This window comes from Bos taurus, chromosome 14, assembly GCF_002263795.3.
Source record: "Bos taurus isolate L1 Dominette 01449 registration number 42190680 breed Hereford chromosome 14, ARS-UCD2.0, whole genome shotgun sequence".
NCBI classification, from domain to species: Eukaryota; Metazoa; Chordata; class Mammalia; order Artiodactyla; family Bovidae; genus Bos; species Bos taurus.
In genome coordinates this window covers 24,563,740-24,624,687 of record NC_037341.1, presented here as the reverse complement: position 1 = coordinate 24,624,687, position 60,948 = coordinate 24,563,740, and the positions used below count along the sequence as shown (strand labels likewise).

Here is a 60,948-nt window from a genome sequence, read left to right as displayed (position 1 = left end):
ATCAACAACACATATCATGACAAGGTTTTCAGAGGTCCACTGTGGCGAAAGTGGAGAAAAATCTGCAGTTTCTTTTGGTGGAATGAAAACTGAATCAGTGATGGGACACAGAGATAACACTGCTACAACTCAGATCCTCCTGCGCATCAAAAAGATGCACGTGGGAAACGTTACTGACATTTAAAATACTCCATTAAGTCACCTGAATAAAACTGTACATCAAGGAAATTATGAAAAGGCTTCTCAATGACTTCCAGTGAAAACATTCTTTATTGGTAAGCACACACTTAAAACTTTCTTGATTACACACATCATGCAAAACTGATGTCACACATGGTTGTTTATTGTAACAATCTCTTCTAATGGAATTATAAATTTTAAAAAGTTACAGTGACTGCAATAGTAAAAAGAATTCAGAACTCTGAAGGAAGCAAACACTTTGTAGAACACTTGTAAAAGTAATGTTCATCCCTCTGGCTGTTTAATTCTCCCTCCCAACAAGAATCTATTTTGGAAAACTATTATATACAAGAACGGCAGTCATTCATGTATGTGCATCCTCAGGCACTCCACCTGACTAAAAAGAAACTACAAGAATAAAACTTCAAATAATTTTACAGGTTCTCTCCATTTTGTTAATCTAAAACAGGGCAATGCCCTTATTTAAAATGTTCACCTGTTGCAGGAGATTATTTCCATACAGATATGACTCTGCTCCTTGGAAGCGTAGCTTACAACTGGTAACCCTTCTGTGCGGAGACTGACGGACTGAACTGTCACGTCTGCATTCTCCAGGTTGTTTCCAACCAGTGGGAAGGAACAGAGCTTCCCATTCTGAGAAGTCTTAGGAATACGCTGCTTCTGACACCGAGCACGAGTTTTCTCTGCGGTGGTGAGGCCAACACTGGCAGGTGAGTGGGTCTGGGAGCCCTCCCACTGTCCGCCTCACATAGGCAAATTCAGCTCCTTGAAGTGAAGCCCCCAGTGAAACGTGACACCCAAAGCTCCTACTGGCACATTCAGGTCAACTGGCAGAGTGGAGTTTTCCAGAGACCAAGAAGTGGGTGCTGCTGTTAACAAAGACACAGAAATGCAGGAGTAGCCTTGGAACTGGGCAGTGGAAGAGGGTGGAAATATTCAAAGGAGTGTGGCAGAGAGCCAAAGGAGCAGGGCCATGGCTGGGAAAGGCAGCGAGGGCTCCAAGGAGGTAAGGGGTGTGTCAGAGAACAGCTATGTGGCTGTGAGGACAGGGTTACTGGAAAAAAGGACCTTTTAAAAAGTTCAGGAGGAAATGAGGCCTGTGCTGCGGGAAAAGTGAAGGAAGAGAGATTCCAGTGAATCAGTGGCAGGAAGCTTAGCATTGTGACTGCAGCTGTGTGGAAAGAAAGAAGCATGAGAGAAACTCAAGACTCTCAGCTGAAGAGATTTCGAAGTTGTGTGGCAGGGGCAGCCTGCTTTCTTCTTACTGATTATAGTCTAATGTGAGAAAAAATAGATAAGTTGAGGGAAGGACTGTTAAAAAAAAAAAAAGGAAACAGGACTTGATGACCTGGAAATCCTTAGCGAATAGCAAAGACATTAAAATTTAAAGATTTACTTTTAGGCAGCTGAAGCTGAACCTCCAGTACTTTGGCCACCTCATGCGAAGAGTTGACTCACCGGAAAAGACCCTAATGCTGGGACGCATTGGGGATGGGAGGAGAAGAGAACGACAGAGGATGAGATGGCTGGATGGCATCACTGACTCGATGGACATGAGTCTGAGTGAACTCTGGGAGTTGGTGATGGACAGGGAGACCTGGCGTGCTGCGATTCATGGGGTCGCAAAGAGTCAGACACGACTGAGCGACTGAACTGAACTGAGGCCTGCTCCAGGGGAAGAGATGAGACTGTGGCCTACGACCTGCTGCTTATACCTGAGAAAGACAGAGAAGGTCACAGACAGCCGGAAACAGCTGGGTTACCTAGGAAAGCTCTGGAAGGAGCCTGTGGTTTAATGGAGTGAATCTCTGTAACATACACAGAAGATCCACACATGTCTCGAGAATGTTACATTAGCAGATATTGCTTTCTTAAAGGGGACAGAGACATGAAATGAAAAAAGATGGCTCAGCCTCCTACAATTACAGACATTACAAGCTGATAGAACTACTTGGCTGCAAATACCTGCTACCTTTCATGAAAAAGGGAAAAAAAAAAAAAAGAGGTCTCTGAGAGAAAGTCACACACCTACAAAGACTGCTGAGTCACAGAAGGCTGTTTCCAGGCCTTCAAGCCGAGTGTGTCTGGCTGAACTTACAAAGTGCTTGGCACTGGCAGCTCCCGTTTCCACCCCATTTTCTTTTTAAAACAGGAATGTCTAGAACGGTTATTTTATGCCTGTTGCCATTATATAACTGGTTTCTCTAGGTTCACAGATGGAGAGAAATTGTGTCCCAGGAACCACTCATACCAGATGTTCACTCATACTTGGTTTACATGATTTAAATGAGATTCAGGACATCTGAGTTCATGAGATCCAGGTAAAACTTTGCACTTTTAAGCTGGTGCTGCAGTGGGTTGAAGCTCTTGAGCACCTTTCAGGGTGGAATGTGGATCTTCCGGACAGGAGTGGACTGCAGTAGACAGAAAGGCCTCCCAAAAGGCTCATGTTCTAATCCCCAAGCCAATGAATTTGTCAGTCTATGTGGTAGAAGAGATTCTGCAGATGGGGTTAAGTCACACATCTGAGGCGAGGAGATTATCCTAGAGTATCCAAGTGAAGCAAATGTAATTGCCAGGGCCCTTAGAAGAAAGGAGAATCAAAGGTGGAGGCAAAGGCCGTAAGGATAGAAGCCAAGATGAGGGGCTTGGCCATAGTGAAGGGATGGATGCCAGCTGAAGAGGCAAGAGATGAGCCCTGGTGCACTGGAAGGAACCTGTGATCCATCACCTTTCACAATCAAAGGGACCTCAAGGATCCAGTTACTATGGACCTTATGTGGGGAGAGCATCCAGGATCACCTGGTAGACCCAATAAACAGAGAATCTTTCCCGGCTGTTTTCCAAGAGATGTGATGACAGAGGAGTCAGAGGGATACAGCGTTGCTAGTTTTGGAGACGAAGAGAGGGGGCCACAGGCCCAGGCATGCAGGTGGCCGCTTGAAGCTGGTAAGGCAAGGACACACATCTCCCCGAGACCTCCCAAGAGAACGGTGCCCTGCTGACACCTGACTGTAGCCCAGTGAGGCCCACGTGAGACCCAGAGAAGTACAAGAAACCTAGGCTATTGTAAGCCACCATGTCTGTAGTGATTTGTTACAGCAGCAATAAAAGACAAGCCAGGAGAGGTGACCAGAGATGAAATGGTGTTGGGAAGAAGAATACGCTGTTCTCTCACTCCTGCTGCACCTTCCCTCACTCAGCGAACATCTGGCTCCAGCAGAAATGCAGACATTTACGCTGGTGACTCTTCAGGTTCTGTCTCTTTGATGGAATTCATTCTTTCGTTTCTGCCCTCATTTGGTTTTGCAGTACAATACACTCTGGGTTTAACACTTACAACAGTGTTTAGTATACATGGTGGGTCCCCCAGAAACACTTGCTGAATGAATAAATGGGGGTGATCAAGACGGGCGCAGCCAGGGATTGTAGTTACTCTCCTTTAAAGTGCAGTTGAACACACTCCTCCTCAAGAACTGCTGACCTTTATGTCTTTGTTTCTGGTTTATGAAGGTCATAAAACACAAGGCGAAACTGTATTTTCTGACATGAGTAAAACAGCTAAATCAGCAAGTAGAAAGGAATTATTTATCTTAATAGGAGAAATAACTATCATACAATCCAAGTATTTAAATATCAGAATACATACATAGTTCCCAGTATACATTACAGAAAAAATTTCAAGGTGTTTGATCAGAAGATTTCTTAATGGCTGCTGATCAATGCAGCATCAAGAAACTTTAGTGCAAATTTTACCAAATGCATTTGTCAAAAATGGCATTTTGTTCATTTTCTCTGCAAACAAGTGCTGTTACATTAACTCTGAGCATGTATCAAATTGGTTTGCCTGAATATTTAAAAGCTATCAATGGAAGCCAGCCCTTTTGGCTAAAACTTCGAACATATGTTACCTTAAGATCTACTCCTAGTCCAAATTTATCTATCCTAAAGCTGGAAGATTGAAGAATTAAACCAAAATTTATCTGTATAAATAATAAAAATAATTTTTTACGCTCTTAAGTATTTTCCTCACTAGTATGGCACATTACCATTCCTACATGCTACTGCATAGGTAGGACAGTATCATTTTAGCTGCTGCAGTATCACAGTGTTAAGAATATCTGCTTCTTGTAGTGTCAGGCTTTCATCTGTTAGCACTTTGTTTGGAAACGAAGTCACGAGAATAAAGTCAAGAGTTGCAAATTCAGGACGAGACTGAACGATAAAGTCCCGGACATCCAGGATCCTGAAGAAGTAAGATGAAAATAATTTGTGAAATGAAAGTTTTATTGTCATTTAGGTTTTTTAGCTAAAATTACATAATAATTAAAATAAATCACACAGTTCTAATCCTTTAAATGTGTTATAACCTTCTTTAATTTCAATGGATGGATTTATCTTGGCTTTCAGGTAAAACATGAGGATTAACTCTGGAGCGTACCTAACAGTTACTTTCACTGTAAACAGACACAATCTCCAGGTGAGTTGTTCCATCAAAGAAACATCAGCAATGCTACTACACTGAACTACAAGGGCTGACTTTTTCATAGTATAAAACATCTTAGTAGCACATGATCCAGAAAAAGGTACCTCAGATGAGCCTATGTCAATGTGAGTCTGTACCTACGAAAAGTGTTTAAAAAAAATTACTTTCATATAGACACAGTAACTCAACTAAGATCATAAATGTTATCTCTTAGTGGGACACAGTGAACAATAAAAACAATATCTTATTAGCATAACAAATGAATGCTAAAATGACATTTAAAACTGTTAATTTGAAATACTTGATAACAGCACAATTAAACTTTATTTACACTACAAATCTCTATGTAGATTATTAATCCTACAGGGTTAGGGCTTCCCTGATAGCTCAGTTGGTAAAGAATCCGCCTGCAATACAGGAGACCTGGATTAAACACCTGGGTTGGCAAGATCCCCTGGAGAAGGGAAAGGCTATCCACTCCAGCATTCTGGCCTGGAGAAGTCCATGGACTTCTGTATGGTCAATGGGTTGCAAAGAATAGGACACAACTGTGACTTTCACTTTCAATCAGGGTTATCATAAATTTTTAAAGGAGTAAAGTTCAAATAAGGTTTTACTAAAGTAAATCAAATCTGATTCAACTTTTCCTGGTTTTAGCATCAGCGCAAAATGATAGCTTTTAACAATTTTCTTTATTTCTAAGTGGTATCTGCATTTGCATTAGTATTTGGACAGTTTACAGAGGATGTTTAAGTACTAAGTATTTGACTTATTTCAAGTTTTTCTGTCGAAAACTTACTTCAAAAGTAAACCTAAGCAATTTCATATTTTTCCTGACTCAAGATGCACCCAGATTTACAAAGATAAGTCACCCTGAGCTTACCTGTGAGTACTGTTGAATCTCTGTATCAAACGGCTCCCGTCTGCTAATCTGATCTGGATTTTGGTGGTTGGCATGGAATCATCAATAAGAACCACTGCATTGAACAGTGACTTCTCCTCCTCTTCTGGGGAGGAAGGTGTACTGACTATTTCAGGTGTGAGGCTAAGAAAGAAGAATTAAAGAATCAGAACGTAAATATAAACACATAAGACGCATGACACACTGCAGACAGTAGAAGCACCACTCGGACCTACAGCTGACTCTCCACTCGTCCTGCCATCACGTCTGCACCAGCGAGAACACAGCTTCCTTTGGGATAGCCTATTTTTCTTGAAAACTCTTTTATTAAAATTATTATGGGTCCTACAATTCTGATTTAGTTTATCCAACTTTCTTCCTCCTTCATCCCTTCGAAATTTCATGAGACTGTTGGGCACAATGGTCTTCAGTCAGAAACCCGAGCAACTTGGAGTTTATGTCCAAGACTGACCATGAGCACAGACAGATTTCAGATCCCAGCTTTGTCAATTTGTGTGAACTCAAGTATGTAAATTAATCTCTTTGAATCCCAGTTCTATCATTTATAAAATGGAAATAATAATGTTATGAAAGTCTGTTATAGTAATATAGTGCTTGAAACAGTGTTTCAAGAGCTATCAGTTATATTTGTACATATCATCAATACTAAGCTTAAACTTAGTTGATACCACTTTAAAAATCTGATTCAAGTAGTTACTGTTTTACAGAAAAGAAGTAATGAGAAATTTAATATATGGTAATGACAGTGATAAATAAACAGACTCTGTATGACTTCAATACCTTTAGACTATAAAATTTTTGCATCTTGTTTTATACCCCTGGATATGTTCCAGTGTCTCCTAGTTTACAGTCTATGGGGAACCTGAATAAAATTTGTATCCTACTGTTACATGAAAACTGTATAAATCTTAATTACTTTGAGTTGGTTCATAGTGCTTTGCAGGTCTACTATATAATTCTCCTTCTCTGTATAGTCTATTAATTTTTGAGAGTTAGTATCAAAACTCTTAACTAAAGATCTTACTTTATCGACTTAATATACGGTGATGAGTGGGTAATGAACCTTGTGTGACATGATCTCTTTCCAGTGGACTGTGGTTACTAGTGACCATAGTGCCTTCTAATGCTAGCAGGATGACCCGTAACCGTAAGCTGCGAGTGAACGTCAAAAACAGAGTGCTCTTTTGGTTAAGCAATTAAAACAAATACAGCCAAGTTCTTTAAAGACATCACATCTTTGTTTTATCTCAGTTATCTTTTAAGGGATCTTTTGACAATCTTGATGTTTATTCTTTCAAATATTGAGACTTAGATGGGTCCCTATCTTACTTTTGAAAAAAAAAAAAAAAATCTGTTAGGATAGAGGCCCCATGAGCATTTGTGCTTTATTCTAGTACAAACTGAGCTCATTATGGCTCTTATTCCCACCCAAAAGCTTTCTCAACCTATACAGCCAAGTGGGAAAAGTAATTGGCACTTCTTGCTATGCTTTGCCTTTCCTTAGCTACCTCCTGACACATATTACAGAACCAATTTCAGAATGTATATGAAAAAGACATAGAAAAGGAGAACATGATGATCTGCAGTCACTGCTCAGGTAGTATTAAGGAATTTCCTGTCAAGTTTGTAATTCAGGGTTGAAAGAGCTGTACCACCAAGGTGGGTCACTGTGCCGACAGGAGGATGGGAGGCAATGAACCAAAGGGCCTCTTCCCTCTCCCTCCGTGTCCCTATTCCCAGGTCTCCACGCTGTCATCACCACCAGCAGCACATTCAAGTTCTGGAGTGCGGGAGGCACCATGGCTAACAGCATGGATCCAGGAGCCTGACTCCAGGGCTGATTTTGCCACTTGTCAGACATGTGACTGGCGGCAAGTCCTTTCACCTCTCTGTGCCCAAGTTCCCTCAGTTGTAAAACAGAGACAACAGCTGCACTATTGCAAAGATTAAATTAATTAGATCTGTAAGCACGTCAGTGCTTCTATATAGTTGGCTATTAATGTTTTAACTACTGTCCTAACAACCACCAGGGGAGGAAAAGTTACCCACTGGCACATGGGATTCTGGGGTCCTCTCCATGACGTCAAGTTGCCTCACACTGCTCTTTCTGTGCTTTAATGCTTTCTGTTTTAAAAAAAATTGGGGCCAGCTAAGCTACTTCTCAAAACACGAAAATCAAGTGCAGGGTGGGAACTCTAAGAAGAAAAGCTTTCATGCATTTCTTTGTATGATGTGTGTGTCTGTCAAGTGAAATTACATGGAATAACAATGAAAGACAGGTATAACGAACTGACACTGAATTCTTCCCTATGCTGAGAAACGAAAGGGGAAGACAGAACCACCGTGCACAAGGCAGCTGAGAAGAACTTGGAAAGGAAGGAGTCACATGAACAGGAATACAGGGCACCCAAGAGAGCATGGTGGCGACACAGCCAATTCAACGTACCACCTGCAGTGACGCGTGGAAAACGGAGGGTCACGTTTACCAGCACACATTATGTTTACGAAGAGTCCAGTCATGGCTACTATAAAGGAGTCCATCATATATCATGCCACACTCACTGGTTTCTAAATTGTGCTCAGAGAAGTCCTGGGTTTCACTGTCTGGAGATATCTAAGACAATCCCCTCTTTCTGCAATGAGAATTCTATATGTGTTTCCATAACCTGAAGAAAGAGTTTGGCTGCTTAAAATATATTGAAAATAACCAACTTAAGGACATTGCTTTGGCTGTAAGAGCTTAGCAATTACTTACAGCAGAGAGATGCTTACAGCTATGATCTAAGATATTTACTGTTTTATCTAATCAATAATTTCCCCCTCTGAACCCACATAATCATAATCAGAAATAGGCAGGATGGCAACTGGTAAAAAGCACGCACTCTGCAGGCAGAGTGCCTGGTTTGAACCTGACACTAACCACTTCCTAGCTTAACTACTCTGGAAGAACTACTGCACCTGCTAATGGAGTGGTGACAGGCGCTATGGCAAGAAGCTGCTGTGAAGATGAAGTGGGTTCATGTCTACAAAGGTACTGACAGAGTCAGGGATATGCAAATTAACTGCTGTCTAAGTAATGCTCAAAATTCTCCAAGCCAGGCTTCAGCAATACATGAACCGTGAACTTCCAGATGTTCAAGCTGGTTTTAGAAAAGGCAGAGGAACCAGAGATCAAATTGCCAACATCCACTGACTCATGGAAAAAGCAAGAGAGTTCCAGAAAAACATCTATTTCTGCTTTATTGACTATGCCAAAGCCTTTGACTGTGTGGATCACAATAAACTGTGGAAAATTCTTCAAGAGATGGGAATACCAAACCACCTGATTTGCCCCTTGTGAAATCTATATGCAGGTCAGGAAGCAACAGTTAGAAGTGGACATGGAACAACAGACTGGTTCCAAATAGGAAAAGGAGTACGTCAAGGCTGTATGTTGTCACCCTGCTTATTTAACTTATATGCAGAGTACATCATGAGAAACGCTGGACTGGAAGAAGCATAAGCTGGAATCAAGATTGCTGGGAGAAATATCAATAACATCAGATATGCAGACGACACCACCCTTATGGCAGAAAGTGAAGAGGAACTCAAAAGCCTCTTGATGAAAGTGAAAGTGGAGAGTGAAAAAGTTGGCTTAAAGCTCAACATTCAGAAAACGAAGATCATGGCATCTGGTCCCATCACTTCATGGGAAAAAGATGGGGGAACAGTGGAAACAGCGTCAGACTTTACATTTTGGGGCTCCAAAATCACTGCAGATAGTGATTGCAGCCATGAAATTAAAAGATGCTTACTCCTTGGAAGGAAAGTTATGACAAACCTAGACAGCTTATTAAAAAGCAGAGATATTACTTTCCCAACAAAAGTCTGTCTAGTCAAGGCTATGGTTTTTCCAGTGGTCATGTATGGATGTGAGAGTTGGACTGTGAAGAAGGCTGAGTGCCGAAGAACTGATGCTTTTGAACTGTGGTGTTGGAGAAGACTCTGGAGAGTCCCTTGGACTGCAAGGAGATCCAACCAGTCCATCCTAAAGGAGATCAGTCCTGGGTGTTCTTTGGAAGGACTGATGCTGAACCTGAAGCTCCAATACTTTGGCCACCTCATGCGACGAGTTAACTCATTGGAAAAGACCCTGATGCTGGGAGGGATCGGGGGCAGGAGGAGAAGGGGACGACAGAGGATGAGATGGCTGGATGGCATCACCGACTCGATGGACATGAGTTTGAGTGAACTCCGGGAGTTGGTGATGGACAGGGAGGCCTGGTGTGCTGTGATTCATGGGGTTGCAAAGAGTTAGACACGACTGAGCGACTGAACTGAACTGAAGTATAACATTATCTACTAACACTATCATCAAAATTGCACATCTGATTCCATCAGCGAGGTCTTCACAATTTGTATCTTAGTTTTTACTCTCTAGGTTATTTTGCTCTCATTCTCAAAGAAAATTCATGTTGAACAAAGACAAGTATTTTCTCATTTTAGGATTTTACCTTCCAAGTTTCTGTCCTTCTCCACTAAAAGCCTTGAACCTCAACCTAGGCTTTACATATTCTTGATCCTGATGGTCCTCCATGTCCAAATTCAAGTGTCCTCCATGAACCAGTCGCTGAAGCTCCAGGGGAATCTCTCTTAAAAAAAGAAAACCCACTATGAGATAAGACCGCACATCTGTCAGAATGGTGTTCATCAAATAGAGCACAAATAACAAATGTTGGCAAGGACGTAGAGAAAAGAGAACCTGTATCCTGTTGGTGGAGGTGCTTCTGACAGTTAGAGCGCTGAAATGTGGGATAGTATTTATAGCTCAGTCAGCATTAGAAAATCCCCCTGAGGACCTAACAGGTAGTGCGGTATTTTTTTCTGAACACCCTGGCGGAAGGCTGGAAGTTTGACGGGAGTGGTTTTGATTATCGTCTGATTCATGTATGCCACCCTCCTGCAGGCAACTGTTGTTTTTTTTTGTATCGTATTAATATGCTTTGAACTTTTCAGAAACTCACCTGCCACATAAACCAAAGATTGTACTTTGTTTTGTCTGGAACTTAATCAAGTCTCTGACTGCAATACCTCATATAGTAAGGAAGCTGCTAACTTCACACACCTCACTACCCCATTATTCTGATTTCTGTTTGTCATATCTACATGATAAGTGCTAGACTGCACACAGGTGTGCAGTCTGTGTGTATGTGTGCTCAGTTCCCCAGTTGTGTCCAACTCTTTGAAACCCCATAGACTGTAGCTCACCTGGCTCCTCTGTCCAAGGGATTTTGCAGGCAAGAATACTAGAGTTAGTTGCCATTTCCTCCTCCAGGGGATCTTCCCAACCCAGGGATCTAACCCGAGTCTCCTGCATTGGCAGGTGGATTCTTCACCACTGAGCTACCCAGGAACCAAGCTATCTACTTTGTTATATTTTGGTTATGTTATATATTGAAATATGTGTAATTGCATAATAAATTACCTTCCTTTACTTCTTCACCATATTTAAGATAAATGTTACATGAAACTTTTAGACATAATATGCATAGACTGATTATATTATCTGTAAACACTTCCTTGAGAATAGTAAAGATGGTGTTACAAAATATGTCATGAAGCAGGGGGCAATGATTATACAGCTGACAACCACTATCTGACCATCAATCATTTTTTTCAAGGTGCCATTTCTAAAATGGTTCTTGATCATAATTTGAACTTGAGGATACAGTGTGGCTCAAATGAAAACACTCCCTTGGTATTCCAAGACTGAACGTTAGCCTACAAAGTTCATGGAGTATTTTCATTTAGTAATAAATTAGTTTGGATCTTTACGGAGAGCACACTCATCATCAACATGGTCTTTCCTTCTCCCATCCTGAAGTAAATGTTATTTCAATCGTCCTGTTGATCTTCACCAGGCAGAAGCCCACTCCCCCTGGCCCCCGCAGCTCCCAGTCTGCTCAGTGACTCTGCAAGCTCCCAAGCCCAAGGCCCTGACCTCAGCTCTTGACCTTGCATTTACCACCAGCACACACTGCCTGCCGGGAAAGCCTCCCACCTTTCTCAATGACTTTCTTCCCAATTACAGCATGTCTTACGAAACCTTCTTCAGTATTCTGACATTATCTGGGGAATTCAACTTCAAAATCCAAGCAAATTAATGTCCTAAAATGCCTTTCCTTCAGAGTTCCACCTCCACTCCCCTCCTACCACTCTGCTAGGAAAAATTTCACTGCCTGGAAAAGCCCCACTTTCAACTCCTGGATGGAGAGTAGCCTCCTGTTCTGGGCCCTTCACTGCTACTCACATTTCCCAGCTCATAACCAGCCTGATGTCTTTCTTTCACTGTATTCCTACTTAGGGATGATCACTTATCAGCTAGTGAAAATAAATAGCTCTTGTAATTGTAGCAAAATCACTCAAGTCCTTGTCCTTCAGCCACAAGGGCTGGTGAGTTACAACGTTCTTTAGATGGGTCAGGGCACTGTAAATCTGGTTTCAAAAATTTTAACTTCGAACTAACCTTCTGAATTCTTCTGCCAGCAGTAATGCCATTTAAAAAGATTTCTAATATAAGCGGCTTTCAGGCATACATGCAGTGAGTCACCCTGTCAACAGTAAGCAGGACAGTGGCTTAGCAGATGGGCAGACACCTACTGATCAATTCACAAATTTATGACACTACGATGCTGCTTCTCAGAACTGGGACCATAGCTTCATGAGATTTTAAAAGAAACCAATATCTACTGCTCCCCCCACCAAGTTAAGAACCAGTGACTTATAGATAGCAATGTGTCCTTTATATACTTAAAATACCCTTCCCCCCAGAAGCTGTTTACAGAATATATTCCAGTATTTCACTCTTAAAAACCAGTGGAGCACTTCTGACTGGTGGTCTGTTTAGAAAAACAAACAAACAAAAAACCTCCACCCTCAGTAATAGACAAAATCTAAGTAACATATCTTACCCTCTCTTAACAGACTCCAGAAACTGGGCATTTGTTGGGTCACTGTAAGGTCTCAATTCTCCATCATCCAAGCTGAAACCGTTGCTCCACAGTTTAAGCAAAATTTGAACCTTTCGCGCATAGAAAAAAGAAATACAAGAATGCGTCTGCATTAAACAATTTTAATTTTCAAACACGTTATTTACCACTTACTTACAGTATGAAGTACACACTTCCCTGGTGGTCCAGGGGTTAAGAATCTGCCTGCCAATGCCAAGGAAATGGGTTTGATCCCTGGTTGGGGAGCTAAGATCCCATGTGCTGTGGGGCAATTAAGTCCATGTGCCACAACTACCGAGTCCAAGCTCTAAAGCCCGTACTCCACAACAAGAGAACCCACCACAAGGAGAAGCCTGCACACCGCAACTAGAGAGTAGCCCCCACTCGCTTCAACTATAGAAAGGCCGTGCAGCAATGAAGACCCAGTGCAGCCAAAAATAAATTAAAAAGAAAAAAAAAAAACCCAACAAAAATTTAAAAAAATATACAAAGCTTTTTGTACCATCCTTTACTTTATTCAGGTCAAATAAGGACATAAATGGAACCATGTGTGCTTCCTTAGATTTGTATTTGGCTTAACAAACTGACAATGGCTAAAATATCAAAGGTGCCACTGTGGGAGCCTGGCCTTGAAGTACAATTATTTCTAGTTCACTGAGAAGATCCAAGTCATGAGAGAAGCCACTGCCACCCCACAGCCACTCTTCCCCTTCATCTACACTCATATTCTTCTCTGCTTCATGCCAGAGAGCACGATGGAATCTTCAGCGACCCTCCAAAGTAAAACTATTCATCACATTGAAAACGAGACGGTTAACTTCAAAATTTCAAAAAGAAAAAACAAAGACTGACTTTAGGCATTTCTACGTTTGTGCGTACGTGTTGTGTCCAACTCTTTCTGACCATGTGGACTGTAGCCTGCCAGGTTCCCCTGTCCATGGGATTCTCCAGGCAACAACACTGGAGTGGACTGCCATTTCCTTCTCCAGGGGATCTTCCTAATCTAGGGATCGAACCCACATCTCTTGTGCCTCCTGTATTGGCAGGTGATTGTTTATGACTTGGGTCACCTGGGAAGCCCTATGTTTCCATGTATATAACTCAGCTAATTCTACACCATGATGGTATGCCATTTATAATAATTATTATAACATTTATGTAACTCATTTTGACAGTGAATGATACATTCTTTCACAAACGGTTATATATCTTTAAGTGCAAGGCACAGCTGAGATACAAAAAAGGCACAGCTGAGAAACACAACATTTGAATCTGAAAACTTACACATTAGTTTTTTTAATCAATACTTCAAAAAATAACAGAAGAGAATTTCAGTTTTTAATTTTATAAAAACCGTAGTAACTAGGGGCAAAAATCAACAATTTCTTTTTCATTACTGTACCTACATCTTGCAACTGATTTTCTCCATAGATGTATTCAGACTGCTTACAAAAGGAATTACCCAATCTGTATCCTCCACCTGTAAAAGACTAAAAAAAAAAACAGCAAGTGGGTTAAAAATTCAGTCTTATTAAAGCAAAATGTATGATAATGTATGATATATATTTTAAAACTAGATCAATTAGCCACACTGGTATATACTTTCCAGGAAATTTTTACATTAAAATAAAGGTCTTATGTTATAGAAATGTATACTCTAGTATATCATTTTCTTCCCATAAAAATATGAGTGACTCAGAAACTGAAATAACTTATGCCAATCTTAAATTATGAAATACATTCATACACTGAAATAATATTTTTAATTAGGAACAGACTTTTAAAACTCACCATTAATATTTTATAACAAGTCTTATAATAAAATTATAATTCTTGAATCATATTTGACAAAGCATTAAGAGCTTCATAGAGAAAGGAAGAATTTAATAAATTGAGTATAAATAACCCTGAAGAAAAGCTCCATACTTATTTTATAAGCAGCTTTGATTCAACTGTAATGAATCAACTGAACTGCACTTTTTATTTTGTTTCACTAATCACAAGCTCTTCTATTTTTCAGGTGAGGCAGCTTATGAAGTAAAAACACCATTCCTTTTAATTATTATTCATATCATATATGGGTTTTTAATCATCACACTCATAGAAATGTTAAGAAACTGCTTTAATTTTTGATTAATAGAAAGTTATAGACTTTGAAAAATAACGGAAATATCTGAAAAAGAAATACACAGAGAAATAGTGTTTGCAAATAATATAAAAATCTATAGCAGATCAAGTATACTGATAGCATATAAAACTTCAGCCCTTACCTTAGATTTGTCATCACCCGAGGCTCTTGTGGCTTCATTCAGAGGGACGGCTCCATGCTGTCTCGCCTCTCTGAAAAGTTCATTCACAATTTTCCCAGTTGAAGGTTGAACTATATGTAATCCACTGCATTCATGCTCACTTGAATAGAACCTTTAAACATTGTAAAGTTCATGAATAAAAACAGATTGTAAGCATAAACTACTTTAAAGCAAAAGACTACATAGTCTTAGGAAATGACTTTTATTTAAAAAGAGCCATTTCTATGGCTTTTGTGAAAGTACTTAATTTTAAAATCGGGATCAAGAAATTAAGAAGTAAAGAGTTCATTTATCTACTTTCTCATGGAGTCTGAGGAAACGCTGGTAGCAGGCTCAGCATGCCACCTGAGAACTAGCTTGCTTCTTCCTCCCTCCCGCTCTGTGACTGCTGATCTATCGGTGTGATCCTGGGAAAACACTGCTGACAGCCAGAAGCTAAGTCGCCTCCCCAGAGGAATCCACATTTCATAGGACTTGGTTAGTGAAAAGCCCTCCAGATTGAGACGATATGAACATCTAAATCCACAGGCCTACACATAGAGTTTATTCCTCAGAGAGCTCTGACTGAAAAATTAACCTCCCCCCATGTTAAAGGTTGTAATCTCCCTGTGTTAAAGGGCTTCCTTGGTGGCTCAGAAGATAAAGAATCTGCTTGCAATGCAGGAAGCCTGGGTTAAATCCCTGAAGAAGGGAATGGCAACCCACTCCAGTATTCTTGCCTGGAGAACCCCATGGACAGAAAAGCCTGGTGAGCTACAGTCCATGGGGTCACAAAGAGTCAGACATGACTGAATGACTAACACTTTCACACTTTTTCACTATGTTAAAGGTAAATAATTCAGACCACAATTTTCTCAATGTGTTAACTATGCATTGAATCATTTCTCCTCTCTTTTCTATTTCCTCATAAAAGCTTCCTTCACATAAATTAGTACACTATTTTATCTTTTAAGATTTTTTCCAGTCAAGAATGTCAGAAAATATAACCAATGAAATATAAACATGGAGACTTTCAGAATAAGACGAAAACCAAAGCTCATTTCCTGAACTACACATACCCTCCAGTCCAGTTTCCAATCTACAATGAACTGACTCAGAAAATGAAACAGACGGGGAAAATTCTATCAGCACTGAAGATCAGGGATAGAGTCACCTTCAAGGCTTTCTCCAAATGAGTACGTGGAGAACGAAACAGGAAAGGGAAGGGAAGCTCTGCTCTCAACTCACTGTCCATGGAGGTAAGATCCAAGAGGGGAACAGTGGACACCAGCAGAACCCCACTAACAAGGCTGGTTCACAGCTGGGGGCGGCTGGGTGGACTCCAAGCTCCTAGTGCCCTGGGGAGGCACCTGAGGTCCAAGTTTAGCCAGAAGAGGAGCCAACCGAAGCCCTCCTGCCAAGCTGATCCTCGGAGGGCCCCATGCAACAAACCAAGGCCAGGCACTGCCATGGCTGGGTTTGAGACTAGGGTCAGTGCAAGAAGCCAGTAGTCATGTAGGGATGTGAGAGCTGTAAAGAACGCTGAGTGCCAAAGAATTGATACTTTCAAACTATGGTGCTGGAGAAGACTCTTGAGAGTTCCCTGGACAGCATGGAAATCAAACCAGTCAACCCTAAAGGAAACCAACCCTGAATACTCATTGGAAAGACTGATGCTGAAGCTCAAATACTATGGCCACCTGATGTGAACAGCTGACACACTGGAAAATGCTGGGAAAGACTGAAGGCAGGAGAAGTGGGTGACAAAGGATGAGACGGTTGGATGGCATCACTGACTCAATGGACATGAGTTTGAACAATCTCCGGTAGATGGTGAAGGTCAGGGGGGCCTGGCGTGCTGCAGCTGATGGGGTTGCAAAGAGTTGGACACGGCAACTGAACAAAGGACAAGAAAGAGCCTGATAGCTGATGCCTTAAATGGCAGTATGAGAAAGGAAGGGGAAGGGAGGGAAGGGGAGGGAGTGGGGAGCTTCTGCTGCATGCTCTCCCTAATCTCAAGAGCTTAGGCTCCCTCCTGGGTCCCTAATCTCAAGAGCTGAGTTACAAGGCTCCTTCTTCTCAGTCTCGGTGAGGAAGACCTTACAGGAAAAACCGGGCACAGGAAAAGATTTATTAACTTCTTTACGGTCTCTGAATTTTTATCACCAGTATAAGAAATCTCTGCCTGCCTCGAGGTCTATTTTCTTCCAGAAATTTTATTGTTTCCCTTTTATATTTAGATCCACAATCCACCTTTCACCTCTTTCATAAGTATTCCTATATACTTACTTCTCTCTTGCTCTATTTCAACTCATCTGATCATCATTTGTCCCTGTCCAGAGATAACAACTTCCTCTGTAGAGATGACTCTCAAATACAGGTTTTAGAGCCTCTTACTTATGGTCCAGTGCTGAACTGAAAAGCACCTACTTGAATCCAGTTCATCTCTTCCCATGAATGATCACATTTTCCTCAGGTACTAGATTAAGAACTTTTCAGAGTTCTCTCCCATTCTCTTACTCTCTTTTCCATGTCACCACATTTCTATTCCACATCATCATGTTTCTACAATAAATTCTTTTAAAAGTATCCACACCAATGTCACCCTTTCTCCTCCATTCCACTGACACCACGCTAATCCTAATCCTAAATTTTACCAGCATACTCTTTGGATAACTACAGTTGTTCTTTTCTTGATGTCTTATTTTGTTTTCCTCATTACTCTTTATTTTATATGGTACTGCCAGTCCTCTTTTTCTAAAGGTATTATAATAATAACTAACATTTATCAAGTGCTCATTTAATCCTCATAAAAATGGCATTAACTCCACTGTACAAATAAGAAATACTGAAGTTTAGGGAATTAAAAGACTTGTCCACTGCCAAAATCTTATTAGAACAGAGAGGAGAAAAACAACTGAGGTGTGTCTATAACTAGAAACAAAGTTTTTATCACTATAATTTTTATTGTAAAATTTACAGTAAAACCATACACTGGCTTTCCCCTTTCCACATAAGCACAGCTTTCCTTGGCCTTCCAGGCTGGCTGTGCTGTGGCTGCATCCAGGACTGGACATGTAATTTGTAGGCCCAGCACCAAAATGAAAGTGGGAGTCTCCTTGTTCAGAATGTGTTAAGAATTTCAAGACAGTAAGAGCAAAGTTTTCCAGCAAATGAAAACCGGAAAAGGTCAGTTTTCATTCCAATCCCAAAGAAAGGCAATGCCAAAGAATGTTCAAATTACCACACAATTGCACTCATCTCACATGCTAGCAAAGCAATGCTCAAAATTCTCCAAGCGAGGCTTCAACAGTATGTGAACCAAGAACCTCCAGATCTTCAAGCTGGATTTAGAAAAGGCAGAGGAACCAGAGATCAAACAGCCAAATCCAATGGATCATAGAAGAAGCAAGAGAATTTCAGAAAAACATCTACTTCTGCTTCACTGACTACACTAAAGCCTTTAACTGTGTGGATCACAACAAACTGTGGAAAATCCTTAAAGAGATGGGAACACCAGATCACCCTACCTGCCTCCTGAGAAATCTGTATGCGAGTCAAGAAACAACAGCTAAAACCAGACGTGGAACAATGGACTGGTTCCAAATTGAGAAAGGAGTACATCAGGGTTGTATATTGTCACCTTGCTTATTTAACTTATATGCAGTGTACATCAAGCAAAATGTACTTGGGCTGGATAAAGCACAAGCTGGAATCAAGATTGCCGGGAGAAACATCAATAACCTCAGATATGAGATGACACCACTCTTATGGCAGAAAGCAAAGAAGAACTAAAGAGTCTCTTGATGAAAGTGAAAGAGGAGCGTGAAAAATCTGGCTTAAAACTTAACATTCAAAAAACTAAGATCATGGCATCTGCTCCCATCACTTCATGGCAAATAGATGGGGCAACAGTGAAAACAGTGACAGACTTTAATTTCTTGCGCTCCAAAATCACTGCGGATGGTGACTGCAGCCATGAAATTAAAAGACGCTTGGCTCCTTGGAAGAAAAGCTATGACCAACCTAGACAGCATATTTAAAAAGCAGACATTACTTTACCAACAAAGGTCCATATGTCAAAGCTGTGGTTTTTCCAGTAGTCTCATATGGATGTGAGAGTTGGACCATAAAGAAAGCTGAACGCCAAAGAATCAATGCTCTTGAACTGTGGTGTTGGAGAAGACTCTTGAGAGTCTCTTGGACGGTGGTGAGATCAAACCAGTCAATCCTAAAGGACATCAGTCCTGAATATTCATTGCTGAAGTTGAAACTCCAATAATTTGGCCACCTGATGCAAAGAACTGACTCACTGGAAAAGACCCTGATGCTGGGAAAGACTGAAGGCAGGAAAAGGGGATGACAGAGGATAAGATGGTTGGATGGCATCACTGACTCGATGGACATGAGTTTGAACAAGCTCTGGGAGTTGGTGATGGACAGGGAAGCCTGGCGTGCTGCAGTACATGGAGTTGCAAAGAGTTGGACACGACTGAGTGACTGAACTGAAGAGCAAAGCATTAAAGCAAGCTCGAGGCCCTTCCCAGTGAGGTTCTCTGGGTGCGCACAGAGGCCCCACATGATTGAAGTAGGCCCTGGTAGCACCCAGTCTGTCCATCCTCACCTGCCATGAGGCTACCCAAGTTCTGCTGCTCCTCTTCAGCTCCCTCCTGTCATTTTTATTACTTTTTTCTTCTAGGCCTATTCTGTCCCTTGTCTTCTAGTTATCTTTAAAGGCCCGGACAGATACCCACACTGTGCCAGATATTGTGGACACTTGTCTCACTAAATTTGCAAAACCATACTAGGATCTAATGACTTGTAGGGAACATTTTTTTAAGTTCTTATATTTTTGAAGAAGAAGAGTTACATTTTTAAAATCCTATTTGTGACAGAGAACCTTTTGTGGATGAATATGTAAAAGCAGGTGTCAGGCTGTCTTCTGTGAACTTTTCTGTAGATCCTGTCCCTCCTTTTCTTTAAAACAGATCAAGTTATGTGTAGACTACTGAAACTTCACATGATGGTCACACTGAAAATATACTGGCTTAAAACAACAATGAACAGATGAATGTTTTGATATTTAAAGTTGTTCAAGAAGGTGGACCATGAAGTAAGGTGGACCATTTCTGTACCAGACAAAAGCAGCAGACATGCAATGAAATCAGGCAGATGTCACTGCCAAATGTGAAGCCAACAGAACCACATACTTTCTATTCAAAAATATCACACTTAGCAAAAAGAAAAGATGGCCAATGATTTGGTTTGCAATTGTATTTTAAGCGGATCAAACAGCATAAGCCTCAATATATTTAATGCAACTCCTCCTTTTGGACAAGTAATTCTAGAAATCATATCTGAGGCACTAAGTCCTTAAAAATTGCATTATCAAATTGTAAACATTAATGGCAACACTGTGTCAGCATAAAAGAAAAGAGAAAACAATTCACTGAAATATTTTAAGGATTATATTTGAATCCTTAAGGAAAATATTAATGTACTAATTTTAAGAAGTCAAATATTTTGATTTTTTATACCAGCAAATCAAGTCATTCAAAAACTGGTTCAAATTGGGGAAGAATAGTCAAATAACTTATGAGTAAAACTTTGGTACATTAATATTTTAAGCACTTTCAAAGTTTCGGAGACTGAACAAATTAAGGAAGCAGCTAAAATATATATATGTCTGTGTACATATAATACATATGTATATATGTATTATATATATATGTGTATAATACATATACATTATATAAATGCCTATAGAATACATTTATATTATACAAATGTCTGTGTATATATATACATACACATTATATAAATGTCTGTGTATAATATATATTATACATATATATACACACATACATATATAATACATATATTACACATATATCTGTGTGTATATATATATATCAGATAAACTTAAGTGAAAGGGAAGGATATTCAGACTGTGCCAAGATGACCAATCTGCAGACAATAAAGGAAAGACTGTACCTCCTGGTGGAGTGATGGTGGCGGTCAGCACCCTAACCGAGTGAACAGGGCACCAAGAGTGGGGGAACCCGAAACCATAAGGCTCCTGGTGTAACATAATACACAGCAGAAAATGTCAATAAGTAGTACTCTTGACAAGCATGTTTAACAAGAAACTCTTGACAAGCATTTAACGAGAATCTAAATGTGAGGAAACAGTGACCTTGAATGTGGGACATTTTATAAGACATCTGGGCCCAGCTCTTCAATGTCAACGTAATAAGCTTTAAACAGATGAGTTAAAAGCAGACAATGGAAAGATGGGAAGAATGCTCTGGATTCAGATTTAAAACCGGCATCATCAGTGAAATGTATCCTAAATCCTCAAAACCTCTAAGAGTATCTGATTATGGACTATGTAGTAAATGACATGCAGTCAGAGCTCACTTTCTAAGGTGTGAGACATTATCAAGGAGTGTTTGCGTCTTACTGGGTGTGGACTGCAGCCTCTAGGGATGAAGTGCTATCATGGCTGCAATTTACTTTCAGGTGCTTGAGTAACAGAGTGTGTGTGCACCAATGAACTGCTACAGCATATAAACAACTGGTGAATATTGGAGCAGACACAGTATATGTTCATTATCCTAATCTTTTGATTATCTATGTATTTGAAAAATTGTAAAATAAAAAGTTGGGGTGAAAATTATAAATTATAAGTGTTATTCTTTCCATTCAGGAAAGATAGGTCATTTTATCTCCCCTACAGGAAGAAGGAAGGCAGAATAGTAACAAACAAAAAAAGTAATTTCCACTGAATTTTTCAACCTCTGGAAGAATAAAAGACTTTCTGAGAATGAGATGTAATGGGGAAATTCAAGCTTCTCCCTAGTAATGAGATTTGTGTACTAAAAAGACATTAATGAACATATACATGGAAATAAGAAAACTCATGACAATAAAATATACCTGGTTTCCATCTCTTAAATCTTCACTGTTGGTTCTTTTTATAGTTCAGGGGTTTTAACAACAGCAAATACTATCTACCACTATTAGATGTAGCATCATCCAATGGAAGGAAAGACAGAGTCCTAAAGTCACAGATTCTTAAATGGAGAACAAAACACATAGAGGGGTTCCATGGATGGACTTTAAGAAACACGCAAACCTTTAAAAATGAATGACAAAGCTGGATGTAAATGTTCTAGGGGAAAGACGGTGTAGCTTTTATCAGATCCTCAATGAGTCCTATGACTCAAAATAGAACCACAGTGCCCAAGAAAAATACTACTCAGTATACTATGCTTTGTGAGGTCTATCAAAACATTAAGTATTTAAGATAATTTCCCCCAAATTTTCTTCTTGCTTTCTATTATAGTTTCAGAAATAGTATCTAAAAATATTTAAGAAATTATAGTTAAAAAATTCCCAAGGCCATTTAAAATAATGTGGGATTAGTGAACTAAAAAGGGATACAAGTTTGAAAAACAAAACTTACCTTTGAGGTGCTGTCTGTGGGCTTTTAAAGGCTGTAGCTTTAGGTCTATCAGATTTGGAAGCTTTGCATTTCACTTCATCTTCATATAATTCTGCCAAGGCCAACTACAGAATAACAGATTTGTTATAAAGTATAAAAACATTAGAAATAAACTCTCTGTACAAAAAGTTAGGAATAGAAAATTAACTTGTAATTGAGTAGTCAAGATTTTTAATTAAAAATGAAGGCTGCTATTTCAGAAGATGACTCCCTTCCAAAATAAAACCAGTGTAGCTCTCACTAAAATGTCACACATAGGGAGGAGCCAAGATGGCGGAGGAGTAGGACGGGGAGAACACTTTCTCCCCCACAAATTCATCAAAAGAGCATTTAAACGTCGAGTAAATTCCACAAAACAACTTCTGAATGCCGGCAGAGGACATCAGGCACCCAGAAAAGCAATCCAACTCTTCGAAAGGAGGTAGGAAAAAATATAAAAGACAAAAAAAGAGACAAAAGAGGGAGGGACGGAGTTCCGTCCCGGGAAGGGAGTCTTAAAAAGAGAGAAGTTTCCAAACACCAGGAAATCTTCTCACTGCCGAATCTGTGCCGAGCTTTGGAAGCACAGAGGGCAACATAACAGGAAGTAAAAATAAATAAACAATTAAAACTCGAAGATTGCGAGTCCTACGGTAACTCCCCCAGCGGAGAAGCAGCGCAGACGCCTGCACGCGCCATTAGCAAGCGGGGGCTGGGCAGGGAGGCGCAGGGCGGGCTGCATCGCTGAGAGTAAGAATCTGGCCTGAATACCCTGAGCACTATCTGAGCGAAATAATTTGGGCTAGCAAACCAGACTGTGGGATATCTACCACGCGAAAAGCCAGCCCTAACCTAAGACACCGCCAGGCCCGCGCACGGAACAAAGAATTGAACAGAGATAGCCGGCTGCAGACCTTCCCCCTCCGGTGAGAGGCAGCCAGAGCCGGAAGGGGGCAATCGCAGCCCCAGAGAGACATTATCTATAAAACTGTAAGCAGGCTTCTTTGCTAACTAAAACTTCTTGGGGGTCTGGACGGTTAACATCTGCCTGAGAAGGTGCACCGGTTTTGCGCCCAGATAACCGAGTGGCGGGGAGGCGATAAGTCGCAGCATTGGCGCTCGCCAAACACCTCATCACTTGAGCTGCTCGGACCTGGGAAGAGCACAAAACTCAGGCCCAACTGAGTCTGCACCTCTAAGGACTACCCGAGTGCCTGAACCTGAGCGGCTTGGACCTGGGAGGTACATGCAACCCAGGGCCAGCCTCGGATTGTTCCCGGCGGAACAACCTAGAGCCCGAGCAGTGTGGGCAGGGAGGCTACACGCGCCGTGAGCAGGGGCAGACCCAGTGTGGCTGAGGCACTGCGAGCGCACGCCAGTGTTATTTGTTTGCAGCATCCCTCCCTCCCTCCCCACAGCGCGACTGAACAAAGAGAAGAAATACAGCTCCACCCATCAGAACACCGACACAAGCTTCCCTAACCAGGAAACCTTGACAAGCCACCTGTACAAACCCACACAGAGCGAGGAAACGCCACAATAAAGAGAACTCCACAAACTGCCAGAATACAGAAAGGACACCCCAAACTCAGCAATTTAAACAAGATGAAGAGACAGAGGAATAGCCAGCAGATAAAGGAACAAGATAAATGCCCACCAAACCAAACAAAAGAGGAAGAGATAGGGAATCTACCTGATAAAGAATTCCGAATAATGATAGTGAAATTGATCCAAAATCTTGAAATTAAAATGGAATCACAGATAAATAGCTTGGAGACAAGGATTGAGAAGATGCAAGAAAGGTTTAACAAGGACCTAGAAGAAATAAAAAAGAGTCAATATATAATGAATAATGCAATAAATGAAATTAAAAACACTCTGGAGGCAACAAATAGTAGAATAACAGAGGCAGAAGATAGGATTAGTGAATTAGAAGATAGAATGGTAGAAATAAATGAATCAGAGAGAATAAAAGAAAAACGAATTAAAAGAAATGAGGACAATCTCAGAGACCTCCAGGACAATATTAAACGCTACAACATTCGAATCATAGGGGTTCCAGAAGAAGAAGACAAAAAGAAAGACCATGAGAAAATACTTGAGGAGATAATAGTTGAAAACTTCCCTAAACTGGGGAAGGAAAATAATCACCCAAGTCCAAGAAACCCAGAGAATCCCAAACAGGATAAACCCAAGGCGAAACACCCCAAGACACATATTAATCAAATTAACAAAGATCAAACACAAAGAACAAATATTAAAAGCAGCAAGGGAAAAACAACAAATAACACAAGGGAATTCCCATAAGGATAACAGCTGATCTTTCAATAGAAACTCTTCAAGCCAGGAGGGAATGGCAAGACATACTTAAAATGATGAAAGAAAATAACCTACAGCCCAGATTATTGTACCCAGCAAGGATTTCATTCAAGTATGAAGGAGAAATCAAAAGTTTCTCAGACAAGCAAAAGCTGAGAGAATTCTGCACCACCAAACCAGCTCTCCAACAAATACTAAAGGATATTCTCTAGACAGGAAACACAAAAATGGTGTATAAATTCAAACCCCAAACAATAAAGTAAATGGCAACGGGATCATACTTATCAGTAATTACCTTAAACGTAAATGGGTTGAATGCCCCAACCAAAAGACAAAGACTGGCTGAATGGATACAAAAACAAGACCCCTATATATGTTGTCTACAGGAGACCCACCTCAAAACAGGGGACACATACAGACTGAAAGTGAAGGGCTGGAAAAAGATTTTCCATGCAAATAGGGACCAAAAGAAAGCAGGAGTAGCAATACTCATATCAGATAAAACAGACTTTAAAACAAAGGCTGTGAAAAGAGACAAAGAAGGTCACTACATAATGATCAAAGGATCAATCCAAGAAGAAGATATAACAATTATAAATATATATGCACCCAACACGGGAGCACCGCAGTATGTAAGACAAATGCTAACAAGTATGAAAGGAGAAATTAACAATAACACAATAATAGTGGGAGACTTTAATACCCCACTCACACCTATGGATAGATCAACTAAACAGAAAATTAACAAGGAAACACAAACTTTAAACGATACAATAGACCAGTTAGACCTAATTGATATCTATAGGACATTTCATCCCAAAACAATGAATTACACCTTTTTCTCAAGCGCACATGGAACCTTCTCCAGGATAGATCACATCCTGGGCCATAAAGCTAGCCTTGGTAAATTCAAAAAAATAGAAATCATTCCAAGCATCTTTTCTGACCACAATGCAGTAAGATTAGATCTCAATTACAGGAGAAAAACTATTAAAAATTCCAACATATGGAGGCTGAACAACACACTGCTGAATAACCAACAAATCACAGAAGAAATCAAAAAAGAAATCAAAATTTGCATAGAAACGAATGAAAATGAAAACACAACAACCCAAAACCTGTGGGACACAGTAAAAGCAGTCCTAAGGGGAAAGTTCATAGCAATACAGGCACACCTCAAGAAACAAGAAAAAAGTCAAATAAATAACCTAACTCTACACCTAAAGCAACTAGAAAAGGAAGAAATGAAGAACCCCAGGGTTAGTAGAAGGAAAGAAATCTTAAAAATTAGAGCAGAAATAAATGCAAAAGAAACAAAAGAGACCATAGCAAAAATCAACAAAGCCAAAAGCTGGTTCTTTGAAAGGATAAATAAAATTGACAAACCATTAGCCAGACTCATCAAGAAACAAAGGGAGAAAAATCAAATCAATAAAATTAGAAACGAAAATGGAGAGATCACAACAGACAACACAGAAATACAAAGGATCATAAGAGACTATTATCAACAATTATATGCCAATAGAATGGACAACGAGGAAGAAATGGACAAATTCTTAGAAAAGTACAACTTTCCAAAACTCGACCAGGAAGAAATAGAAAACCTTAACAGACCCATCACAAGCACGGAAATTGAAACTGTAATCAAAAATCTTCCAGCAAACAAAAGCCCAGGTCCAGACGGCTTCACAGCTGACTTCTACCAAAAATTTAGAGAAGAGCTAACACCTATCCTGCTCAAACTCTTCCAGAAAATTGCAGAGGAAGGTAAACTTCCAAACTCATTCTATGAGGCCACCATCACCCTAATACCAAAACCTGACAAAGATCCCATAAAAAAAGAAAACTACAGGCCAATATCACTGATGAACATAGATGCAAAAATCCTTAACAAAATTCTAGCAATCAGAATCCAACAACACATTAAAAAGATCATACACCATGACCAAGTGGGCTTTATCCCAGGGATGCAAGGATTCTTCAATATCCGCAAATCAATCAATGTAATACACCACATTAACAAATTGAAAAACAAAAACCATATGATTATCTCAATAGATGCAGAGAAAGCCTTTGACAAAATTCAACATCCATTTATGATAAAAACTCTCCAGAAAGCAGGAATAGAAGGAACATACCTCAACATAATAAAAGCTATATATGACAAACCCACAGCAAACATTATCCTCAATGGTGAAAAATTGAAAGCATTTCCTCTAAAGTCAGGAACAAGACAAGGGTGCCCACTTTCACCATTACTATTCAACACAGTTTTGGAAGTTTTGGCCACAGCAATCAGAGCAGAAAAAGAAATAAAAGGAATCCAAATTTGAAAAGAAGAAGTAAAACTCTCACTATTTGCAGATGACATGATCCTCTACATAGAAAACCCTAAAGACTCCTCCAGAAAATTACTAGAACTAATCAATGATTATAATAAAGTTGCAGGATATAAAATCAACACACAGAAATCCCTTGCATTCCTATACACTAATAATGAGAAAACTGAAAGAGAAATTAAGGAAACAATTCCATTCACCATTGCAACGAAAAGAATAAAATACTTAGGAATATATCTACCTAAAGAAACTAAAGACCTATATATATAAAACTATAAAACACTGGTGAAAGAAATCAAAGAGGACACTAATAGATGGAGAAATATACCATGTTCATGGATTGGAAGAATCAATATAGTGAAAATGAGTATACTACCCAAAGCAATTTATAGATTCAATGCAATCCCTATCAAGCTACCAACAGTATTCTTCACAGAGCTAGAACAAATAATTTCACAATTTGTATGGAAATACAAAAAACCTCGAATAGCCAAAGCGATCTTGAGAAAGAAAAATGGAACTGGAGGAATCAACCTACCTGACTTCAGGCTCTACTACAAAGCCACAGTTATCAAGACAGTATGGTACTGGCACAAAGACAGAAATATAGATCAATGGAACAAAATAGAAAGCCCAGAGATAAATCCACGCACATATGGACACCTTATCTTTGACAAAGGAGGCAAGAATATACAATGGATTAAAGACAATCTCTTTAACAAGTGGTGCTGGGAAATCTGGTCAACCACTTGTAAAAGAATGAAACTAGAACACTTTCTAACACCATATACAAAAATAAACTCAAAATGGATTAAAGATCTCAACGTAAGACCAGAAACTATAAAACTCCTAGAGGAGAACATAGGCAAAACACTCTCTGACATACATCACAGCAGGATCCTCTATGACCCACCTCCCAGAATATTGGAAATAAAAGCAAAAATAAACAAATGGGACCTAATTAAACTTAAAAGCTTCTGCACATCAAAGGAAACTATTAGCAAGGTGAAAAGACAGCCTTCAGAATGGGAGAAAATAATAGCAAATGAAGCAACCGACAAACAACTAATCTCAAAAATATACAAGCAAATCCTACAGCTCAACTCCAGAAAAATAAATGACCCAATCAAAAAATGGGCCAAAGATCTAAATAGACATTTCTCCAAAGAAGACATACAGATGGCTAACAAACACATGAAAAGATGCTCAAAATCACTCATTATCAGAGAAATGCAAATCAAAACCACTATGAGATACCATTTCACACCAGTCAGAATGGCTGCGATCCAAAAGTCTACAAATAATAAATGCTGGAGAGGGTGTGGAGAAAAGGGAACCCTCTTACACTGTTGGTGGGAATGCAAACTAGTACAGCCACTATGGAGAACAGTGTGGAGATTCCTTAAAAAACTGGAAATAGAACTGCCTTATGATCCAGCAATCCCACTGCTGGGCATACACACTGAGGAAACCAGAAGGGAAAGAGACACGTGTACCCCAATGTTCATCGCAGCACTGTTTATAATAGCCAGGACATGGAAGCAACCTAGATGTCCATCAGCAGATGAATGGATAAGAAAGCTGTGGTACATATACACAATGGAGTATTACTCAGCCATTAAAAAGAATACATTTGAATCAGTTCTAATGAGGTGGATGAAACTGGAGCCTATTATACAGAGTGAAGTAAGCCAGAAGGAAAAACACCAATACAGTATACTAACGCATATATATGGAATTTAGAAAGATGGTAACGATAACCCTGTATACGAGACAGCAAAAGAGACACTGATGTATAGAACAGTCTTATGGACTCTGTGGGAGAGGGAGAGGGTGGGAAGATTTGGGAGAATGGCATTGAAACATGTGAAATGTCATGTATGAAACGAGATGCCAGTCCAGGTTCAATGCACGATGCTGGATGCTTGGGGCTGGTGCACTGGGACGACCCAGAGGGATGGTATGGGGAGGGAGGAGGGAGGAGGGTTCAGGATGGGGAACACATGTATACCTGTGGTGGATTCATTTTGATATTTGGCAAAACTAATACAATTATGTAAGGTTTAAAAATAAAATAAAATTAATTAAAAAAAAATAAAAAAAAAATAAAAAGATAAAAAAAAATGTCACACATAGTAGCATAAATTAAAGTTACAATAATAGCTTAATTACTTTCAATGAACTATTCAACAGCTTCAAAAATGATTTGGTAACAGATTAGTTTCAAAGTTGGAACTATAATTCTTTTAAAAATACTTGAAGATGTTTTACACTTATGTCAGCTTGCTCTCATTAGATCCCATAAAAATATTTCATTTAGTTCTTCACGTTTTCAAAATCTGAGTACATAAAACAATTTCAAAATTATTCTATTTATAAGTTTACCAGACATAAAAACTTCTAAAGTTTAGGAAAATAAGCTTCTAAAAAATAAAAGACAATGAAAAATATATATATAGTTTATATAATTGTTAGAAAGCAGTATTACCAAATTATGCTTTATAAATATATGGCTGGATATCTCTTTCAAAATGAAGTCAACAAAGCATACTTTTTGAAACTGCAATTTTAAGAAATTATCAAAATATTTCATTATTATATAAGTTATATTGTTTCCACTTTTGACATCCTTGAACAACTCAAGTCAGACTTTCCTTCATGGCCCTTGTGGCTATTCAATTAAAACTGGCATGACCCTAATCTTTGGAAAATTAAAAAAACCAAGAAACACTCTGCTGCAAAACTCAGATGAAGTACTCCTAGAAAACGAGAAATATGAAACAATCTCCAGGGATTCTGTCCTCAGTAGGAAAAGAAAAATAGGGAACTGGGCCAAAGCTAATTTTCTGAAGAGTCTATTAATCAACCTTTAAAATATGCAAGAAACAAGAAAACAAAACTGAAAGGCTTTATTTTTCCCACCTAACTTTTGACCGCCACTGCGTACACATATGTCAACCTTCATGTTTCTATCATGTTAATTTTGCAAGAAACCTTAATTATAAAAGTGTAGTGTAGCCTAAAAGAATCTTATTAAACTCCTAACTTAGGTTCTTACTGTGTGAGCTTAAGCAAATTATTTAACTTCTCTGAGCTTTTTAGTTCCCTCATCTTCTAATGTCTACAATAAAGGGATTACATAATGTATGTGAAGCACAAGGCAAATGCTCCATTACCAGAAGGTAGTATTAAAACCTCCTCAACAATGATTTTTATCACTGTTTCATTTTCCCCAAGATTTTCCTTGCTCCAGTATTATCTATGTATCTTCTATGATCTTTTCCTACCTTATCTTCTCCAAAAGGGAGAAACAAACAAACCACCCTCACCATGCACAAAAAAATAAATGAGAGAGATGGACAGAGACAGACACTCTAATTACCTGGACCCAAGGTTTTAAGAAATTTTTACCTTCAAAAATTTTCTTCAAAACCATATTCCTTTATGGATTTCCTCATGAGATGATAATATTGCTCTATGAATTATTTTTATGCTATTCCTCCATCAATGGAAATGGTACCTGTATGTCAAAGGCCCATTATAGCCATCCTTTACGAAGCCTTTTCTAGTTTTCTTAAGTGATGTAAATCCTTATAGCATATGGCATTCTATTATTGACACATATTAAATATTACATTCTCATCACTTGTGTACTTTTCTTACTATTTCATCCCCCCTACTATAATTTATAAATTTCTGCCTCTTGAGAAATTTGTATGCAGGTCAGGAAGCAACAGTTAGAACTGGACGTGGAACAACAGACTGGTTCCAAATAGGAAAAGGAGTACGTCAAGGCTGTATATTGTCACCCTGCTTATTTAACTTATATGCAGAGTACCTCATGAGAAACGCTGGACTGGAAGAAACACAAGCTGGAATCAAGATTGCCGGGAGAAATATCAATAAACTCAGCTATGCAGATGACACCACCCTTATGGCAGAAAGTGAGGAGGAACTAAAAAGCCTCTTGATGAAAGTGAAAGCGGAGAGTGAAAAAGTTGGCTTAAAGCTCAACATTCAGAAAACGAAGATCATGGCATCTGGTCCCATCACATCATGGGAAATAGATGGGGAAACAGTGAAAACAGTGTCAGACTTTATTTTTTTGGGCTCCAAAATCACTGCAGATGGTGACTGCAGCCATGAAATTAAAAGACGCTTACTCCTTGGAAGAAAAGTTATGACCAACCTAGATAGCACATTCAAAAGCAGAGACATTACTTTGCCAACAAAGGTCTGTCTAGTCAAGGCTATGGTTTTTCCTGTGGTCATGTATGGATATGAGAGTTGGACTGTGAAGAAGGCTGAGCGCCGAAGAATTGATGCTTTTGAACTGTGGTGTTGGAGAAGACTCTTGAGAGTCCCTTGGACTGCAAGGAGATCCAACCAGTCCATTCTGAAGGAGATCAGCCCTGGGATTTCTTTGGAAGGAATGATGCTAAAGCTGAAACTCCAGTACTTTGGCCACCTCACGCGAAGAGTTGACTCATTGGAAAAGACTATGATGCTGGGAGGGATTGGGGGCAGGAGGAGAAGGGGACGACAGAGGATGAGATGGCTGGATGGCATCACTGACTCGATGAACGTGAGTCTGAGTGAACTCCGGGAGTTGGTGATGGACAGGGAGGCCTGGCGTGCTGCGATTCATGGGGTCGCAAAGGGTCGGACATGACTGAACGACTGAATTGACTGACTGAATGACTATAATTTAGGCTTCCCAAATTGTTTCTAATGCAGAACTGGACAGGCACCCAGAAAATTCTTGTTAAATTATGTAGACTACAACACAACAGGAATCATAGAGAGATATGGGTAGATAAATTATGCTATAGATTTAAAAACTGAGATATTGGGTTGGCCAAAAGTTTGTTTGGGTTTTTTTTTTCATAAGGTGTTATGGAAAAATCTGAATGAACTTTTTGGCAAACTCAAAATTTCCTATAGTTTTGTACATTGTTTTTTGCTTGAAGAAGATGTGAACAAACCTTGACAATCAAATAATCTTCTACAAAATAAATGAATAATGCAAACAATGCCTCTGATTCCATGAAATGTGGAACATATATTAATAAAATAGGAATATAGAGAAAATTACATCAGACCAGGGGGTCCAACTAGCTGAAAGGTTCTAGTTATTATTGGCACATCATTAACTTAGAAGAAAATGAATGATATTTAAAGGGAATTAATGCCAGGATCCATGATGTCCCTATAGCATCATATGGCATAAATTCATTAGCTAATTAGTATTATTTAACATAGCAAATGACACCATATCTGAAGAGATAATAAACTGAGGTACTGGTTAAAACCAGTAGAAAATGACAGAAAAATCTCAAATAAAGAGATAAAAATACATGCATTGTGAAATAATTATGGACTGTGAATTATCAGGACAGATTTCCATGAGCTAAACAACTAAATTATGTGATATTTCAATCACACAGAGAGAATAAAATATGTAAGCACTGATAATTTTTTCTCTAGAACTGGAAATGTGATGAATGTGTGAAAAGAACCTGAAACTGTGGGTAAGAATATCAACAACACAGCAAAAGACTGAAAGTACTGGAACTCCCAGTCTTAGACAACTGCCAGAAGGTATAATGTTATTGTTTAGTCGCTCAGTCCTGTTCTTTGTGACCTGGTGGACCTTAGCCTGCAAGGCTCCTCTGTCCATGGGATTTTCCAGGCAAGAATACTGGAGTAGGTTGCCATGCCCTCCTCCAGGGGATCTTCCCAATCCAGGCACTGAACCAGCATCTCCTGCACTGGCGGGAGGATTCTTTACCCCTGAGCCACCTGGGAAGCCCAGAAGGTACAATACAGACTTAAATCTAGAACAGCAACATCAGCATCACCTGGGGGCCCTTTAAAACTGCAGGTGCTCAAGCCCTGCCCTGGACCAAGAGAGTCAGAAACTCAGGGTGGGGTTCAGGAACCTGTGCTTGAGCAAACCTTTCAGGTGACTCTGATGCACGTTAAAACTGAGAACCAAGGATAAGGGACACTGACACCAAGAGGATGAAGGTCCCAGATAGTCCTACTCTTTTCTCACTGACAGAACTCTCTTCTCTGCCCCATCCAAAGCCTATTCCAAACCCTGGTAAGTACTTAAGTTAGCCCCAATTTTTCCCCAACTCCAACCTATATGGAAATAAAGAAATAAAAACAGAAATCTTTTTCTTTTGATATCATTCTGAGGAGACCTGGAACAGAGTGTACCTAATCTGTTAACTCCACGTGTGTGGATAGAGGGAAGGGCATGACAAGAGACAAAGGGCTCTGAAGACGTTCAGAACTACTAATGAACACTGAGGTTTGGGTTGAGTACTGTCACTTTGTCATTACTTTGACAACAAAGATCTGAATAGTCAAAGCTATGGTTTTTCCAGTCGTCATGTATGGATGTGAGAGTTGGACCATAAAGAAGGCTGAGCACCAAAGAACTGATGCTTTTGAACTGTGGTGTTGGAGAAGACTCTTGAGAGTCCCCTGGACTGCAAGGAGATTAAACCAGTCAATCCTAAAGGAAATCAACCCTGAATACTCATTGGAAGGACTGATGCTGAAGCTGAAATTCCAATACTTTGACCACCTGATGCAAAGAGCTGACTCATTGGAAAATACTCTGATGCTGGGAAAGATGGAAGGCAGGAGGAGAATGGGACAATAGAGGTTGAGATGGTTGGATGGCACCACCAACTCAATGCACATGAGCTTGAGCAAGCTCCAGGAGTTGGTGAAGGACAGGGAAGCCAGGCATGCTGTGGTCCACGGGGTCACAAAGAGCTGGACACACTAAGTGACTGAACAACAAGTGCCACTTAACAGGGGCTTCCCAGGTGGTGCAGAGAAGAAGACCCCACCTGCCAGTGCAGGAGACAGAAGAGATGCGGGTTAGATCTCTGGGTAGGGAAGATCCCCTGCAGTAGGAAATGGCAACCCACTCCAGTATTCTTGCCAGGAGAATCCCATGGACAGAGAAGCCTGGCAGGCTGCAGTCTACGGGGTCACAAAGAGTTGGACACGACTGAGTACCTACATACTGTCACCAGCACTCCTGTCCCAAGCTTCCCCCTTAAATGTTCCCAATTCCGGAGGAGGAAGGGAGATAAAATCTACTCTCATTGTGGGACCCATGGGAAACTTCTGCTTTTAGAGAGTCAGAGGCTCACTGTGCTGGGAGGCTTTTGGGGGACGACCATCCATCTTTCCTGGTGTGGTAAATGAGGAAATCTCTCCTAATTTAGAGGCTGACAAACCCCACACTGCACGGCAGCTGACAAATAGGCACGGAGCGATACTTCTGCTTGTTCCAATTAGTAACACATCACCCTTCTCTCCTCAGTAATACTGTGAAAGACTCTTAGAGCAAGTTGCCAGGAAATTAAGAAGTATCTACTGAAAACTGAACTAACTGGGTAATGCTTAAAATAACACAGCTAGATTAAACAATAAAAAGATAATCCAAAAATATTCACTATCCAAGAAACCAGCTGGGGAGAAGAACATTATCCAATTCTTTTAAACCTTTGATACGCACTCTATTACTTCATATGTCATTACTTTGGTTCTTTTCTTCCGGGGTTTCTTTGCAAATTCTTCACATTCTTATTAAATTCTAAAATAAACATTATCAACACTTAATGAATTTGAAATGCCAAATCACATTCATAAAAAAATCAGTAATCTACCTACCGAAAAGTAGATAGGAGACTGGAAAAAAAAAGTTTATTTTCTAATTGACGGTGGAAAGGAAGGCATTCTCAAAATTAGCGACATCTACAACATTTCCAACAATTAATCATATCAATCCAGTGGACTGTCTAAATTTGACAAGTATCAGGTGATCATTAACCAAGCTATTCTCATTTTTCACATAAGAAGAAATAGATTTAAATTAGAGAAAGGCTATTAGGTCACATAGTTTTAACTTAGTAGCATTAGATGGACTAACCAGTGAAAGTTACAGTATTTTCTCCTTTAAGGGAAAAAGAGCCAAATATTTAGTAAGCAAGTCTGAGCCAGGGTAATACTGAAGAGGCACTTTACAGACATTCCTTTATTTCATCCTTGACACCTGTGATCAACATAACCCTGAATTTATGAATAAAGACACAGGATCAGAGAAGTTAGGACATTTCTCCTATACTCACGTGACTACTAAGCAGCAAGGTCAAGGAGCAAGCTGAAGCTGTTCTGACTAGAAACACCATTTTTCCCCCAAGGGCACATGCTGCGTCTTAGTGATGCTGGCCTTCAATAGACAAGATGAGGTAGATGAAACCCTCCTACTTCTGGATTCTGTTTACTACTACTAAATTGAGTCATAAATACTGCAAATGTTTTATCAATACATTGAGTTCATTTCCTAAGCTGACACTGATCACTCCATTCTCCAAATTCATCACTGTATGCACTGCTTATCTTGGCACTCAATCATCCTCCATCTTAAAAATGTTATGTTAAATTCATGTGTATCTTATTTAGGCAAACAATGGGTAGAAATGCCTTTCACACTTCTAGGCCCTTCCAGTGTCCCAGCACCAACTGTGGATTTGATGTACTATTTATCTCTGCATTCCCAGAGCTTAGTAGTATGTTACAGGGCAGGTGGTCAATATACATTCGTTTAAAGAAGCAGAATGAAGGTGTGACAATAAAGAATTATAATAGACCTTTTCTACTAAGCCTGGTAGATGGAGGGACATTCATGTTTAATTATAGTCCCTATAGGCGTTTGGGGTTTCCCAGGTGGCTCAGTGGTAAAGAATCCACTTGCCAATGAAGGAGATGGTGGTTCGATCCCTGGGTAGGGAAGATCCCCTGGAGAAGGAAATGGCAATCCATTCCAGTATTCTTGCCTGGAGAATCCCATGGACAGAGGAGCCTGGCGGGCTACAGTCCATGGGGTCGCAAACCGCGACTGAGGAGACACACATCTTCACTGTTTCAATTTTATCAATCATCTTACAAAGGGACAGTTAAAAAAACACCCTAAAATGAGTAGCGTGAAGCACCTGGCAGAGGGCGCTGGTATTGAGGCAATTAATGTCAATGTCCTGTAACATTACAAAGTTTTACATCCCCGTTTCTTACGTGCAATGTTTTCTACCCTATAGGAGTAACGACTAGGGTGCGAGACGTAGGATGAAATACTTATTTAGGTCACTGTGAAAGGAGATCAGCCCTGGGATTTCTTTGGAAGGAATGATGCTAAGGCTGAAACTCCAGTACTTTGGCCACCTCATGCGAAGAGTTGACTCACTGAAAAAGGCCCTGATGCTGGGAGGGATTGGGGGCAAGAGGAGAAGGGGACGACAGAGGATGAGATGGCTGGATGGCATCACTGACTCGATGGACGTGAGTCTGAGTGAACTCCGGGAGTTGGTGATGGACAGGGAGGCCTGGCGTGCTGCGATTCATGGGGTCGCAAAGAGTAGGACACGACTGAGCGACTGAACTGAACTGAAAGGGAAAAGCTCTCTGATTAAAAAGGAACCATTTTTACATTTAAATAAGCCAGAAACAGCATCCGAGAGAAACAAGACCAAACCGGCTTCCTTGTGACTCGACTTCCCCACGGCCACCTCAGAGTTTCCTTCTGCAGAAGTCTGACCGGAGCGTCAACCAGTGAAGCATTCAACTGACCCCTCAAAGAAGCCATTCGGAATCAACAGCTGCTTCTTAAAAGGCAAGAGGGGTGGAGGGGAAACGCCGCCGGGACACCTGAGAGCGCGGGGCGCCGACACTCGTTTCTCCCGACGCCCCTGTCCGGCGTGCCGCCCGGGGGAGACCCACGGAGTCCGAGTTCGGTCCCCGGGCGGGTCTGAGAAGCTCGGCCGCGACCGGAACGGCCCCACACATTCCCCCGCCGCACCGCCCGCCGCACCTGCAAGTCCCGCGCGCTCGGGGGCCGCGGCCCCGCAGCCCTCGGCTCCTCCTCGCCCGCCTCTCCGCCGCCGCCCTCCGCCATCTTTCACCGCTCCCGGCACCGCCGCCGACGCGCCTCCCGCGACTTCCGGGGCCGGTTGCCTGGCAACGGCGGGGCGGAGCGGTCCCAGTGCGCCTCCGCCTCCCCCGCCCCTCTCCCCCCCTCCCCGCGCGCCCCTCTTCCGGCGCCCGCCCACCTGTCCGGTCCCGCTCCTTTCCTTAAAGGAAGTTGGCTCAGAGTTTCCTTTCCGAGAAGGGCAGCACGGACTTGGGGATTTCTTTACCCCATGGTGACAATGTCTTCTGGAGAGTTCATCTGATGGAAAGTGCCACCTTACTTTTCCCATCTCGGTCACATTCTCTCGTTTCCCTGCCAAGGATTGGGTGGTGCGTCGTCCCCGAAGCGTGAAGTGTTGTTGAGAAAAGAACCCCGTAAACTCTCTGTGATTAGAGCTGCTGCTGCTAAGTCGCTTCAGTCGTGTCCGACTCTGTGCGAGCCCAGAGACGGCAGCCCACCAGGCTCCCCCGTCCCTGGGATTCTCCAGGCAAGAACCCTGGAGTGGGTTGCCATTTCCTTCTCCAATGCATGAAAGTGAAAAGAGAAAGTGAAGTTGCTCAGTCGTCTTCGACTCTTAGCGACCCCATGGACTGCAGCCCACCAGGCTCCTCTGTCCATGGGATTCTCCGGGCAAGAGTACTGGAGTGGGGTGCCGTTGCCTTCTCCAGCGATTAGAGCTAGATACTCCTAAATTCTCTTTATTCACCTGAGACTTGTTCAGACTCCTGTCTTATCCCAGGTTTTTTCTATGACTCCGGACGCAAAGGTAAAAAGAAAGTAGTCCTGGTCATTATAAACCTCACAGTCTAGCGGAGGAAAAGAGATATAAACAGCGTAAATGCCATTTGCAGTAAAACTTTGCAGGAAATGTTCGGAGTGGAAGATGGGTGTGAAGGGAAATATTCTGCTGGCATCTGCTGCGTGCACCGTGCTAGGTGCGTTCTTTGTGTTCTCTTGTCTGCTGCTCTTGGAGGTGAGTATTGTTATTCCGTGTTATACCCAAGGAAAACTGATGACAAGTAACCACTAAATTCACTCTGTTGTGAATGGCGGTAGCGGATACTAAGCCTTGCATTTGCTGGTTATCCCAATGTTCTTTTTAGTACAGTATTTGTTGTTCAGCCGCTCTGTCGTGTCGCACTCTGCAACCCCATGGACTGCAGTACGCCAGGCTTCCCTGTGCTTGACAGTCTCCAGGAGTTTGCTCAAACTCATGTCCGTTGAGTCCATGATGCCATCCAACCATCTCGTCCAACATCTTGTCCAATTAGTACAACCATCTTTTTCAATTAGTACAACATTCTGCCCTAGAAATCCCTGGATCTTCCTTATATCCCATAAAGCCAATGGCATTTTGCCCCAGTCTTGAAGGATAAGTGCTCCTGATAAACTTTGAACCTAAAAGGACCACAGCGAAAGGCATGGGTTTGAAATACCATGTTACTGCTGGTAACCACATGGCTGAACCTTAGGAGAAATGATAAAAGATGGTTGGGGTTGGAGTGTGTGATTGCCATCTAGCCTGGAGATGCAGGACAGGTACTGAGGGGTCTTGCCTTAGTGAAGACATCAAATATTATGCCCTGGGCCAATGATTCTCAAGGCTCGTGCACAAAGAACTCCCCTCCCATTCCCAATGCAGGAACTCAGATTTAATTAGTATGGGATTCCAGTCAGGCATATTTTTTAAGATGCTCCCCATGTGGACTTTGTTTCTGGCCATGACAGTGTTCCTGATACTTGTTTTGCCTTCCCCTCCCAACAATGAAAACACTAGACAAAATATATGAGACGATTATTTCCAGACACCAAACTACAGGCAGTACAGATCTGTGCTGTGCCAGAGAAGGGAAACGAGCGAGATGAGCGATGTTTGTCCTGGCTTTGTGCCTGGAACTCTCCTACAGTGCTGGTGAAATAGAAAATGGTGCAGCTACTTTGGAAAATAGTTTCTTCTAAACTTAAGTATTCATTGTCTTAAGACCCAGCATTGACCCTCCCAAGTATTGACCCAAGAGGAATGAAAATATGTGTTGACGAAAATATTTGTACCTAAATGTTCATAGAAGCTTTATTCATGATAGCTCCAAACTGCAAACTATCCAAATGTCCATCAACAAATGAATGAATAACATTTTGAGAAATTTCATAGCACAGACTACTACTCAACAATAAAAAGGAAGAAATTACTGATTAACACACCATGACTGAATCTCAAAGCCATGATCTTGAGTAAAAGAAGTCAGATGCAAAAAAGTAAATATTGTTTGATTCAATGTGTGTGAGATTCTAGAGCAGGCAAAACTTATCTTTACTGAAGGAAAACTGGCAGTAAATTGCTTGGGGTCAGTTCTTTGGGAAATGATAAACTTGGGGAATTTGACCGACAAAGGATATGTGGGAACTATTTGAGGTGATGAAAATGTTTTATATCTTTATTGGTAGTGATAGTTACATATATGTGTGAGTATTTGTCAAAAACATATTGAACTATATACTTAAAATGAGTGTACCTTATTATATGTAAATCATACATTTACACAATTGGTTGAACCCCCCCACCCCAGATAATTCTGTTGCACAGCCATGGTTGAGAACCACTGGTCTTAGGCAATTGGGAGCCATTAAGTGATTTGTGATTTAAAAAGATAACAGAAGCCTCAGTGTGTAAGATGAATAAGAATCATGAAATTAGCAGGTTATTACAACAGTGAGGGATGAGCAAGATTAAAGAACATTTTTTTTTTTTTTTTGGCTGTGTAGCTCATGTGATCTCAGTTCCCTGATCAGGGATCGAACCTGGGCCCAAGGCAGTGAGGGGACTTCCAAGATTAAAGTTTTATCAGTGGCAGTGAGTAAAAAGAGAAGCAATAATTGGTAGAGATTTTAGGACCTGAGCCAACTGGGGCTGGAGTCTTTCATGAGAAATAATGACACTCAGGGTTTTGGCTAGGTGATTTGGCACATAGTGCCTCCTACAAATCTTTGAGTTGAGAAGGAGAGGCAGACTTCAAAAGAAAGAAACAAGTTTGTTCTGGACACGTTGTGGCTTTGTTTTGCTTTGTTTTCTCCCAGTTTTATTGAGGTATGACTGACACCTGGTGCTGTGTAACTTTAAGGGGTATAGCATAATGATCTGACTTACATACATCATGGAATGTTTACCCCAGTAGGTTTAGTGAACATCTATCAGATTGCATAGATATAAAATAAAATAGGAAAGGTCACTTTGGAGATCATCAGCTTAAAATCATCCCATCTAATTTATATAATAGGTAGGTGTATGTAAACCTCATGGGACCTAAAATTTGTAATAGATACACACACACAAAGAAGGAGGACTCCAAACATCACACTAAACATAGTCATAAAACCACAAGGGAAGAGAGTATTATGGACATTTTGAACGTGAAATTTTTGTGGGACACAGGGAAATACTTCATGGAGCAACTGCAAATGTGGGTCTAGATACTAGGAGGCGAGGAGAGGATTCTGAAGATAGGGAATTGGTGTTGACTGCCCGTGAGTGATAACAGGGTAGGTGAGGCTTTTGGAAAAGTGTGAGATGTGATAAAATTCGAGGAACAAGAATACTCGGAAAAAAACAAACCTGAAAGTCTCAGCGGGTAAAAGGAATATTCAGAGGAGACGCTGAAAGTAGTCAGAGAGGAAGGACGAAGACAAGAGGCTGGACAGACCAGTGAGAAGGCAATTTCGAGGAGACTAACAGTGCCATTTCCTACAGATAATCAAGGTTAGGATTGGAGCAGTTCCCTGGTGGGCTAGTGGTCAGGATTTGGCGCTTTCACTGGCTTGGCCCGGGTTCAATCCTGGATCGGGTAATTAAGATACCATGAGTCTCGCAGTAAGGCAAAAAAAAAAAAAAGAGAATTGGAATGTGTCCACTGGATTAAGAGAAGAGGTTGCAGTACCAGGGTCACTATGAATTTCATAGAGAGGAAAACCCACATTTTAGCAGTTTGAGATTGACAGCTGGGACAGTGAAGCTGTGTTTTCGAGATACTTAAAGTCAGGGATGTGCAGGAGGTGGCTTATCCTGGTTCAGGAGAGCCTGTGGTTAATTTTTCAGGAATTTTAAAAGCAGTTGTTAAACACAGCCAGTATTAAAAATTAAGGGCAAAGAGGGAGGGATAAATCAGGAGTATGGGAACTAACAGATACTGTAGCCTGCCAGGCTCATCTGTCCATGGGATTTCTCAGACAACAATACTGGAGTGGGTTGCCATTCCCTTTCCCAGGGAATCTTCCGATCCAGGGATTGAACCTGCTTCTCTTGTGTCTCCTGCATTGGCAGATGGATTCTTTACCACTAGCACCACGTGGGAAGCTCACAGAAGCTTCAGATACACACTGCCATATATAAAGTAAATAAACAACAGGAATTTTACAATATAGCATAGGGAACCCCATATTCAATATCTTGTAATAACCTCTGGAAAAGACTAGAAAAAAGATACATAAATGTATATATGTATAACTGAATCACTTTGCTGTACACCTGAAACTAACACAACCTTGTAAATCAACTATGCTTCAATTAAAAAAGTAAAAGAAAAGTAAATTACAAAAACTTACAATGAAATCATATTAAAAAGCAATGTAATCACTACTCAAGAGATTATTTCAAAATTATTTAAATACACTTTATTATTATCCATACATCTGTTGTATTTACATGATGAAATACCATATAATGGTCTGCTGTGGTGGCAGCATGTTGGTAGCTTGAAACTCACCAAGGTGGGAGTATTTACATCTCAGAAGTTGACAAATGCTGCACATCAGACATTGATTTATTGTTTTGTTCATTGTTTAAGAATATAGTGGAGAAAATGTTTACAAGGCAGTTAAGACTTAAATTGTGCTGCGTCTGTAACTGTGAATAGCACAGCTAGCTAGCTAAGTCGATTCAGTCGTGTCCGACTCTGTGCGACCCTGTAGACGGCAACCCACCAGGCTCCTGAGTCCGTGGGATTCTCCAGGCAAGAGTACTGGAGTGGGTTGCCATTGCCTTCTCCAATGCATTAAAGTGAAAAGTGAAAGTGAAGTCGCTCAGTTGTGTTCGACTCTTAGCGACCCCACGGACTGCACCGTGGGATTCTCCAGGCAAGAGTACTGGAGTGGGTTGCCACTGCCTTCTCCAGTGAATAGCACAGGGGATTAAAAAAAGAGAGACATTCTTTCAGTATGTGACCAGCTCGTTTGGGCTACTTTCTGGCCTTCTGCTCAGTTTCTTGAACTTTTCCTTAGGTCCCCACAGCTAAGGTGCAGGTGAGGGATTGCAGAGGAGTTTTGCAGATGACTTGGGGTTCCCTTTCTTTGGCAACCTCTTTGCTAGGATTGGGCTTCCTAGGGGCTCAGACAGTAAAGAATCCACCCACAAAGCAGGGGACCTGTGTTTGATTTCTGGGTTGAGAAGATCCACTGGAGAAGGGACCCCATGGTCAGAGGAGCCTGGCGGGCTACAGTTCACGGGGTCGCAAAGAGATGGACACAACTGAGCAACTAATACTTGCTAGGTTTCCTCCTCTTAATTTCCAGCCCTGAATTCCGACCACTGATAATAACTCCCGATTGCATCATTGCCTCCCCTCTGCTTTTTCTAGTTGATGTGTGTAAGCGATGCTTGAACAACGTGGGGGCATAGTCTGCATAGTCAAAAATGTGCTATAACATTACAGTCAGCTGTCTGTATCGGTGGTTCTGGATCTGAGCATCAACCCATAGATCATGTAGTTAACTGTAGTATGTATTTATTGAAAAAAATTCACCTCTAAGTTCAGTCCTGTGCAGGTCAAGCCCATGTTGTTCAAGGGTCAGCTGTATTCTCTTCATCTACCAGCTGTTTCTTTTTCTCCCCAGTGGCTCCTTTTAAAGACAATCATTAGATCTACCTATAGAAGTGACAACCTTTTATTTTATTGTAATCTTGAGTATTAGATAAACTAACGCCTTATGACCATGTGTGAGATAAAATGGGAAATAAAATTGAAATGGGAATTCTAAATGTACAATTAGTGTATGTGTACACGCCAGTCAGGAAAGGTGATATTCTGGTAACAAATAGTCCACAGATCTCCGTGGCGCTTATAGACCATGGGGTGAGGATGAGTCAATGGCGACAGTCTCTGTCTCATATTAGCCTCACTTAGAGACCCCAACTGACGTCACCACCTCCATTCTCTGGAACAATCTCTGCTGTCACACAGTGGGGAGAAAATTCAGCAAATCATGCTCAGATCTTAAAGCTGTTGCCTAGATCAGGCACTTCATGTTCCCACCCATATGTCCTTGGCCAAAATGAATCCAGCGCTCCCGCCTGACTGTCCAGGACTTGAGCGACTGCAGTCCCACCATGTGGTCTGAGGAGGAAGCTGCAGATGGGACATCAGGGGTGACCATTTCAGTGTGATTCACAGGTTAAGAGCAGGGAGCATTCAAGTCTTTCCTGCACTGGTTCCAAATCACTGGTCCTGGAGTAAACAGTCCCTTGCATCTTGTTCTGAAATTGTGACAGAGATACTGTACAGTGGACTAGGAGCTGTAACTAAGAAAATGTAGTGTTGTAATAATCACTACACGATGCCCAGAAAGCTGCTCTTTTAATATCTGAAGCTACCGAGCTTTTCCCTCTGTCATCGCAGTTAGAAAAGTTAGAATTGTTCTCAGATAGTAGCTTCAGAATTATGCGAGGCTTCCCAGGTGGCGCAGTGGTCAAGAATCCGCCCACCAATGCAGGAGACGCAAGAGATTTGGGTTGGATCCTTGGGTCAAGAAGATCGCCTGGAGGAGGAAAGGCAACCCACTGCAGTATTCTTGCCTGGAGAATTCCATGGACTGAGGAGCCTGGTGGGCTGTAGTCCATGGACTTGCAAAGACATAACTGAGCAACTAAACATGCACGCATGACACAAGGACTTCCCTGCAGGTCCACTGCAGGGGGCGTGGGCCCCTGGTCAGGGAACTAAGATCCTGCGTGTTGCACAGTGCAACCAAAATAATAGAAAAGAATTATGAGGACATGGCATCACTCTTACACACGAGCTCTGCTCTCCACAGGCATTTCCCTCTTCATGCTTCCTTCCTGGTTCTCAACTGTGTCATGTGTAACTGTTTGTGTTTGTTAGTGAAGTTTTCAGACAAGAAATCATCCCCAGGAAGAGCAAGGAGAAGAATAAAGGAAGAGTAAAAGGCACTGGAACTGCAGCAGGGAACTTCTGTTCATCCGTGCCTGAAAATGGGGCATCTGAGTAAATGCACAGAATTTAGCAGCTCTGTGGAGGCCAGCCAGGGAGTGTTCAATAAAGGACCAGATTCCGGTATGACCTGATGACACTGGACAGCAGGACTGGAGGGATCGATTTTAGCTGCGGTGAAAGACCAGGCGCAGGCCTGAGACCTTGGCCTTGTTTGGGGGTAGTTGCCACTCGTGCTGATGGGCGGTCCTGGTTGCTCCGTTGGCCAGTTCCCCGTGTGCCCTCAGGAGGCTGCACAGGCGCGGAGATGCTGATACCTCTGAGGTTGTAGGAAGCACCACAAGTGCTGGTGCCCTGGCCTGGCCCCTCAGCAAGCAGCATCCACGTCATCACTTCCATGCTCGCCTGGCTGGGAGGTGCTGGCCTATAGCTCTGCTTTGGTCTCTTTTCAACCATGTGCTGTAGTGTTGACACAGAGGTGTCCGGCTTTACAAGTTGACACATCGCTCCAGTGAAGGACCACGGTGCCTCTCCTGGTAACACTGGCTTCTGCATTCAGCTGTCCCTTCAGACTCTGCATCTGTGTTCAGAGGTGTCCAGCTTTATGAGTTGACACATCACTCCAGTGAAGGGCCATGGTGCCTCTCCTGGTAACACTGGGCTTCTGCATTCAGCTGTCCCTTCAGACTCTGCGTCTGTGTCTCGAAGCCCTCTGCCCACCTCACCACCCCCGCCCCCCAGATCACCCAAGTCACAGAATTCAGCTTCTTTACGGTTTTCCACAAGAGACTGACAGATTCCTCTATGCTGAAGATTTGAAGGATCTGGGGAAGGACTTAGCATCTTAGGTTGTTCAAAGTGAACTCTATTTAGCGCGTATTTTCTGTGGCCTCTGTTCTTCCATGCTACCCTCTCCCAAGGATGAGGGTGAAACTTCTCTGTTCCCAATTACCAAAGGCAAATTCCCCATCCTTAATCAATCAGGACAAACATTGAAAAATAAAAAAATCAATTACTGCTGATCAGTCCTTTACGGTTTTAGCTGCCACTCTGAGCTGTTATCAAGCTGGGAACATCTTTTAAATCTATTTATTTATTTTTTGGCCCAACCGAGCAACATGTGGGATTTTACTTCCTCAACCAGGGATCAAACCCATGTCCCTTAAATTGGAAGGGAAAGTCTCAGGCCACCCCTTTTAAACAAGTTCCCTGACAAGAATTCTGGTGAAGACAATAAGCTAAGTAAGACTCATGCATTTTTAGATCATTCAGAGGTCATTTGAGATAACTTCCTGATTGTTCTTGGCTTTGTGAGATGTTCTTTCCTGTGAATGAAGTGCTCCTGCATTTAAAAACAAAATAAACAACAAAAATACCCCAAACGACAATAAAAAAAAGCATGTGTAATGTGAAAAATGTCCATCAGAGGGAGCACCAGCCCACAGATTTCAGCTCTAAATTGAGATTTCTGACTCCAGCTTCCTCTCCATCTTTGTTGAACAAAAGAAGGTGAAATTCTCAGGAATGCAGTGTTACATACAACACACACTGAAAGAGGATTAAACATATATTTGTGGTTATTTTTTATGTAGAATGTAAAATTGAATTTAGTAAAAGAAAAGGAGAACTGCTGATGTGAAATTTGCAACAGTTGTTTCTAAAGGAGGTGATGCAAGAGTGCAGCGTGGGGAGCAGGGGTGGGGTAGGCCTCTGGCTGGTGCTGTGGCCCCACATTTAGTCTTCATGTAGATTATCAGCACTGTTACTACTACTTCTACTACAACTACTCTAGTTTTGGACAGAGGAGTTTATTTACCTGCTAAACCATCCAGATGGAAACAGGAGCAAGGCAGACATGCGTGGACCAGTTTAGGTCTAGATATTCACCAGATTGGACTATTTTTAAACATTTAACATGCAACTTTTTATCGCAAGAACAAAACAATCTATGAAAACTGACTTCCAGAATTTTCCAAATTATTTTTCAACACATAATTTCGCCCTACATTTCTGTATCAATTTCGAGGGAGACAAGATGGTAAAGAGTCTGCCTGCAATGCAGGAGACCTGGGTTTGATCCCTGGGTTGGGAAGATCTCCTGGAGAAGGGAATGGCTACCCACTCCAGTATTCTTGTCTGGAGAATTCCATGGACAGAGGAGCCTGGTGGGCTACAGTCCATGGCCTCACAAAAAGTCAAACACAACTGAGTGACTAACACTTTGACTTCACTTTCAAATTCACCCCAAATACCAAAACTTTACTTTATAACCTAGTTATATAAGAGTGCCTAAACTGATACTGTTCTCTAAGCCCAGGTTCATATCTTCCATTTAAAATCTGTAAGTATCTTTATTTTTTGGATCTTTTTTGATGTGGACCATTTCAAAAGTCTTCATTGAATTTGTTATAATATTACTTCTGTTGTTTTATGTTTTGGTTTTTTGGCTACGAGGCATGCCAGTTCTTAGCTCCCCAACCAGGGATCAAACCTATACCCCTTGCATTTGAAAGTGAAGTCTTAACCACTGGACTGCCAGGGAAGTTCCATAAAATATATAAGTATCTTTAAATGAAATTGTCTTTGTTAAAGGTCTTCTGGAGAAAAAATTATGAGTTAAGCACCTATAACTCCATCTTCATTTCTGCTATAATGTAGCAGTTTATCATCTAACCTGAAAGGGTCTATCAGGTGGGAGAGACTGAGTTTCTTATTTTCTCAGAATACCTGACTGCAGCTCATGATGTACCAGCATCTCCGCTTCTTCATGAATTACTCCTCGCTGGGGAAGATTCTCACACAAATATTGGAGACCGCAGCCTGGCCCAGTTTCAAGTCACTGAGATTCTCATGCACTGATACTCTTGAAGGTATTTTTCAAATATGTCCATTCTTAAAATGCACTGTGTTTAACATGTTCTTGAAATTCATGCTTTTCTCTGTTGAAGATACTGATTTCTCTGAAAAGGCCTGATTGTTTTCTTCCCTCTTGAGTCTAAGACGTTTTACCCAACTGTAGCTGGAATGAAGGGCTGACCTTGTTTTCCTCGGTGATCCTGACGGTGTTCACTCACACGGTGTTTTCTCTTTTCCCTGTTTACTTATTTATTATTTATGCATGTTACTGGAGTATAGTTGATTTCTAATGTTGTGGCAGCGTGTCTTCTGAACTCCTGGTGTGGTGCCGGTGGATCCCCTCGGGGTGTGCGGTGCTGAGTCACAACTAGGTCCCATAGACCTTCCATCATGGTTTGCAGTCTTGATTCACCTCAAGGAAAGGGAGCTTCCTGCTCCACAGCCCCAGCCCATGGGGAGTCCAGCTCTCTCTCATCCAGGCTGCCGCTCTGCATCCCATTACCCCCAGAGCGCAGAGAGCTGGTAGCAGCCTGACCAGGCGCCATCCCACCCCAATGGGGGCGCTGACTGGGCATCCATGTACATCCACGCCCAGGGTTGTCATGACAAGTTTCTGCAAATGGAGTGGCTTACAGTAACAGAATATATTCTCATCACTCTGGAGGCCGGAAGTCTGACATCAGTGTCCCCAGGGTGGTTCCTTCCATTGGTCCTGATGGAGAATGCACTCCCTGCCTCTCTCCCAGCATCCTGCAGGGCTCTCGGTCCGTCTAGGCTTGTAGATGCTATTACTTCAGTCCCTGCCACTGAACTCGCATCACCTTCTTCTCCGGGTCCCAGAGTCTCTCCTCTTCTGTCTCTTCTGAGGATATTCTCACTGGATTTCAGGACCACCCTAATCCAGGATGATTTGAACCTCATGTTAACTACATCTGCAAAGACCCTTATTCCTAATAACGTCATATTCTGGGGTTCTGGGTGGATGTGAATTTTGGGGGGACATTATTCACCCAGTATACCACATGCACAATAATTCTGTCTGCTTGGGGCTGAAATGCCCACTAAGGGGTATCCAGATCACTTTGAGGATCCTTGCTTTAACAAGGCACATATCTTTTTGCAAATTCAAGATTTAGGTGGTGAAATACTTGTTATAGAAATGTTTTATCATTGGAAATCCATTCATGTCACCAAAGAAATTTTTTCATCAAACTTATCAGTGAAAGAAAAGACATTAAAATTGAAAATAGACTTTCATTTACGTTAAAATTTTTGTACAGTTGTAAAGTAATAAAATTTTTTTGTTGTATATTAGTACTCTTGCCTGGGAAATCCCATGGACGGAGGAGCCTGGTAGGCTACAGTCCATGGGGTCACTAAAAGTCAGACACGACTGAGCGACTTCACTTGCACTTTTCACTTTCATGCCTTGGAGAAGGAAATGGCAACCCACTCCAGTGTTCTTGCCTGGAGAATCCCAGGGACGGGAAGCCTGGTGGGCTGCCGTCTATGGGGTTGCACAGAGTTGGACATGACTGACGAGACTTAGCAGCAGCAGCAGGGCAAGTAAGTTTTTCATCAATGGTGGTCATCAAGAAGTAGCTTTAGTCATTTTTAAAGGTCTTGATCAAGGATTGCATGTAGACATTTCAAGTATAAAGTCATATTTTAAACAATTATATTAGAAAAAACTTAGAAATACATCAAATATTCAAAAATGATATTTGAAGCTTAAATTTAGTATTTAAAAGTGTTCCAGATACTATATGGATTTTATAATAATTTTGTAATGTAAAAAAATCATGATTTTTTAAAATCAGGTTCCACATAGATGCTTCTAAATCCTCTCTAGTTTTTCTCAGAGTATAGGACAGTGTTTTTGCTATGTGAGTCAGAACTTGAAAAAGATGTAACATATCACCTTAAGAACTTTCTATGCATAAGCAAATGCATGTATTTATTAATGTTCAGTTCAGTCGCTCAGTCGTGTCCAACTCTTTGCGACCCCATGAATTGCAGCATGCATACACATATACACACATTTATCACATATATTTATAAAATTATATTTATGTAAAACCATACATTAATGTTTTTTAAATTGTAAGCAATTATAAAAGTCTATATGTTTATGCAAGTGGATTGATAGTACACATAAAATGCAAAAACTGGCCCCTTTTCTTTAAACAGAAAGTTTAGTTATCTTTTCTTATAAGTATGCTTAGAACTCTGTTATTTTGAAAAACGACTGTGCAGCGTTCTATATGGTATGGCTGTCGTCAATGCCCTACATTTTGTCAGTCTCCTGTTAATAATATTTAAGTTGTCTCTAAATTTATTTCACTTTTGCTATCACCATTAATGCTTCAGTAATTATTTGTGTAGAAATCTCAGTAGAATAAATTCCTAGGAGTGGAGTTGTGGCATCAAAGTCTATGTGACTTAAATTTTTTATGGATACAGGAGTCCCCCTTACAGTCCTGTAACACAGCAGATGTGTTGCAAGACCTTCTGAAACTACAGGTAGTACAGATCCCTGGATATACTGTGTTTTTTCCTATACATACACACTGATGATAAAGTTTAGTTTATAAATTAGGCACAGTAAGGGATTAACAAAAGTAATAATAAGTAGGGCTTTCCAAGTGTGCTAGTGGTAAAGAACCCGCCTGCCAATGCAGGAGACAGAGACTAGGGCTCGATCCCCGTGTCGAGAAGATCCCCTGGAGAAGGGCGTGGCAACCCACTCCAGTATTCTTGCCTGGGAAACCCTGTGGGCAGAGGAGCCTTGCAGCCTGCAGTCCCTAGGGTCACAAAGAGCTGGACACAACTGAAGTGAATTAGCACTTAGCACAACAGTAAGTAGAACAATTTTAACAGTATATTGTAATAAAAATTATGTGAATGTGGTTTCTCTCAAAATATCTTGTACTGTACTCATCCTTCTTCTTGAGGTGATATGAGATTGTAAAATGCCTGCAGGGTGAGATGACATGGGTAACGTGGGCATTGTGACAAAGAGTTGGACCACTGCTGACCTTCTGATAATGATACATCAAGAGGATCATCTGCTTGGGTTGATCCTGGATCACTGACCTGTGGTGATGCCAGTGGTTGGATGTCAGGTGTAGACAGTGTTGATCCCTGGGTCTCCTGGGTGGGACTGAGCATGAGATTTCATCATGTTGCTCAAAACAGTTTTCACTTTAAAACTCATAAATTGTTTATTTCTGGAATTTTCCATTTAGTAATTTTGGACTGCAGTTGAACTGGAAAGAGAAGGCACAGTTGGGGGCAGGGGCGGGGGTTGGTCGTACTCTGAAATAACCAGCAAACTTTGGCACCAATTTATTCTCTCACAGTTAAGAGGGAGCTGGTTTTACCACCCTGTTTCCAGCAGCCTTTTAAATTGTTGATCCGAGAGATGAAAAGTGCTATCTCCTTTCTTTCTTTAATTATAGTTGAGAAAATAAAAGGGAGAAATGAGAAATGAGATTGCTCATATAGATAATTCAGTCAACAGTCACCTGTTGGAGATAACATAAGATTGTCACAGAGATTTAGCTCTTAATTGTTCTATGATTCAGTAAGAAATGGGGCGTGGGGGGAATTATAAATACATTTCATAGGAAAACCAACTTTGTTTTCACTTAAGGGGTGTTTTAGCCATTATTGTAATGGACGCTGACAATGAGCATGGTGTCTGTCACTGCATGGCCAAGTAACAACTCAGATCGTGGAACTAGGAGACCTGGAGAATTGTTATATATATGTATGTAAATTTGACCTCATATCATCTTTTGTATAATTAGTAGTGTTATTGCGGCAAATCATTGAACTGTGTGTCTATTTCCTCATGAGTGTAATGTACAGGGTTAGGACCTCAACACCTTAAAAAATGTGAATTTAGAAACGTCTAAATTCAGTAAATATCATTATTGATGAGGATTTCCAAGATGAGAAATTGTTCCTACCTTAACTCTCCAGTAGGTGGTGATATTATAACATTCAAAATAGTGCAGGAGTCAATATTTCAGATTTAGAAATATTCTTTGCCATTGTAGTAAAATTTTAATGTTATATACAAAGAGTGCATTTTTAAATTTATTATTTTGCATTTAATATATTCACTTTAGTTGTTTAGTTGTGTCCGACTCTTTTGCAACCCCATGGACTGTAGCTCTGTCAGGCTCCTCTATCCATGGGATTTCCCAGGCAAGAATACTGGAGTGGGTTGCTGTTTCCTTCTCCAGGGGACCTTCTTGACCCAGGGATTGAGCCCAAGTCTCTTGCATTGCAGGCAGATTCTTTACCACTGAGCCACCTGGGAAGCCCAATATATTCACTTATGATTGTTCTTTTAATGTCTATAAAATCAGACTCCAAATCTAATTACCACAGACATGATTTCCAATCTGTTGTAGTTTCTTTAATTCAGTTAATTTTATAAATAGTTTCAGTTTTAATTAATCAGTTTGTTTAATTGGAAGACTAAGAGTGGATACAGATTGAACTTTGTTTATCCTGTATAAACTAAACTGTAGTACTAAAACTGTAAAATTCTGTATAAGAAGTTATTTGAAGGAGAGCCTTGAATAAGGTCCTTGGATATCTTTTTAGAAAGTCATCTTTTAGTGACTGTATAATATACAGAAAACCAAGGACATTGAAAGTTCACGGAAATTGCAAGATTTCAATTTTAAGTTGTATAATTTTCAAAAAATAAATTTCATATATGCAGTAATGGCAGAAAATAAAATGTCATGTAATAAAACAGCAAGAAAAGCTTTGCATAAATGTGTAGTCATTTATCTTTTAACATATGACGTATATTAAAGAACTATAATAAAGTCTTATTAGGAAAAATAAAGGAAGACACTCATAATTTCAGAGACTAAAAATAGTAAACATGAAAATACCATTTAAGGTAAACATAGACTAAATGTAAATATTTATTAAGAGCCTGTTTGGAATATTTTATACAACTTGACAAGTTAGTAGTGAAAATCTTTCAGAAAAATCGTCAAGCAAGTGCATAAAATCATTTTTTAAAGATCATAATAATAAGACTTCATAAAATAGATGGGGAAACAATGTTTTCTTGGGCTCCAAAATCACTGTAAATGGTGACTGCAGCCATGAAATTAAAAGACGCTTACTCCTTGGAAGAAAAGCTATGACCAACCTGGTGGTGGTGGTTTAGTTGCTAAGTTGTGTCTGACTCTTGTGATCCCATGGACTATAGCCTGCCAGGCTCCTCTGTTCATGGGATTCTCCAAGCAAGAATACTGGAGTGGGTTGCCATTTCCTTCTCCAATGACCAACCTAGACAGCAAATTAAAAAGCAGAGACATTACTTTGTCGACAAAGGTCCATCTAGTCAAAGCTATAGTTTTTCCGGTAGAGTTGGACCATAAAGAAAGCTAAGTACCAAAGAATGGATGCTTTTGAATTGTGGTGTTGGAGAAGACTCTTGAGAGTCCGTTGGACTGCAAGCGGATCAAACCAGTAAATCCTAAAGGAAGTCAGTCCTGAATATTCACTGGAAGGACCGATGCTGAGGCTGAAACGTCAATACTTTGGCCACCTGATGCGAAGAGTTGACTCATTGGGAAAGACCCTGATGCTGGGAAAGATTGAAGGCAGGAGGAGAAGGGGATGACAGAGGACAAGATGGATGAGATGGTCGATGGACATTAGTTTGAACAAACTTCGGGAGTTGGTAATGGACAGGGAAGCCTGGCGTGCTGAAATCCATAGTGTTGCAGAGTTGGACATGACTAAAGTGACTTAGTAGGCATGCACGCACAGCTCCTTATATCATATAAAAATATCTATCTTAATACAAGACACTTCTACAAAAATTGACCCTGATGAATGCCACTGATGAATGCTGCTGCTACTGCTGCTGCTAAGTCGCTTCAGTCATGTCCAACTCTGTGTGACCCCATAGACGGCAGCCTACCAGACTCCTCCATCCCTGGGATTCTCCAGGCAAGAACACTGGAGTGGGTTGCCATTTCCTTCTCCAGTGCATGAAAATGAAAAGTGAAAGTGAAGTTGCTCAGTCATGTCCGACTCCTAGCGACCCCATGGACTGCAGCCCGCCAGGCTCCTCCGTCCATGGGATTTTCCAGGCAAGAGTACCGATGGATAACCAACACTAATTCTTAATATGTAGGTTAGAAGACTTAGAGTCATTTTGTGCTACTTGGGAAAGCAACCTTTGAAACTTTGCTTTGTCTTAAAAAAAAAAGAGAGAGAGAGAGACTTGGGTTAAGAATAAGGAATCAGAGAATAAATTGTTGCATGATGTTTCTTTAGCAAGACATAATCTTACTGTAAAATTTTTAAGTAGGTGAGACAATGCTCTTAGTTGATTTAGGTGATTATTATCTGAAATAAAGGTTAGAAAGGCTGTAAATTTAGATTTTCTTTTTTTAAAGAATTAATAAATCCTAGCTATCAAAACCCTTCTTATTTGAACAAGGGAACCTAATAGACTTGGATAAGTGTATTTAAATTCTCATAATCTGGAACTAAATAGATAAAGATAATAAGGGATACTTACATACTATTACAGATTTGGGAAAAATTGAAAGGAGAAAGGAGTCTAAGAAAACCAAAGTCTAATTTTGTTAAGTGCAGAGAGGTGCGTGCAGGCACGAAAGTGATCCTCTGTCCTGAACACAAAGTTGGGCCACTTCTCCTAACCTGCTTTGAGGGTCATGTGGGTGCGAGTGAGTTCAGCCTTTCAAGTCAGCCTGAGAAAACCTCCTGTGTGATCCTCACCTGCTTTCTCCACCCACTGGCCAAGTGCAGAGGAAGTAACTGGCCAAGGGCGCTATGACCTAGGGGATGCTGGAGCCATAGTTGGAAGGAGGCTGGTCGTTTAGCTGATGCTTACCTGGAAAATTTGTGTTCAACTTTGCACAAATGAAATATGAACTTTTTTTGTGAAGTTTTGGATTCGTTTTACAACAATGAGTGCTCCTTATTCTAATACATGTTACTGAATTTTTATTTCTGTCAGATAACAGTTTTTAGTTGAAATTAATGTATGATTGATATTTTACATGTTACTTTCTTCACTTAAGAAATTTCCATGAACTTGCCTTCATATGTGAAGAATGTTGACATACTAGTGGATGTGACAGAATTCCAGCTGAACTATTTAAAATCCTAAAAGATGATGCTGTTAAGGTGCTGCACTCAATATGCCAGCAAACTTGGAAAACTCAACAGTGGCCACAGGACTAGTAAAAAGTCAGTTTTCATGCCAATCCCAAAGAAGGGCAATGCCAAAGAATGTTCAAACTACCATACAGTTGCACTCATTTCACATGCAGGCAAGGTTATGCTCAAAATCCTTCAAGCCAGGCTTCAGCAGTATGTGAAATGAGAACTTGCATATGTACAAGCTGGGTTTTGAAGAGGCTGTGCAACCACAGGTCTAATTGCCAACATTTGTTGGATCATGGAGAAAGCAAGGGAGTTCCAGAAAAACATCTACTTCTGCTTCTTTGACTATGCTAAAGCCTTTGACTATGTGGATCATAACAAACTGGAAAATTCTTAAAAGAGTTAGGAGTACCAGACCACCTGAATGTGAGTCAACAAGCAGTAGAACCCGGGTGTGGAACAACGGACTGGTTCACAATTGGGAGAGGAGTACAACAAAGCTGTATATTGTCACCCTGCTTATTTAACTTCTGTGCAGAGTACATCATGTGAAATGCCAGGCTGGATGAATTACAAGCTGAAATCAAGATTGCCTGGAGAAGTACCAATAATCTCACATACGAAGATGATACCACTCTAATGGCAGAAAGTAAAGAGGAACTAAAGAGCCTTTTGATGAAGGTGAAAGAGGAGAGTGAAAAAGCTGGCTTGAAACTCAACATTAAAAAAATCTAAAATCGTGGCATCTGGTCTCATCACTATAGAAGGGGAAGAAGTGAAGCAGTAACCGATTATATTTTCTTGAGCTCCAAAATCACTGTGGATGGTGAATGTGGCCATGAAATTATAAGATGCTTGGTCCTTGGTAAAAGGCTATGACAAACCTAGACAGTGTATTAAAAGGCAGAGACATCATTTTGCCAACAAAGATCTGTGTAGTCAAAGCTATGGTTTTTCCAGTAGTCATGTACAGATGTGAGAGTTGGACCATAAAAAGGGTTGAGTGCTAAAGAATTGTTACTTTCGAGTTCTGGTGCCAGAGAAGACCCTTGGATGGCAAGGAGGTCAAACCAGTCAATAAATCCCAAAGGAAATCAACCCTGAATATATATTGGAAGGTCTATTGCTGAATCTGGAGCTCCAATACTTTGGCCACCTGATGTGAAGAGCTGACTCATTGGCAAAGACCTTGAGGCTGGGAAAGATTGAAGACAAAAGGAGAAGGCGGTGGCAGAGGATGAGATGGTTAGATCGCATCACCAACTCAGTGGACATGAATTTGAATGAACTCTGGGAGATAGTGGAGGACAGATGAGCCTAGCATGCTGCAATCTATGGGGTTGCAAAGAGTTGGATACGACTTTGTGACTGAACAACAGCAGTAACAACACTTTTGTATGTAAAGAACGTTGACATGCTAACCATCTTTAACACCATATTCCTATTTCATATTGGTAATATTTTCTTGTATTACTTTTCAAACTCAACTGTTTGTCATTAAGTTTCCAATTTTTTACCATAAGTTATGCTTCTCAGTACTTCTATACCAATTATTTTGGGGCTTTACTCAAAATGAGTAATGTGGTCAAATAAATGAATGGTTGATAAGGATAAATGTGGTCAGTGGCTATCACACACTCTGTGAATTCCTAAAAATTACTGCGTTGTGCAAAACTGTGTGATAAAAAATACGACCCACTAAAGAAAAAAAAAGTTGACCTTGACTAAAATGAAAACTTCTACTCTGTGAAAAATCCTGTTTAAAGAACAAAAAGATAAGTCAGATTTTGCAAAAATATATAAAGAGTTCTTAAAGCTCAACAATAAGAAGCAACCCAGTTTAAAAAATGGGCAAAAGGTGTGAACAGACACCTCGTCAAAGAAAATACACAGATGGCAAATGAGTGTATGAGAAGATGCTCACCATCATATATTATTAGAGGATTGGAATTAAAACAAGCTACAGCTACGTATCAATTAGATGCCTAAAATCAAAAACACTGATTGCACCCAATGTGGGCAAGGGTGTGGAGCAACACGAACTCTCCTTTACTTCTTATGGGGAAGCAAAGTGTTATAGCCACTTTGGAAGACAGTCTGGCCATTTCTTACAAAACTAAACGTGCTCTTATCATGTGATCCAGCAGTCGTGTGCCTTGGGTTGAAAACTTAATTGCACTCAAATGAATTGAAAACTTATGTCCATGCACAAGAAAACCTGCACACACTCAACAGGGAGGGGATTTATATACACATATAGGTGATGCAGGCTTCCCTGGTAGCTCAGCTGGTACAGAATGCGCCTGCAATGCAGACGACCCTGGTTCAATTCCTGGGTCAGGAAGATCCCTTGGAGGAAGGCATGGCAACCCACTCCAGTATTCCTGCCTAGAGAATCCTCATGGACAGAGGAGCCTGAAGGGCTACAGTCCATGGAGTAGTAAAGAATCAGACACAACTGAGCAACGAAGCACAGAACAGCACAGCATAGGTGATTCCTGCTGCTGTACAGCAGAAACTAATACAACATTGTAAAGTAATTATACTCCAACTAAAAAAATTTAAATTAAAAATTTAAAAACCTGCACACAAATGTTTATAGCAGGTTTTCGAATAACTACCCTAACTTGAAAGCTGTCAAGATGTCCTTCAGTAAGTGATTGGAGTCAAACTGTGGTACATTCATGCCATGGAATATCATTCAGCAATAAAATGAAATGTGCTCTCAAGCCACAGAAATACATGGCAGAATCCTATATGCTAAGCGAAAGTATACAGTCTGAAAAAGCCACACACTGTGTGAATCCAACTGTGTAGCTTTCTGTAAATGGCAAAGCTCTGGAGACAGTAAAGGGATTAGTGGTTGCTAAGGGCTCAAGGGGAGGCCAGGATGAATCAGCGGAGAACAGGGGATTTTTGGAGCAATGAAACTATTCTGAATGACACTGTGATGGTGAATACATGTCATTATACATTTGTCAGAACCCAGAGAATGTACAACACACAGAGTGAACTGTAGACCTCTGTTAATAGTAACAATAATGTACCAGTGCTAGCTCATCAGATGTAATGAGGTACCACGCTTAATGCAAGGTGCTAGTAATAGGGCTGCTGTGTGTTTGGGAACTCCATGCTTTTTGCTCAGTTTTTCTGTAAATGTAAAATTGCTCTAAAAAATAAAGTCAATTCAATTAAAAAAAATGAGCAAACAAAACAGCAAATAAATACAACAGGGCAAAAATGGGATTAGGGGCACGATACTCAAATATTTTATGAATGACATACATGGATTTAATAGCTAATAATTTTGAAATAATATTAAAAGCAAATTCCAGGCATTGTTTTACCTCTCCTGTGTGTCTGACCCCATGGACAATAGCCTGCCAGGCTTCTCTGTCCATGGAATTTCCTAGGCAACAATACTGCAGTGAGTTGCCATTTCCTTCTCTAGGGGATCTTCCCTACCCAGGGATCGAACCCATGTCTCTTGCATCTCCTGCATTGGCAGGCAGATTCTTTACCACTTTACCTTTATCTTTATTCTTTACCATATGGGAATCCCCATATGAGTACTCTATTAATATTTATTGTATTTTAATATTTTGCATTTATTATATTTTAAAAATCTGGGTAATAGTGTTATAGATCATGGAAATACTGTTTTTATAGCTTCAGATCAGATCAGTCACTCAGTCGTGTCCTACTGTTTGCGACCCCATGAATCGCAGCACGCCAGGCCTCCCTGTCCATCACCAACTCCCGGAGTTCACTCAGACTCATGTCCATCGAGTCAGTGATAGCTTACTGTATGAAAAAATAATGCTGTTATTTATAAAAGAATAAAACACAAACTACTAGTGATTAACCAGAGAAAAAGAAATAATATTTTAAAAATCTTTTTGTTAAGAGCAAAATATTCAAAATACTAAAATTGTCAATGTTGGTGTTACAAACAGCTGGACTTATTTTTTGCTGCTCATCTCCATGACTAATGTATATTCATAATTAGAGATGTGGATGGGTGTGGCTTGTACACCTGCTGCATAGAGGTAGTTGGTAGATAACTGATGAGAGTGTGTGTTTTGTGTTTTCCTACCAAATTTAGCGGCCTTCCCTGGTGGCTCTGTGGTAAAGAATCTGCCTGCCAAGGCAGGAGATGCAGGTTCAATCCCTGGGTCGGGAAGATACCCTGGAGAAAGAAATATCAACCCACTTCAGTATTCTTGCCTGGGAAATCCTGTGGAGAGAGGAGCCTGGTGGGTTACAGTTTGTGGGGTTGCAAAGAGTCAAACCTGACTCCCTGACTAAAGAAAAATTACCACTCAGTTTATCTGATGCAGTATTTCTGGTGTTTCCTGCAGACATAAGGAAATCTCGATTATGCTCAGATTGTTCACAAGTTAAATAACTAATTGTGCTAGAAAAAGTGTGATTTTCAAAGCCAGCGTTCAACCAAAGGAGCTGTAGTATTAGAAGGCTTATAGAAAACAGCATTCTTCTGTTCTACCCTGTCCATTCTCTTAACTCTGGCCTCCAGATCCGTGACTTTACACACTTGTTGTCTCTTTCTTTAGGTAATTAGGTCCATTTAATTTATTTTTTAAAGTGCTTAAATTGCTATTTCTTCAGTAGTAAATTTTAAGATTTTTTGATGTAGGTTTCTCTGGTGGCTCAGCGGTTAAGAATCCGCCTGCAATGCAGGAGATGTGGGTTTGATCCTTGGATCAGGAAGATCCCCTGGAGGAGGAAATGGCAACCCACTCCAGTATTCTTGCCTGGGAAATCCCATGGACAGAGGGGCCTGGCGGGCTTCAGTCCATGGGGTCGCAAAGGGGTGGACGTGATTTAGCGACTAAACAACAACAACAACAACAATTTTTAAAGTTTTAAGGAATTTGTTACAATATTGCTTCTGTTTTATGTTCTGATTTTTTTGGCTGTGATGTGTGTGGGATCTTAGCTCTGTGAGGAAGGATCACACCCAAACCCCCTGCATTGGAAGGTGAAGTCTTAGCCACCGAGCATCCAGGGAAGTCCCTCGTAGCAAATGTTACTACTGCACACACACAGCCTTTTCCCACCTCTCACAACCGCCTCCACATTCACCAGTGGTCGTGTGGTAGACACTCCATGTTATTGTGACTTGGTAAATATTGTCTGACATTAAGTCAAGTGGTTTACTGTGAATATCTTTCTTTTCCCATAAAATTTTTGTCTTTTAACTTTGACTCTTGTTATTTGTATTTATTGTGCTTGGTTTTACAGCTGTGTCCGTGGTAACTGAAATTTGTTTGATTTGTGTTTCTTTCCTGCCTCCAAGAAAATGACATTATTTGTATGAGTTCTCTCTATATATTCAGAATGTTAAAGTTTTATTAGTTATGTTGTCAGTTTGGGAATTTCATTGCTTTCTTTTTAAAACATTTATCTGTGTCATTTTACACGTGTATCTTTCTATTTTTTCTGACACAGTTTTAATGTTTGTTTTACACTTTAACTCATTTAGAATTTATTATGGTATATGATGTGACATTTGGATCTAATTTATTCTTTCTTTGTACCGACATCCGGTACTCCAGACATTTCATTGCCAGTAATTTTCCCCTCATTAGCCTTGCTTTATTTGTTCATTTTTAGAATTATGTCCAGTTAATTGGTCATGTCATTTGTCCTCTCAAAGCCTGTACGATTGTCGTAGAATTGGTGGTTTGTCAATAATATCTATCCTGGGATTCTCTTTCTACTCAGTTGAACTTTATTTCCTGGAGTACTGTTTTCGTGCTGGTGACTCTATTTCCCCAGTATCCCCATTATTTAGCAGTTGGATCGCCCCCGTTTTCCTCGCTCTGCCACCATCTGCCAAGTCATCAGCTGGCAGTCGAGTTGGTTGTGCTTACAGTTCTCCCCCCTCATCTGGAGTTTGACTTTCTATAGTTTCAGTTGCACATGGCCAACCACAATCCAGAAATATTAAATGGAAAATTCCAGATATAAACAATTCATAAGCTTGAAATTGCATGCCGTCCTGAGTAGCCTGATGAAATTTCGTGCCACCATGGTCCTGCGTCATCCCTTTGTTGGGTGTCTCCTGCCCGCTGTCGGGGTTATCAGATCGATGGTCGAAGTACCTCAGGGCTTGTGTTCTAGTGACCCTGATTTTACTTAATAATGGCCACACAGTGCAAGAGCAGTGAGGCTGGAGGTTCAAATATGACAAAGAGATGCTGTGAAGTACTTCCTTTGAGTGAAAAGGTGAAAGTTCTCAACTTATAAGGAAAGAAAAAGATCGTACACTGAGATGGCTAAGATCTACGATAAGAATAGATCTTCTATCCGTGAAATCGTGAAGAAGGAGAAAGGAATTTGTGCTGGTTTTGCTGTTGTGCCTCCTGCTGCAGAAGTTACGGCCACAGTGTGGAGGAACGCTTGGTTAAGATGGAAGAAGCATTCAATTAGTATGATGAGATTATTTTTCTGTCTTACTATAGGTAACTTTAATGGCAGTAAACATTTAAGAAGCAAATAATATGCATACAAGATATAAAATAAATGTAAAAAAAATAGAAGTAGTGAATTGTAGGGTTAAATTTTTTCATATATGTATGTGTGAGTGTGTGTATGTGTGTGTGTGTGTATGTATGTGTGTGTGTGTTAAATTGCTTCAGTTGT

At 40.7% G+C, this 60,948-nt stretch overlaps 1 protein-coding gene across 1 annotated transcript; it reads right to left on the bottom strand.

Annotated features, from left to right (window-relative positions):
- Positions 1 to 252: 252 nt before the first annotated feature.
- Positions 253 to 37,009, bottom strand: UBXN2B (UBX domain protein 2B). The gene is given in 8 exon segments (NM_001206828.2): positions 253 to 4,447; positions 5,571 to 5,732; positions 10,103 to 10,240; positions 12,560 to 12,669; positions 14,005 to 14,088; positions 14,869 to 15,019; positions 22,355 to 22,458; positions 36,926 to 37,009. Coding segments are annotated over 8 exon segments (996 nt in total). The 3' UTR covers positions 253 to 4,284.
- Between the last annotated feature and the right edge of the window lie 23,939 nt (positions 37,010 to 60,948).